At 40.5% G+C, this 72,089-nt stretch overlaps 1 protein-coding gene across 1 annotated transcript; it reads left to right on the forward strand.

The window, feature by feature from the left end:
• Positions 1 to 807: 807 nt before the first annotated feature.
• LOC109997918 (eukaryotic translation initiation factor 3 subunit H) lies at positions 808 to 58,928 on the forward strand. Its single transcript, XM_020652585.2, has 8 exons — positions 808 to 965; positions 9,837 to 9,993; positions 30,637 to 30,804; positions 36,458 to 36,557; positions 40,061 to 40,210; positions 49,986 to 50,106; positions 57,948 to 58,080; positions 58,619 to 58,928. The coding sequence occupies exons 1-8, from the start codon at positions 864 to 866 to the stop codon at positions 58,711 to 58,713; spliced, it is 1,026 nt and encodes a 341-aa protein (XP_020508241.1). The 5' UTR covers positions 808 to 863; the 3' UTR covers positions 58,714 to 58,928.
• Positions 58,929 to 72,089: the final 13,161 nt, after the last annotated feature.

Genomic DNA, 72,089 nt, shown 5'->3' on the forward strand with positions numbered 1-72,089 from the left:
ATTTGTGTCTCCACTCCGAAAAGGGATCCTTATAAATTTAGAAATCTTAAATATGGTTCTTTATAGATTTATAAACATCACAAGTGTTTCTGTGTCAAATGATCATATGAATTACCATAACTTGGCTGAAAAACAAATAGATGTGAGGTGATGATTATTTGAAAAACACTTGGACAGGTGACACAAACATAGACTGTAATTGTTTTTGATTGATCAATATACAAATAACATGGAATAAAGATTTCTGAAAACATATATAAATATAAGGGCACAGGTTCAAATGCAAAGAAAAAGAAAGACAAAATTAAATAATTATAATGAATAAACAAAATAAATACATAACTAGAAATTTTTGCTTTTCTAGTTAGACAAGGCAAGTTTATTTATATAACACATTTCAAGTGCTTCACATAAGACATCAAAAGCATAAAAAACCCCAATAAATAGACAATTTAAAATCTCTAACACAATCATACAGATTAAATCTGTAAATAATAGTAAGTAATATTATTCTACAATAGTGAGAAGCTTTGTTGCTTTACCATTTATCATAGCCTAAGGGCCCTTAATAAGAAACTCATTAAACAATGTACAAAATGTGGGTATTCATTTAAAGTACTTGGATTTGTGTATATGGAATTATCCAAGTAGAAGAATATTGTTTAAGAAAGTCAATTTTCTAATTGTGATGCCACCATACGAAATGTCCTTTAACTTGAATTGTTCTAGCTGGAAAAGTGTTGGGGTAACAATAGACTGAAACAAGTATTTGTTTCTGGTCGAACACATAACCGGACGTACCATTCCCGGAAGCGTCCGTCCCTGAAAATTGTCTGCCCTTTTCCGCGTGTATCGGCTTTTAGATGGCTTCACGTAAAGAGTCCAGCGCAGCTTCTACCACTGTGATGGCTTCTACAAGCGGCACTTTGGACTCTCCCGTCAAACAGATCCAGATTGAGGGACTGGTGAGTGTCAGCTCTGTGTTTTGGAGCTTCATAATGAATATGTTAGCTTGTTAAGTGTTATCAGGTTTGGATGCTAACTTGTTAGCTTCTGTGTGAGCATCATCATGGCGGACAGACAATATGATGAAACATCTTTTTATTGTTATCTGTTAAGGCTTAACCAATGATCTATCTAATTCTGTCTTCGTTCTGCGAAATATACTTCTGATGAACAGGTAATATTTACTCCAAACTAATGGTTATCTTTAAAGTGTGCTTAAGATAACATTAAAGAGGCGCTTGATTTCAACACCAGGACGTCCCGGTTTTGTTTTGTTTAGGACGCACAATGGAATATTTCAGGGAGCGGATTTTTGCTTCCCTCCATTACAAGTGTTTCTATTTGCATCAAAAAAGGGTCATGATAAATATGTGACATTTGTATATAATCCATGTCTCAGCAGCATTACGGTTCAGATGCTAAGCCCCTTGCTTTGTGGTGGTAAACAGAATTCATCATTCCCTGCTCAATATAACTGTAGATAATATTAGTGATGCATGTGTGGGTTCAAGGGTTTAAAGATAATTAACATAAATATTAGTGATTTCACTATAGTGTGAGATAGGGCTGTGGTGATATGGACCAAATCTCATATCTTGATACTGATTAGCTGAATGGCGATACTCAATATATATCAATATGTATTTTATTAACAGTGAAAACACATGTAAAAATAAACTACCTGTTTGTGAATTTAAAAAGTGATATTATAAAATACAAATGTTTCTTAAATACAGTAAAAGAGAGAGAGAGAGGAGGAGCAGGGTGAAGAGGGACAGACAGTCAGTCATCATCAGTGAGATGAGAAAAAGGTGACCTGGCACCTCTATAACATTATTTTAATGCAACATAAACTATATCCATATTAAAGATGTTGTCTTACCTTATATCTTGTTTGAAAATATATCGATATATCTAAAAAACTTGACATATTGTCCAGCACTAGTGTGTGCACTCCAGTATTATTGTTGTCATTGGGATTTTGATGTTCTGCTTTTACACTTTAAACATGTTGTAAACATTTTATCCTGGTTTTTTGAAACTTGAATAAACACTTACCTCGTTTTGAAGAAACCTGGAGTAGCATACCTTTTTGTAGATGAGGATCCAGAAAGGTGGGAAAATGAAAACATCCAGATTTGTGAAACATTTCTTGCTGTTACAATATTAGTACATGTCATTTAAGTGCCCTTCAGGGCCATAGTTAAAAGTCGGGAGCGTTCAAATATCAGCATGGTAGGAAATTGAGACTCAACTTCACACAGATAATCAGAAATATGAAACTTTAAAGTGTGTGTAATATTAACCCTGTTTATAAACTTCCACCTAACCATACCCCTTACTTTCTAAATACAGAATAAGGTCATATTGAAATGAATGGCACTTAATCGTCTGGTGTTTGTCTGGTCAGTTAAAAAACAACCTGATATGGGATTTTTCTGCTTCAACCTGTGTTTACAGCAGGAGTTGCACATCAACAATTGCTCTATGTTCCTTTTTTGTTTGGGTTTCAGAAGCGATGTACTTGAACGCTTCAGAAAGCTGTGTACCTGAATCTTAGAGATTCCACTTGGAAAGAAAGTTTGATGTTGATCATCAGTATTAGCTTTCTGTGAAACCAACTTAGTACTGATGTCTCTCCTCTTGCTATAATTATTGTGTCTGTTGATTATCAGAAAATATGAAACATTAACATTTTGTTTGTGGGACCGTTGCCATGGAGAATATCTTTTGTGTAGTACCTCTGTATAAACAGCAGAGGACAAACTTGCTTCACGGCCACACAATGCATTCCTCCCTCCTCTTGCTCTAAACTGCACTGGACACGAAGCAGCTTATTTGTGTGGCGTGCCTGAAAGCTGTAGCAGGACTTTAACTCGCCAGCTGCTGCCTTCCTTTTATCTTGCTCATTAAAGCTGCCCTGGAGTCGCTGGCCCTAATTTTTGAGTCTAAATATTTCACCTCCACATGTCTTATTTAGACCTGTAATGAGATTTTCTTAATTCATCTCTCAGCCTTATCAACTCAACATTCTCATCACTGCAGTCAAATGAAAACCAGTAGCTGTTTAGAGTTTCAGACGGAGAGGTGTCTATTTCAGGTAGTGGAGTGCGTTCCACCTGAATGCATTGATATGCAGCAGTTGCTGCTGTGTTGCGTCATGACCCGTCTGTCAGAGGTTTAGCTGGAGGGTTGCCCACAGACAGCACCACCACGGCTGTGTAATAGAATTGGGTTGTTTCCTCGCTTTTGAAGAGGTTTCAATGGTTGACGTTGCCACAGGAGTGGAGTGCTGCACAGCGACGTGTTCCATTAAACACCTACAGAGATCACACAATTGCCTCTGCGTTTGAGGAAGACTTTATTCAATTATTCTGACGTATGACGCTTGTCAGACAGGGGTCCTTTTCATGTACCATGAATTAAGGAACAGCCAGAGTGCTTTTTAAAGGACACGGCATTGTGATTGTAGAGCTCTGGGGGATGAAGAAGGCAGGGCGGATATCTGAACTTGTTTGATTTTAACACTTTGGTTTAGCAGTGGCAGACCTTTGTCTTTGTTTCTTCAAGTGTGTATGTGTAAAAAAACAAAAAAAAAAACAGTGTCAGAACAGTCCCTTCCTCCCCCTGAAGCGTTTCCACTTGCCTCGGGTCTTAAAGCCCGGGCTACTCAGGAAGTTGTTCACACCACATAATGTGACACGTATCTGCTGTAACACATCCAGTCACAGGAGATAACATGGAGCCTAGAGTAGAGACTGCATGTTCCCACTTGTCCAGTACAATTAAGAAACACTTAGTTTGTTCAATATCTTCACATTACAGAATCAAAAGTATATTTACTGACATGCTAAGGTATCAGTAAGTGTGGTTAATTCTTCCCGAGATCACTTAAAGTCTTCCTGGCTTACCAGCTCACAAATGCAACTTCAAAGTGCATGGATTTGCAAACTGTGCACAGATTGGCATTCAAAATGTTTGCATTCTGTGTGTTTTCTATCTGGTGCGTTCAGGGTGCATCCAGTCATTTAGCTACAATCTAATTTTCTTTTGTTTGACCGTGAAAAAAAAAAAGCAGCTAAAGTTTTTTTTTTTTTTTTTTCATGTTCAATTCTTGTTCAATTAAACCTAAAATGTCAAAACTGTTGGAAATATATTAGATTATTATTTCTGTAAATGTTTCAAAGGATCCCATGTTTAACTATTGAATCCTTTAGGTGTTAAAAAGCTAAACCAACAGTTTTTTTTTTTAGAGAAACATAGTTGTGCTTTGTATCAGGAGAGAGGATCGTAAACAGCGAGGCCCACATCAATAGGAAGAAATTAAAGAACTGCCACATAGTTTTCTGTTAATCCCTTGAGCACTCTAAAGCAATTTGAATCAACATATGAGCCTCTGATGTGTCTGGAAGCATTAACAAAATGTAAACTCACTGAATGTCGTGTTGCTGTTAACAGCGCGGATCATAAGTTTTCATGAAAATCTCATTTTAATAACTTCTTTGCGAGAATAAAAATGAGTATGTTTGACTTAGGTTGTATTATTATGCAAGTACGCTGTTCCAAATTAGGTTCCATCATGTTTAATGTGATTATTAGTGTTCCAAATAAAATCTGACCAGAGCACTATAGAGTAAATTGAGCAGTATTACTCGTATAAAGTGACTCTCTGTGGACGGGTGTCATTAAAACTCACCTCTTCAGGTCTCATAGACTCTGAGTCTGTTTCCAAGATCATTTACGAGGGAAGAACCTCCACTCTGTTTACGATTGTGAGTAGGTTTAAAGTTTCTCTCCAGCCCAGTCATCTTACTGATCAGGTCACACCAACACACATTCTTCATCTTTTAAACTATCACTTACCGTACATCAAAAGCACCAATTACTTAAGCTCAACAGTTTAACAATCCAGGTCCCTTCAGGAATTGGAGGAAGGTGCTTGTGAAAAATTGGTGAGCCAAAGTCAAGAATCTTCTTCCATTTCTTTCATAGCGAGTGCAGGGCGAGATGCATATCTTCAACATTTCATATCTTTTGCTACTATGATTGTTTAAAAAAAAAACTTTATATAGCCTGACAATCTTTGGCACAAAGCACTGAAATGTCTTTTGATGAATTGAATCTTCTTTCTATCTTGTTGCCAGAGGCTTCAACATTTATTCCATCCAAAAATGTTTCTGTTATCTGATTAAGCTGAGTGTTTGAGTTGTTAACGTCCAACTTTGGTTTCTAGTTAAGCATCTGGTGCACTTTTTGACCCCCCCCCCCCCCCCCCACACACACACACACACACACACACACACACACACACACACACACGTGCAAGATAAATAGATTTGCCAAGGGGGAGCAAGTGTCCTGAAAATGAATGTAATTGCTGATCCCTGACATGTTTGACAAAGACCTGCTTAGGTCCTCATCTAAAAAAGTGTTTACTCCATCGAGCCTGCCATCGCTAGCACTGCTTGTAGAGTTTGTCTCCACATCAACGGCACAAAAATAAAACTCATTATGGGATGGTCTCTCTTGCCGTTCTTTCTCATAACTTGAACCCCGTAGTGGGGGGAATATGGGCCCTTTTTGTGTGAGTGAGGGAGAAGATTTATGATGAGAATTAAAGGCAGCCAACGGGGGATTTGGACCGCAATTGATTTTGCACAATTCAATTTTAAGCTTGTTGATTTATAATACGCTGTCCACATATCAATCTTGGGCTTCTCCACATGAGGTGAGCTCAGTGGGCTAGCTAGTGGTGAGCTAGATCAATAAAACTGTATAGGAGAGTGTGAGAGAAAGTAGCAGGAAGAGACAGGACTGGAGACAGACCTGTGTGTGTGTGTGTGTGTGTGTGTATGCACGTAGGACTTTGAAGGCTTTGCTTACTATACCTGATGGCATTTACTCAGCATCAGGAAGCCTGCAGAACAAATCCACTGAAACCTCCTTCCATCCTTCCTTCCTTTTTTCCTTTAATGCCGACGCTGCTTCAGATCCTCTCTTTAAAGCATTTCTGTAGATTCAGGAGTTTTTCTTAAAGCCCTGCAGCAATTTAACTTTATTTATTTGACCTTCCCGGTGTTGTTTTTGGCCAATAGTCCATCTCTTACCTCCTCCTATCCCAGACGGACGCTATTTAAGTGTGTGATGAACAGATTGCCAAGAGTCAGATAGCTGAAAGCATTGTGTATCCGAGCTATCTGCTCTCACTGATGGAGGGAGGCTAGAAAAGCTATTTGCTGGCAGAAAAAAGGAGCCAAAGCTCAAAGGGGAGGGGGGGGGGGGGGGGTGGCAGGGGTCTTTGTAAAGCACCCAGGACTGCTGATTCTGACGACATCCACTGTAGCCCCCTGTATCCGCCTCACTGTCATTGCTCTACATGTCTGCCCTCCTTGTGCACACCTAGCCACCTTTCTTTGTCATCATTTCCTCTGTGCTTATTATCTCTCTCTAATATTCTCCCTCCATTACCCCCCTTTTCACAACTCTGCCCATCAATTTCTCACTCTCACATTTTCATACCATCTCTCTTTACACCATTCCCCCCCCCCCGACCTATTCCTCAGACCTTCCTCCTCTCCCAGTCAGACAAGCTGAGGCAGGCAGGCGGGAAGGGAATGAGATTTGTTTTTCTCCCCCCTCCCTCCCATATCGTCCCTCCTCTCCCGCCCCTGGCCCTTTTACTTGTTGCATGACAGGTCCAGCACTCTATTGAAATAAATCATCTCCCTGGACAGATGTGTGTGTGTGTATGCACGTGTGTGTGCAGGAGCTTGTGAGACAAGTAAGAGCTTCCTCATGGTGATGATGGGTGTTTTGTTTTGAGCATGGCCCCAGGACTACCACCCTGTTCTTTTGTCCATGTGTGTGTATGTGTGTATTATTAATGCCTCGGGCTGTGACCTGCCCACACTGTTATCAGCATGATTTATGCTCTCTCCCATACACACTGTGCTTCCAGCTTCACATCCTCTTTCCGCTCATTCACACGCTCTGCCTTATTCTCTCCGCTCTTTGCCTTGGCTGCTTTTCTGTATTGTGCCGGTCAGTGTGTCTCAGCGTGTGTGTGTATGTGTGTACGCTTGAGTCTGGTGTCCTTGGTGTCGGTGAATCCAGCTCCTCAATCATGTGAAGGCTTGTCCTATTGGCCCATTTTTATCTGGCATTAAAAATTAACCACACACGATGATGCATGGACACCCAGCTCAGATGAAGCCCCGGCCGAGCGGGATACCAGACTACAAGTCCAAATATACCCTCCCACAATATGAAGGGAGCATTTTTCAAGAGATTTCACCAGATTCAGGTTTTATTCTTTATGTGAGCCGTCTCCTTTCTCTCTCTCTGGCGTAAATTGCTAAGCTGTGCTGAATACTAACTACCCTTTTGTACGCATTACAGATCAGCGGTGCAGCGTTTTAGGAGCCTGCAGGTGGTGCCTACCACTTAACTAACCACTCAGCCACAGCCCCTGATTGTCTGAGAACTGTCCCAGAATTCTCTCTTAACAAGTCTTAAGGCAATGTATTATATAAGAGCATCTGGAGAGGAATGCAGAAAGGTGCTCATGGATTTATTATGCAGTTTAGTATGGATGTAGAGGCTGTTTCAGTGTTGTGGACTTACAGATTGCATGTTTTGTGCTGTATGACCTCTCCTCACTTTACCTGCAAGGACATATGAATTATATTACTGCGTCAGCGTGCTACTTTACATTTTTTTGTATACAGATAAAATATTTTTGACATTTTGTTGGAATGGTGTCCACGCTTCAGGCCTCAGCGGGCGGTTGACTGACACTTGAAGGCTTGCGTTGCTAAGAGATATGCTGTTGATGACCTTGGTGCACAACTGAGTTGATGTTATAACCCAGTAAGCCATGAAGGTTGATAGGTGAATGTACTGTTACTGATTTGATGAAGTCTACAATATTGTTTGGCTTTAAAAATCTGTTATTTGATAAACTTTAGCTAATTTAGCTGTGGTGGTTTGTCTAGTCTGCTAATGTTACCACAGACTGCCAGTAGTCATTCATTTTAAACATGCATGTTTATTATTCATTCATTAGAGACATCATCTTGACACAAGACCAGAGCAGCCAAATGAATCCCAATCTCACCATTACCCCAACATGAGCATTCAAAATAAACACATTTCAAAGGGCAAATTTGTTTAACAAAAACAAGTAATGCGTTTCCACTCAGCACAGGTGTACATTTTAGTTTGGGGCATCCTGGCATGGGCATAATGACTGTGCTTTTAGATTACATTGATGCAGTCAGATTAAGCCAGAGGGAGCTTTCTGTTACCCTCAGAATAATAAGTGTGAATTTAGTCGTGAGTGAAAAAAAAAAGAAGCTTTTTGATTTAATTTTGGATCAGGAGGGAAATGTTGAAAACGCAGGTGTCCTTTGAAACATGAAGAACAGCAGAGTGACATTAAAACTGTAAATGCAAATCACATATTAATCTAGAGTCCACAACCAGAGAACACATAAAAGAAACAGTGCAATGTGTTATACTCTGTAAATGACAGAAATTGTATGTTTATGGCTGCCCAAGTATATTTCCAGATCTTTTCTATCTAAAATGGAACTCATTTTATATTTTTCAAGTCTGACATTCAAATAAAACCCAGAGTTTAGGATGATCTTTGCAATGCACGTCATCATCAATAAGCCTCCAGGGAAAAGTGAAGGTGTGTGCAGGGTGCAAGTTTCATTGGGAGAATGGAGTTATGTAAGGCGAGCAGATACAAATCATTTGTTAAATACAATATAAGATGTTGTTGAATAAAGCACATTTAATATTTACAAACTTAATGAGCAAGAGTGTATACCAGTTTATTAACAATTAGCATGAGTGAAGGGTCCCTGTGGCAATGTTGTGAAAATGTCTGAAGTGTGTTTCATTTTCCTTTCACCCACAAGATGTGCAGGCAGAGTGACTTTATAGGTTTGCAGAGTGGAGGTGGTACACCAGTTTAGGGTGGGCTGAGCCATGTAAGCATTAGCACCTGTAAAGGCTGAACACAGTCAATAGACAACTACTCCTCTCTGAGGGAACATTTTTGAATGATTGGTCTCCTGCACGTCAAGTTTATCCTTCTATCCATCACATCAGAGCAAATTCACTGCATCAATATTCTGTGTGCTGAATGTGAGCGACCACACACTGAGCTTCAACTCTTTTCATGTTTGTAAAGAGTTTCCTACTCAACTCTTAATGTTTTATTTATTGTCTTCTCCAGTTTGTCATGGACATATTTACTACAGCCTCACTGTTGCTTTCCTTAGGTGTAAAGTTAAAAATGAGTTTCCTTCCTTTCATCCTGTTTAAGGTGTACATTGCTTGATTCATGTCCACATTTGTTTCCCTTTGGTGTATATATATATATATATATATGTGTGTGTATATATGAGTTGTATGTATTTGTACTTTGATTAAACATCATGTGCAAAAGAACTTGGAAAGGAAATCAGAGGCAAAGGTACTTAAAACCTCTTTAGGGGCTTTAGAAAAAAAAACAGAAACATCTCAAGTAAACCAACCCCAACACAAACTAATGAGTACAAATCTACATGACAAGCTCAGATACAACCAATTGAATAACACAAATCAAAGGAGGATCAAATACAATAACAAAAACTGCTCCCGCTACAGAATGCACAGACAATTGGCACGATAAATAAATTAGCCCCGGTTCAGGAAATCATTTTCCCAGAAAGTGGTATTGAAAAGAAGGCAAAGCCTCTTTTCCTGTCTCTGTTCCTCGATTCTGTCGCAGTACTCCAGTGAAAGAGCTGTCTCTCTTTTTTCTTTTTTTTTCACAGGTGGTGCTGAAGATTATCAAGCACTACCAGGAAGAGGGCCAGGGCAGCGAGGTGGTTCAGGGCGTCCTGCTGGGTCTCGTAGTCGAGGACCGGCTGGAGATTACCAACTGCTTCCCCTTCCCCCAGCACACAGAGGACGATGCCGACTTTGATGAAGGTAACTGAGAGCAGTGCTGCCTTTCTGTGAAATCTATCGATCCTCTCCTTCAGCCTGGAAAATACACACACTGCACTCGACTAGAGTAATAAAGAGACTTAAATTAATACTTGTCAGGTTACAAATGTAGTGAAACTTCATTGACATTCCTGCAACAATGGCTTTTAATTTGGTTTACTTTTTTACCTTTGCTTGATTTCAGTTCTAAACCTTCATTAAGGACGCCTTTTTGTTATTTAGCTTCTACTGAAGGCCATGGAGTTTTGCATATTTGAATCCACAAGTTTTAATCGGCTGAGTACGTGCCTACAAAACGGCACAGAAATTTTAAAAGGAAGCATTTCTGTGTAGATAGTGCATTGTTTTGCTTAGACAAAACATTTAGTAGTCAGCTGGTAGAAATAAACTGGATCGTGTCCTTGACAGTTTAGCTGCAAAGTGAATTTCAAACACTGCCTCAAATGAATTCAGTAAAAGCTGTGTCTTAGACAAAAACAAAACTCCAACCTCTCAAACTAAGGAATTTGACTGGAATCAGTGTAGTGCTAGCTTGTGTGTTGGTTCATTGGATGTGTTTCCGAGAGGGATGCTGGAGGGGCAAACCGTCCCTAGTCCTCTAAGATTCCACAAACAGGGTCGACTGTCAAGGCTAGGAGGAGCCAGAGGACAATCATATCAACAGAGCTCTGAATGTCGGTGTTTGTTTTAAGTAAGGAGTAAGACGTCCTCAGGCAGGGTGTTAAGGACACCGCCGACTTTTAACTAAGCTAACTAGGTGCTGTGTGTCCTACGCTGTCAGTTCCAGGGTTGATGTGTTAGGGCAGTGGTGCGGTAAAGGAACGGCTACGGTGTTTGTGTTACAGGTGGGTGGTGCGAACGTGCACTGGATTTGATTTGGTCCTCATCCACACACACACACACGCTTTTCCGATCTCCTCCCACATCCCATCAGCTTTTATATCAAAGGATGCCATGTCCTCTGACCTTAGCTTGCGCATTATCAAGCCTTGTTGCTACTCGTTTCCTTGTTATCGCAACAGAATCAGCTGCGAGCCAAGCAGTGGGATGGGAAGGTAAGCAGATGTGGGAAACGGAGGAGAGGGAGAGAATTCTTCTCTAACAGGCGTCCTCTGCTAACAAGCAACTGTCAGAAATTCTCCTCGACACACAAGCACCATTGGGGACTGAAGGTCGTTAGTGTCAACTCACTCTGCGTGTGTTTGTGCTGCTGAGCTTCATGGCTTGTTGTGTTGTTGACTCTTGATGTGCAAAATTTCCCCTCTGTCATTCTCCTTAAGTTAACAAGGTTTTCAGCGAGCAGAGCCTCGCTGTGGAATCTTAAAAAAAAATGTACAGCGCTTTAACGAGGCTTCGCAAAATGTCATAGTCGTTGAATATCTGTTGAAAATCTGTCACTACTGAACTAAAGTCAACATGATAATTTCTTGCGGAGTCATCCATGTTGTGTGTTGTGTTTGTTGTTGGAAAGATTTCAAAATTGTGAAGAGTACAGTTAAAAAGTAGACATCTCTGCGGTCTACAGGATGCTCCTGTCTCTGTTTACAAAGTGTGTTTGCAGAAATGACTTCATTCTACACTCAGGAATTTATTCACTAAATCAAAATCATGGGAAACAAAAGTAAGAATAAATGTTGCACAAAATGATCCCGCTCCAACTTGTAAAGTGGATTTTCTGTCTGTACATTTGGTCGATCTGTTCTCTCCTACTTCAGCCTGAATTGTCTTCCCACGCATACAGCTGACCAGCCAGACCACCATCCTCCTCTCTCTCTTTTCTTCCTCTCTCTCGCTCTCTCATGCTCGCTGTTGAAACGCTCGCTGCTTCATCTGTGCTGATGTTGGCCTGGAAGCCGGTCTTTATTACAGTGTGAGTTGGACTTGAAAGCAGACGCATGATCTCTATTGATGATCTGTACGAACAGAGAGAGACATGAGGCTCTGACTAAGTTTCCCAGGTTTAGATGTTGGGATGCATATAAAGATAAAATGGTTCGAAGTTCTCATCAACTACTGGCAAAGTGATAACTCATTAAACACATGATTTACATATTTCCTTTAAAATGGGAACCTAGTAAGGGTCTTGTCATTGTTAATTGTTGTCAGTGGTGCCCAATGCAAGAACATTGAGACACAAACTATTTTATGGCCCATTGAGGGAGGAACATACACCTGAACAAGGTGTTCCATAAAATTCAAAATCAGTATATGTCCACAGGTGCAGTATGAGTCACCAATACCAACTTTTTTGGAAGTGACATACAAAAAAAAAAAAATTACCCACGGAATAAGTTTTTTTTTTTTTTTTTTTTTGTCCTCATGAGGGGCAGATGCTGGTGATAAACGTCTGTGATACAAAACTTAAATTGAATTAGAACTTAAGTCTACTGATTGTAAACCATCAGTATACATACATTATATTTGAATGCTTCATTAACACTGAAAAACAAAGTTCATACACTTACACAATTTAGTTCTCTCTGAATTAGGTCGAATCTTCTTTTTTTTCTATCTGTGAAGCCCGATCTCTGAATACTGTATTGACTTTCTGATACGCATCAGCTAATCGTTACATAAAGCCTGAGATTTGGGGCTGGAAAGACTCGGCAGAGCGCAAACTCGTTTCAACCCCAATCAGACACTCGATACACGTTGAGCTGCCAGGGTCTGCACGTGTAGCTACATCTCTCTCTGCTCTCGTGTTTCTCTGAACTGCCAGTTGTCTGTGTGTCAGTGTTTGTATACCTGTATCGCCTCACACTGACTCACTCCCTGCTAGAGGCCTCTCGGAGTGAAATTATTACCCTCCTTCAATCTATCTCTCTAAGATGGACAGAATTGGTGGATTCGTGACTGTGTTGTTTTTGGGTTTTGTGTGTGTGTTTTTGAGAGAGCACGTCTGTGTGTCTCTGCTATGCTGCTTTTTTATCAACAGGTGCCACTGTGGAGCTGCACTTGCAGGACAGTTGATGGCAGCAAGTGTGACCAATAGAAGTGAGGAAAAGATATGGAAGGAGAGTAATGGAGCACATGCAGCAGAGTCGGCCTCCGATAAAACCTTGGCTGAACCATCCTATTTCCTATGTCCTTGCATACTCTGTCCTTGTATCATTTCCAGAAAGTAGGGGGGAGCGATGTGTTGAGGTACACACCGTTATTTTTTAGGACTTTTCTACACTGGAGGCACGCAAGTAGCATGTTAATAATGTGCTTGCGTCCTCTTCTTTTGTTGTGATGGCAGTGATATCACAACAGGAAGAAATATCCTGACACAGTGACACGCACTGATTTTTCACAATGGCTGCATATGGTACAATAACCACAGGCTTGTGTGGTAGTAAGTGTGACCCTCCTGCTCTGATATGACTCCAATGATTTTATGGATTGATTTAAGTGAGGGGGTTGTGATATTTTCCAGGAAATATTTGTTCTTTTAAGAGAATTAATTGAAGCAACGGTACATTTAATTTTTTTTATTATGAAGTCTGAAGCTACGTTTGCAGAAACTTCAATTTGAGATCTTTGCACGAGCATTTCTGCTCCCAGTCCCGCCGAGTAGCGACACCTATTTCTGCAGCTCAAGCGCATTGTCTTAGCGTGTTGGACCATATGGTTGACTCCCGTTGGCTTCTAGCAACCTCTGCACTCAGTCAACACACGGTGTATCATTATTGAAAATGTCACTGCACTCTCAAGTTTTGACAGCGTGTAGGCGTTTTTTGAAAATTTCTTTCTCCTTTCAAACTCGCATGTTCTGCCCTGCACCTGTCTATTCTCATACGGGTTTACTTAGGATTGTCTTCAATTTTTCATACACTCAACCGCTATCATAAAAAACAAAGCTGTGGGCAGCTGCTCCTATTTTACGACCACATGCAAACGGACAGGCACACTGCACGAAGTTCAGCGAGCGAGTTTCAAACAGCTGGCTGGAAAGTAGAGCAGAGCGACAGCTAGTCGGAGAAATCCAGATATTTTGTCATGAGAGGTGGACATGACATCAAGGAGAGGAGTACAAAGACAGGTCAAAAAAAACTTGAAGCAAATGATGACGCCTGAAACTCTTCTTTTATTTTGAGTCTAATCCCATGTTGTGAAAAGTAGTGTGATTAATTTGGTCAGATCTGACTCAGAAAGAAGTGAACAGGGGGAAAAAAAAACCTCAGCAAATTGTAAATGCCACTTGGTTAAACAACTGATGGAGTGTGGCTCGGTGCAATTCACAGGCTTATAAAGCAAGATTGGGTTGCCTGTTTGACTCGTAAGGAGGGATTATATCAAACTAAGCGTCGCTCAGTACCACTTTTGGTGAGTGTGTTTGATATTCAGCCTGTGTCACTAGTGTTCAGCAGCACGACAAGGTATCCTGAAGGTAGAAACAAAATTAGCCCGCTCTTTCTCTGCATTCACCCTCCACTACTTTCCCTCTTTTCTCTCGTTTTCCACTCCCTTCTTTTCTGAGTCACTGCAGGTGACAGAGCTGCCTCAGCCCTTCTCTTGACAGTTTCCTCTTTTTCCACTGTTTCTTAAGTTCTTTTTTTTATTCTCTTCATAATCCCTGGTTCCTCTCAAAATGATCACCTGAAGAACACCTCTGCTCGAAAACGTTGTGATCATTAAAATCTTTTTTTGCGACATTTGAGCAAATGTGCGGACCTGTCTTCTTCCTCAGTTTTGCTGTTTTTGCACCGCCCTGCACCTACGTGATGTGCGTATAACTACCTCTTCTTTTCCTTTCTTTCGTGCCACATTGTTTGATCTACCCATGTCCTTCTGTTCTTTCCAACCGTTGCAAGATAAATAGATACATACATTTAGAGAAAGAAATAATGTAAAGCACCCAGCCAATATTTCGGGGTAATATGTCCTAGAATGAAGCACTCATTTTTAGGGAACCATGTGCTAAAAATGTAGCCAGGATTGTATTTTGATTTGGGTAAGAAATCAGTGCATGAACAGTATTTAGAGAGCTGGAGTTTATTATTATCAATTGTTGACAAACATTCCTAAGACCTGCTTTTTCCAGCTAAGAATCTTACCTAAGGTTACGTCCTCTCTCTGTCCATATGTCTTTAAGAGCGTGATCTATAACTTCATCACATCCTGGCTTGACTTCTGTAATTCATCTTATCCAGGTTTAGATCAGTCATCTCTGTGGCATCTCCAGCTTGTGCAGCATGCCTGCTAATCAGGACCACAAAACATGACAGCATTACACCTGTGTTAGCTAGTCTTTGTTGGCTTACTGTCCGATTGTACAATTTGATTTTAAAACTTGATTGATCATTTCAAGGTTTGAAATGGAACTGCTGCTCCTTATCGTGTTGAGCTTCTGTAGTGTAACAGTTGTGGAATAGTTGACTTATCCAAATAAGAACTGCTCAGTCTCTTGACACCTTTAAGTTGCTGCAGAAGACTGATTTGTTTTTTTTCTTAATGACAGTTGATCTAATTTGAGCTTGGCCCGTCGCGAGACAATGATATTGTTTAGTGTCAAGCTGCTCAGGTTTTATCTATGCTCTTCTTTCTTTTAAACATGCTATTTATTTATGTAGTTGTTTCATTCTGGATTTGGGTGCTCTTAGTCTTTTGTTATGGTTTAATTGTAATTTCCTGCTCGCCTTGGTTGTACGGCTCTTAGCTCAACACGCTTCGTTTTAAATGTGCTCCATTAATAAACCTGACCCGTCTTGACTTTTGAAACAGTGCATTGAATCTGTCTGAATGTTTTCATTTTGAACACATATTTGGTGATAACATGTCAACTTTAGATCAAAGTGAAACATCAATGTGGGTAATTTGCACTTGGAAGTATTTTCTAAAACCACACAGTGCTTCCTTCTGGCTGTCCTGCTTCTGCATGCCAATCTGCTCACTCTCTGCCCAACACAGGTGGTAGGGGCTGCCAGGCTCCCTGTCTGGGCTTGCATCTTGCTTCACATTGGCTCAGAAGATAGCCAACGTGAACACTGCTAACACAAACGTGTTTTTTAAGGGTGCTTATTTTGCTGTGTATTGATTTCAGTGATTAGATCAATGTTTTTGCAGCTATACTGCCCCTCGGTTAAAACATTTTTTGTTAGACCGAGGAGCGCTTCACTTTGTTATTTGACATGAAAACATATGAAAGGTAGTCGATATCCCATGCCTAACAAGACGCTTCATTAAAAAGAGCATGGAAAGTAAGTGTTTATGTAGGAACAACCTGTAGTCATTAACAGGGTTGATTTAGCTGATTGGAACAGTTTGTTTTTTGGCATTGTTTATTTGTTGTTTGTGTCACTCCTGCTGTCACGGTTTGAATTACTCAGGAAACTAATTAGCCACACAAGTTCAGATTGAAGTGAATATGATTGGGCTAAGAGATAGAGAACATGCCTCCCTGCATGGGATATCTGGCTGCTGAGACCGAAGCAGATAAAAGGCACCAGAAGACGAGAGAAGTCTTGCCAAAATTCCCAAAGGCTCTTCTGTAATCATGGAAAGTCTTTAACAACTAAGAACTATTGTAACTGAATGAATTTCTATCAAGGGCACAGTTTAGACTTCAATCATTTAAACAGTTTGTGATTTGAACAAAAGTGATCAGATCGTCTTTACTAAACATTTTGTCAAACATTTTTTTCTACTGCTGCTTTTAGACGTACTCAAGTCTCCAAGAAGCTTTTATTTGTCTTCCTTGCACCAGATTCATCAGCTCTAAATCAATTCTTGGTTCCATTTTGATGTATTGAAAGTATCCTTGTTCTGTAGCACTGTTTGTCCAGTTGTGTTTCCTTCAAGTCCTTTTTCTGAGAAACATTTAGGTACTTTTTTTAAAAGCACTTTGAACAATAGTCCTTTTTCAAACCTGACTCTGTGACTCTGTGATTGGTCTAACCAATACTATTAATCATGGCTGCATTCCCTGTCGCGGTACTTCAGGTCCATGGCCCTGGTGCATGGTGTACAGGAACCTGAGCGATCATTAATGTTGTTAGTAACGCCTGTGCCTTTCCATGCTGTCAAATCAAAATGTGTGCTGTGAGAAAAGGTCTGCCCCTACCATGCCTCTGGCCTGCACATCAGTCCAAAGCATAATAAATCCACTGCAACGCTTACTGGTTAGTGAGTTCTTTTTCAATGCTTCTCTCTCTTATGCCAGACGTACATTTTATGATTGTGACCAAAGAGTTCAACTTTAGTTTGAAGCACTTTTCCCCTAAAAGCCTTTTGTTTGATCCAGGTGTTGTGTTGAATTCTGAAAGCTACTGCTCTCTAATATATAATTTAAAGTGTGTATGAAAGCTACCCAAGTCAGTAGAACAATCTAAGCAAGGATTATTTTTACCCATGTTGTCTTTATGGTGGGACAGCATTCAGAGCCTCATTTTTGATTCCCCCGTCCCTATGGGCCCTTAAACATACAACTCAACAACAGGTACAAAAAAACAAGCATAACAATACAAGGACAAAACAGTACAGGATACAAACTATCATACAATTAAAGTAAAATGGGAAGAGCAAGACCACAAGACTATTGTAAAGTAAAGTGTGGCCGTACATTGATCTGAGGAAAGCAAAGGTTCAGGTGTATAATTCCTACATTTGTGACAGTAGAGAGTTGTGTCTCCAACCACTGTGTGCGATGAAGAGAGGTTTGCCTGATGTTCTGTTACATTCCCTGACGTCATCCTTCAGTCTGCTCTTAAAGATGTGACATTTTATGTTAGAGAACAAATCAGCAACATTCTGGATAAAAAGGTCACCCCATAACTGTAGAATAAATACAACTTATCATGTCTGAATGTGACATTTATGATGCAGTGTTTAGCAGACACAGGCTATTGCTCTCAGCCGGGCTGTGCTCGTCAGCTAACAATCGACATCAGATCTGTCAGTCAGTGATGTTCACCGCTACTCTTCTCTCAACTTGCCTGTATCCAGACAACTTTTTAAGAGCTTTGATTGGTTTATGAGAAATATGAAATATGCTAAGAGACAGTTTTGTATTGAGCTTTTTATTGAAAGTCATTTTAGGGTGTTAACACTCTAACTTACTTTGCTATCCTAGTCTGACTATCATGGTGTCTACAAAAATGAGAGAAAAATACCCACAAAACAAAGAGTTCAAATAATATATATTTTTATTAATATATTTTTGTGTGATAATTTTCTAAAGACAAATTAACTCCTATTTGTTGTACACTAACTGGTCCTCTTGTCACTGTAGGGATTTGCCCGTAATAGAGAACAACAGAAGACAGAGCAGAGGGGTCGTAATCTCTGTTTTGACTGTGACTGGTAGAAAAGCTGCATCATCTACTTTCTTTTAACTTTTCTTTAACCATCATTGTCCATCCAATGATTCTTTATACCGACATTGAACATTCTCCTCTTGATTGCAACTCTCTTTTTGACTCCTCTTATCCTCTGTTCCAGTTCTGTTCTCCTGGATCCTTCAGTCTGCAGCAGGTGTTTTCATTATTAAGAGCCCCCCCCCTATTTTCCTCTTTTATATCAAAGAAGTCTAATTTGAAATGGATTCAACACCAGGCTGAACAATAGTTAGCCAAAATTTCATTTTCTCTTTGCATGGTATAGTGAAGTCGTCACAGAAATTAAAATTGTCTTCTCAAAGTAGGACTGCGCTTTGCTACCGATTGAACAAGACTACAGAAAAACAGCGCAGGCTTAAAATAAAATGACTTGTTTGTTGATGTATTCTTTCCAGCTGGTTAATAACATTTGTTTGTTTTAGAATAATTATGAAATTTTTGGCAAATGTCCACTTTAGGGGATGTTTGTAAAAACTAATAAGAAAAATGTTAATCTTCTTAAAGCGAAGCAGTAGAAGTGAAAACACAAACAGACCTAATTAAGGTCAATTACATCAGCAGCTCTGCTCAACCAGGGTCTTCAAGGTTAGCTTTTCGGGAGTTTAATTGTCGACTGTGACAGACGTTTTCATGGTGGGTTAATTGAAGTCAGGCGGATTAAAAGCATCTCTGCCATGATCTCTCAACTCCTCTCTGTAAATACACTATTCAGAATGCAGTGAGATGGGAATATTTGTGTGTATTTTTAAAAAGCATGGCCCTCTCCAGTTCTTATAAGGTCTTCTTTGGGGTTAGCTCTTCAATAGATCACTCTACCTGCCCTGAATGGGAAATTGATTTCCTCCGTCTTCTTCCTCAGTGAGGCTAATTAGAAATCTCTTGGCAGCCTGCCTTTTTATAAGAGAATTATAAACATTGAGGATATGAGATGTAATATTGTTTTAGGATTTCAAGATGGCCACTTTGCCTTTTCCTGAACCCTAAAAATCCCCCCCAAAAATGTTGTGCCCCAACCCTTTCACCTTTCCTCTCTCGCCACATCTGAACTCGCTGTCTCTCTCCCGCTGTAGCGTCGGTCTGAGCCCGACTGTTAGCAGTGAGCTGAGGCTGTATCTGCTTTTGAATGCTCACCCAGCGTTATAAATCAAGAGTGTGGGTCCCCCAGGTGCCGTCACCATCGCCATCAGTTCCACTGTTTTATTCATCCGCTTCTTTGTCTCATCACAATTCTGCCCCACATTAAAAATTTTGTGTGTGTCACTGTGCAGGAGAGGGGGAGGGAGGGCGGTCACAACGCATTACTGCAGACTGCTGCTAATCCAGGTGGGCTGGTGGGAGTAAGGGGAGGACAAAAAGTAAAAAAAAAAAAAAAAAAAGAAAGGCAAGAAGGATGTGACCAGGATGAGGGAAATAAAGGACATGGCTGAGGGTGGTAAGAGAGAGGGGAAGGGAGGTTTGAGGTGTTGTGATGGGGGGATGTAGAAAGAGAGAAAGTTAGGAGGGAAATGAGTGCAACCAAGCAAAAGATGGAGAGTTAGGGCAGGAAGAAGTAAACAGATGTGGGGGCATTTAAAGAGTCTGCAAAACATAGAGCAAGAAGAAAAGTAGCAATGATGAGTAAATTGAAGAGAGGACAGAAACCACTTTTGTAACAATTTAAAAAAGACATAATAACTCAGCCACCCAATCGAAGAACATTATAGGATTGGGTTTATTTGATTTTATTTAAGTGTTGATATGATTGATTTCTGTGTCATTTTGACCCATGTCAATACTTAATGACCCCTTGTGGTGTCAGGTTACTTTATTTACCTACTGGTACAAATAAAGTAACCTGAATCTGAGGAAGGCAGTTTTTCCTTGCCACTGTAACTTTGTTAGATGTTGCTAAGTGCTGTGCTTATGATGGATTAACGTTTACATAAAGATACATTTACGGATTTGATGTTACACCTGTTGTAGTTTCAGTCAAATACACAAATATTTAAATATTCAAATTCTGTGAAACTGACTGATAATGAGGTAACATAACACAGAAAACTTTTAGATGATACTTTTACAAACTTAAATGGAAGGATTACTGTCATGTGGTCGTATTTGCCAGGAGGTGAAAGGCAAATGGTGTCACTAATTTAACAGAAAGGTGGTCAGCGTTGGCAATAATGGCGACTGCCATCGCTGGGCTTCATTTCTTCAGAAACCAACTATGTCCATGTTTTATTCACTTAAATGTAATCTTATTTCAAAGGCTTCATGATCCATAGTACTTTTGGATATTTGATTTATCTCCTCTAAATGTGCTTCTCTATTTGTCTGTTAACCATTGATGCTCCTGTATTTACTCATGAATGTCTGACTGTTGAAGTGCTTCCTTAATAGGTAAGGACACATTGGTGATTGATGGTTTGGTGTGGCTGCTGCACAAAATGAATCCCGTGTAGACACTGAGCTCCTTATCCGGGAGGCTAAGTGTCCTTTAGATTGTTGGAGTGTGGCCCTTTTAAAAAGGTATTTATTGTTTCATGCATGTCCCCTCTGCGCTGGTTTGTAATTCAGATGTGGTATTGATTAAATGTAAGTGTCTTACCTAATTTCTTCATATCAGACTAAGTATGGCTGCTTATACAATTTTAAGGAACTACAGAAGTGTTCAACTCTCCATACTATACATGCACCCTCTGCACTTCCCTTTATTAGCTAGAAAATGTGCTTAACGATAGGTTAAACGAGCGTCGACAATGTGATCAAATCTAATTATTTTTTGCTTCCTCCCTTTCAAATGATCAAATAGGATGTGTGTACATGTGAGCAAGCAGGCACACAAAATGCCCCCTTCCACATCAGCTCCTCATTGCCACTACAAAAACAAAGCCCTGTGACAAGCAGCACTGTCAAATGTGCATATGGTGAACTCGTCAGTGTGTTGTACACACAAAGCAGCTGCCTCGCTGTGCTCTCTCTCTCTCCTGTGCATCACGGAGTGTGTTTGTTTGCCTGCTTGTGGCCTCTTGTGCATGTATTTGTGCATGCGCGTGTACGGCACCCACACGCTCCGAAGGGCTTGCTTTAACTAAGATTAATTGCACCTAATCCAGTGTGCCAGGTGGAACAAGGACCGCTGTGGGTGCACTCACACAAACACACAGATGCTCTCACAAATAAACACACACACCCCATTATAGCCTTGCTGCTGGAAATTAGCCTCGTACCTCTCCTGACACCCTGGACCAGACCACAACTCGATACCAACATTTACTTCCCGACAACTCCCACATTTATCACTGTTCCCTCGGTCCGACGGATGAACACGTGGACGGACAAAACACCATGACACACAGACCGCCTATCTGCCCTCTCACATCAGCACCAGCCGACCTCGACGATCCGTTTTAAAGAAAGTGTTTGTCTTTTTTTTCTCTTTTAGAGACGCAGAGAGAAACAATGTACTCTCACTTAATGTCTTTGACAGATGCAGCACATTTTAGGAAGTCCTCTTCTGTGAGAAACCTCAGACTTTTACTGAGCTGGTGAAAGCAGTGTTTCCCCTACCATTATATTAGAGGTAATTATATTGGTGTCTGCTCTTAACCTTTTTTTTATTATTATTATTATTGGGTAGAAGAATTGACTTGTCACTCTGTGTTTTCATGGTCAAACATGAGAAGATATGTTGGTATTTTTGACACCAAAAGAAGTAATGAAAAGAACATTGGTATCAGAATCTGCAACCATCTATATAGTTATTAAAAACATCAGTATCTATATCAGCCCTGATTTTTTTTTTATCAAGTTTTGCAATCCTAGTTCTTCTCCGGCCACCATGACTCATCATTTTCTCCCTTTCCACACACTGAACCTCAGAGATCCATAATCATGTCATAGGTCAGCTTCCCATGTGCCCTCTGTCTCTCTCTCTCTCACACACACACTATGTAACATTTGCTGCACTTAGAAAATTGCAGCCCTGATGAAGACGGGCGCTTACTGTCCTTCCCCTCCTACTACCTGCTGCCACACTTCACTCTTCTTCTTTCTTTACGTCCTCAAGAGTCACTTCACCGTTGTGACCTTTCCTATTTCTTCCGCCCATGTATTTCACAATGATGTTAACTTGTAGACCTCATTAATATTGTGTCATACAGACATTGTATCAAACACAAGCTCCTCCAGCTAGTTTTTTCTGATGTATAATGTGCGTTAAACTCGCACACATTTAAACATGAAAACTTTTCACATTACGATGCATTCGTACTACAGCCACATTCACATGAACAATTCTAAGCTCTTATCCATTACTTTAAGATAACTACTTCAAACGTTTATTAATGACTTCACTGTATCAATTATATTTTACTCAGACTTTTAACTATTTTTGAAATGCAAAACTTAAGCTGAATCATCGTCCTTCTTTTGTCTTTTCTTTTTTTTTTCTCAAATTAACCAAGCTATCCCTTCATTTTTTTTTATTTTGGCATGGTTAAAAATCATTCTCTCTCATAACTTACATTGCCTCTGGGTGGTTCTATTGTCTGGTGTTACTTTTATTTTCTCTAAAAGTACCTGCAGGTGTGTGTGTCTGTGTGTGCATGTGAGTATTGCTGGGTTTGTTTGTGTGTGCTTCTTGCTGGAATCCAAAAATTGTATTTTACAGAGAAAAGCAAACCGATCTTAAAAAAAAAAAAAAAATCAATGCACGGCTTATGCATGTAGCACTTATGAGCATGCTCCTGGGCAGTGTCTGTTAGCTCAAGGCCTAATTGGTGTATTGTATTGTGCCGGTGGGACAAAAGAAGCCCAGCGTAACAAATGAGGTAACAGAACCTGACAAGTCATTGAAGGTTTTCTCCTCTGTCTGTTCATGGAGGAAATAAGGTGTTCAGACACTTTTATCAGTGCCTCTATCATGTTAAATGTGTGTCACACGGGAAGTGTGGGCAGGGTTGGAATGGATACGTGCAATATTAGGTTTTTTGAGAATGTCAAATGTTTCTAAAATACACATTTGGAGAGACTATAACGTTGCCTCTCAAGGGTTCAGAGAAGAGACATTTCTGGGCATCTGCAGATTTCAGATTCTGAGTGTCCTTGAAAAATAACTGCTTCTTTCCTCCCGTTCATTCATTGTGCAGTCATTGTTTTCACTTTCTAGCTTGATTATATTTCAGTCCATGAGGAGTGGTGTCTCCTCAAAAAATGAATTACATTTCCCCTCAAATATGAATGATATTGACCTAAAAGTGCGCAGGGCATCGTTGAAACAGTTGGGTCCTCAGAGTTTAGGAATCTACAGTTCATCAGCGATTTGTAATGTGACGAGCACACTCGGAGGAGGAGGAGGAGGAACACATTAATATCATTAGGTATTCTCTGTTCCTCTTTTGGGATTCAAGAGGAGAAGCACGGTTAGAGGAGGATAGGTAAACGAAAGAGAAGTATCGCAACAACAAGGCAGAATAGGTAGAGAGTCTCAAGGCCCTCCAACAGTGAAATCCACTTCTCTATTCTCCATAGTAGACAATGGCACATGTGTTTCCTTTCATAAGGGGTATTGTCAGGCCAACTGTATTTATAGAATGCTTCAAAGGAACAGAAGCTTCCACCCTTTATTTAAACAAGTGTAGATGAATTTTTGGGGCTATCTATCTTTAGAGATAGATATAGTTGTTGTTTTTTTTTACAGATGAACAAAAGCCTGCCAGTTGAACAGTGCACAGAAACGAAACTTAGAAACTTTTACTTAGAAATTAACAGTTAAAATAAAAAAAAAACATAAACTATATTACAAATATTGTACTGAGATTGAAAGAATCATCAGTTGGAAGAGTTGGTCCTCTCTCAATTGCAAGGTCGGGGTTTGATCCCCAGCTCCTACAGCAACATGTCTGATGTGTCCTTGGGCAACACACTCGACCCTTAATTATTCCCGCTGCTTCAGTGGCAGCGTATGCATGTGTATGAATGGGATTAGTTACTTTACATAGCCATCTCTACCATCAGTGTGTGAATGAGTAAGTGTGACATGTGGTGTAAAAGCACTTTGAGTAGGCAGAAGATTCTATACAAGCTCAAGTCCATTTCTCATTTTACCATTTACCTTGCTTCTTCCACCCTCAGCCATCGAAAAAATACAAACATAAAAACTGTTAATGAAAGTGTGACATCACAACAAGTATTGGGATTCAATACTATCAATTAATGCGTTTTTCTATTAACAGTGTGTTTGTGTTGAGCAATGAATGAATGTCAGTGCAGAGTTCAAGAAGGTTGTCAGCAGTGTGTGGATGGGTCAAAAGTGGAGAAGAAGTGGATTTACAGGCTTTTGCACTCAGCCAAACACTGATATAATATTGTGTGTTGTTAAATCGTAATGCCTCTAAACATTCGTTTTGTTCTTCTCTTGGCTCTGAAGTATTCATGAAATGCCAAGATGAGCACGCTTTGCTGTCACCGCTGAAAAAGAATTAGTCACTTAGAGCAGCCAGCAAAACTTTCAGTCCAATAAGTCAGCCAAAATGGTTGTTTGTATGTTTTGTTTTTTGTCAACTTTGAGAGGATAAAAAAACAAGTATCTTCAGCCTATCGCCTGACTTTGATCAGACTTAACAGCGTTTCTTTTCTTCAGAGTGCAGTTCAATCACAGCTCTATATTTTTGGTCTGAAACAAGCTTTGAAGATATTTTTTTAAATTTTTTCCAAACCCTGTTTTCTCCTTCATCGTGTCTTTCTAAAGCTCATCATTCTACCTTTTTGGCATCTGAGAGGGAAGATTTTGGACAAATACGATCAGGTTATTTCTACCAGTGGTCTTTTGGTGCTAATAAGCAGTTAAATGTCTGAATATCTCTCTCACCAAGCTGAGCAACAAATCACAGACATTTAACATCATTTCATTCTATTATTTATCTGCTCGACTTGACATAAGTGGGAATAAACTTTGCCCAGTGGTTGTGTGGGGGTGTGTGTGATGTGTTACACCGCAGCAGACTTTCCAGGCAAGACCTTTCAGCCTGTCATGGGGGTGATTAGAATTTGCTGTGACACACAAATACGTGCATCTCCACATGCAGAGACGAACCCACACAGTCCCACATACCAGCACATACCCTGCTGCCTGCGCTGAGATGTTGTGGCCTGCAGCAGCATGCAAGGTCTGATGCAGTTCACCTCTTGTGTCATTGAGTATTAGAGTATGGACTATCTGTCTGGTTCATTGCAGGGACCCCCCCCCACACACACACACACACACACACACACACACGCTTGTAGTGCCTTGTTGATTTTCACTCTCCACATTACTGCCCAAGGTGAGGGGTTTAGCTTCCAGCTGATAAATACCCTGTCTATCCTATGCTTGTACACACACACACACACACACACACACACCCTTGTAAATGTACAGCATGTACAGAACATGCCCTCCTAAGGCTTCACACGCCTTAAAATTTCTCTTTCCACACATTAGAGCACACACTCGCTTAGAAAACACACATCTGCTCACAAACCCATTCTTGCTCTCAAACATTTTGCACTTTCAACATTATAACATCCTGTTTCCATCTTCTCAATTTTCTCTCTTCTCCATGGTTTCACTCTTTTTAAATACACTTTCATTCAGCCTCTGTCAGACACACACACACACACACACACACACACAATCAAAGGCATGCTGTGGACAGACACCTTCCCTGTCTGGCCCGGGGCCCCAGATTGATTAATGAGAAAGGCAGCAGACATGAGTGAGGAAAAGCAAACGGTGATGCATGTTCCCACCTCCGCTCCTTGATATTGTCTATTTTTGGTTGATGCTGCTTTTAATGTCCACACAATATTACAGACTGTCTTGGCAATTCAACAACAAGGAGCAAGAAGTCCCTCTATTCAGAGTAAAAAAAAAAATAGCTCGGTATACTGGAATCTACTCAAATAATTGCAGTAACTTTATAATTGAGCACCCTTCTTACCCTTTCTTTACTCGGGGTGGTTAAGAAATAGAAAGAGAAGAAATCTGTCATGTAGCTAACCCCCAATTTTTACAACTTGTAGTAAAGTGTATCAGAGCAGATCAATGTTTATCCTTTTCAACTGCCTCTGAGTCTCCTGAGCAGTACAGGCAGCAGCACAGTGAACTTTTCTGCCAAATAATGAGCAGCCAAACATGCTAACTTTATATAAAAAAATAAACTAGCAAGCATTTTTCAGAATCAACCACAATCATGAATATGAGGCAGAACACCTACCATTAGAATAATGCACTTGTTTTCTAGCATCATTAATACAGAGAATATACACATACTTGTTTTGTTGACCATCGAGGCTAACTTTACCTCTCCTGCTGCAGTCTGTGAGAGTTCTCCAAAATTTCACCACTGAACTATACTCGAGTACACACACACACACACATATACACACCTAAGTCAGATTGTCCCAAAGTTTGTTTTGTTATTTGTTCCGCAGCTGTAGTTCTTGGTTCATGAACAAACAAGGTAGTGATCCTGCGGCATTTCCCAGGCTCTGTGCTCTGAATTGGATCTGTGGAGGATGAGCTGGCTGGTCTGCCACTGGCCTGTTCTCTCTCTCAGCCATCTGAATCTCAGTTAAGCTAAGAGGCTGTATCTCAGTTTGTTCTCTACATGTGTCCTCTGTCTATTTCCTTCTGACCAGGGATACAGCATGTATTTGTTTGTTTGTAAATCTGCCAGTCACTTTAAGTTGCCCGGGGGAAGTAGAGTTAGTCTTGTTAATAGTATTAGAAGACTTTCATCTCGAGCTCTTGTTTTTTATGCATTATGTGTTAAAGTGTATATTCTGATTAGTTCAAGGACTGTATGTTTTTTTTTTTCCTTCCAATTTTATCCTTTCATTTGTTTTTTATAGTTTAATCACGTTAAATATAAAGCTACATAGACTAAACAGGAACAACCTTACAAAACTATCATGGTACAGCAATTCTGTTTTTAATGTTTTGTATTTAGGAAGAGAAATAAATCAAATCAAACATGTCTCAATTCATTTCAAAATGTGCATTCATGAGTTATTGATGTTCAGCTAATGCATTGTTTGCTTTAGCTTCATGCTTTGGGACATTGTTGAAATAGATCACAAATGTCCCCTAAAACCAAATAGGAAACAATTTTATCCAAACACAGCGATTTGTGATTCAGAGGAACGTCGAGCATTTTCACTGTATATCACTTGGCCCCACTTTCTGTTTCTAGAACACATTTGAAATGTTTAGCGAAGAGCTACATTTTGCCGTTTCTGCAGAATGATCTTTAATTTCTGCCAAGAATCTCTCTCTTGGTGTGATTGCGCGCTTGGATCTTGGTCACTTGTGAGCTCTCTGAGGCTCTGTTGACCTGCCAGCTCGGGGAAAGCTCGGTGCCGTCCCACGTTCTTTGGATTTGTACTCGCCATTGAAATGTTCAGCCCTTCAGAAGTTTTTTTTTCATAATCTTCCCTAGATCCATGACTTTGATTTCAGTCTTCATGATTGTACACAGTCAGATTGAACCTTGTTGTAAAGAACTCTGTGAGCTTGAGATGATTTTGACTGCTTTTTCTATTAAAGTTAATAGAAAAAATAAAAACATTGGCATGCATTGGGTAACACTATCAATCTCTATTTACAGATTTTACACAAAAATGTAGAATCTCTTCTCAAAGGTCTGGATTTAAGTTTGGAAAGCGTTCTTGTTTCCTCTGCAGTATGTTTGAAATCTGAGTAGTATTGACCAATCAGGGACCAGCACGCTCTGGTGTGAAAAAAAGTCTTCCATATGGAGAACAAAAGCAGATAGCAACAATCCACTGTGATGACTTCCCAGCTTCCATATGACAAAGATTTATTTATCTTTATAAATAGATATTGGCATTCAAGTGCAGCTAACAATCCGTTTTAGATCAGAAATGTCCCCACGTGCGAGCGATGCTTCACGATGAGTCGCAAAAAGCCATTCAGCATTTAGACGTCCTGGAATGCATCAGAAATGATAGAACTGACCTCCATTCAACAAACATTTCAAAAGTTGTCTTCTCCTCATGAGAAGAGGCAATATAATTTATAAAAGTGAAAAGAAAACTGCAGTAGTTGGGGAGCTGGCAGTGTGGATGTATGTTCATTGTATGAACATAGACTGAACATACAGGTACACATAGAAGGTTCCATGCAGGTACACACTTTAAACAAATCCATTCTATTTTGAAAATCACCAGAACAGAATTTTTATCAAAACAAGGTAATTGGACGCTGCACATTAATACGGTGTTCATGTATTAAGGTTATAAAGAAGTGCACAGGGAGTGGATGTTTGGTTAAGATAGGACAGAGCTCGTTGGTTTTCCTGCCCCGGTTTTCAATCCTGCAGCCTTCAGAGTTCTCCAAGAGACAGATCACTTTGTGCACAATTTCTCTCCTAATGATGGGGTGTTAGGGCACGTATACACTTCGGTGGTGCTTGAGAGGTAACTACATGTACTGACTGGCATAGAGGTGCAGATACACTGGTTTGGTGGCGGGCTGCCATTCCTCTCCATTGAGCTGGGGTCTGCTGCTGGCCTGCCCCGAGGCCGGGCCGCTCGCTCCCGACTCTCTGTCACAAACACTCTTCACCTTCGTCATGCTCTCCCTTTTTCCTCCTCTATAACTCCTCTTACCCAATCTCATCTTTTTTTCTTCACCTACTTCTGGTATGTCACTGCAGACTCAAGATTACAAAGACGACATGTCAAAGTTCTTCTACCTCCTACTCCCCACCAGCTAATTTTTCTCTATGAAACATACCATACATTTAGGTTTCCGATGGGTTTGTTACTATGCTTAAGATCACGGCTAAGAAACACACACGCATTGCCAGTCAGACCCAACTGACACCTCCCCACTGAGCTGCTTCATGGTCTGTAATTCTCTCTCTCTCTCTCTCCCCCCCCCCCCCGCCCCTGTATTCTTCCATACCTTTTGTCTCACAGACCATGTCAATCACTAAATAAAAGGCTAGATTATAAAGTAAGATTAGTACAGGACAGACTGTGAATAGGGTGTGCCTGTCTGGCAGTCACCAACATGTGCTCCAATCCAGATGTTTTTACAGTTCAGTGAGACTTTATCGCCATGACGAAGAGGCAATTCAGCTCTGCCCTTCTCGTGGGCAGAACAGTTCCGTTTGGAGTACAGCAGAGGCAGTGGTACGCACGACTGTGAGTGAGAGGTGTTTGTGGGAGGTTTTTATAAAAGCTGTATAAATTAATGGAAACAAACTGGAAAATGTTGCGTGCATGACTGAAAACTCCCTCTACATTTAATCCAAAAATGCAGTCCCGAGCTGAGTGCAGTGTGTGGGAGGTCAAACGCCTAGAAGTGACCAAGTGAAACGTTAACACATTTTGACCAAAGTCCCCCCCCCCCCGCTTTACATAACAGCACATCCAGGGGTCAAATCCAGGACTTTAGAAAAGAGCCAATGTCACCTTTTGTACCAAAATGACGTCACATTTTCCTTCACTTACTCCTCTTTCAGTTCCCCCCCCCCTTTCCATTTTATTTCCCAACTTCTTCTCTTCTGCCGCCCTCATCTGTCTATCTTCTTTGCCTTTTTCTTTATATCTGCGTCCCACCATCCCTTTGCAGTTTGTTCCCGTTAACAGCCCCATCGGGAGAGGGATGTGCTACACAGGCTGGGGTCTAGGGGGCCACAGCTGCCCAATAACACCCTGATTTATCAACCTCCTCCAGCCAGCCTGCATGGAGATGCTGTTTTGCTCGCTTGCTTTGGTTGTTACTTACAGCCGACAAGGCAGGTTGTTTATATTTCTGGCTGTGCGTCCTTAGGATGTGTCGGGCGTAATGAAATGGCTCTCCTCGCAATGTGTCTAGCGTTCTCTGCAGTTGCTGAAGCCTGCCCGTGTATCTGTCACACCTTCCTCCCTCTACCAGGATATATTACTGACATACGGAATGAAAGGGTGACTGGTGATCCCTTATTGAAAATCTCTGCCACAGCTCCTTGATAACAGGAGACAAAGCCTTTGTTTGTTTTTTTCTGTTGTGGTGCATTTGTCCTTCACATCTCTGTTGCTCATTTTTTTCTCAACATTTCTCACATCCTCAATCTCCATCCCTCTGTTTGTACACCATGTCCACTTCCAGATGGAGACCAGATATTCACAGATCCCCCCCCCCCCCCCCCCCAAAAAAAAAAAAAAGCTGATATGAATGAAAGTCATTCTGAATGTAAATGTTTCTCTCTGTCCTTTCTTTTGTCCCATCCCTCTCCCCCTCTCTCGGTCCCCACCTCTCATCCTGCCTCTCTAGTCCAGTACCAGATGGAGATGATGCGTTCTCTGCGTCACGTAAACATCGACCATCTGCATGTGGGCTGGTACCAGTCCACCTTCTATGGCTCCTTTGTCAGCAGAGCGCTTCTCGACTCCCAGTTCAGCTACCAGCACGCCATCGAAGAGTCAGTTGTGCTCATCTACGGTAAGTGTACCTACACAAAGTAGTGGGAAGTGACTACGATGATGGGTTGTTGTTTTTTTTCATCCTTCTTAGGGAAAAAAAGACAACTGTTCCAAAATGTCCATAGATGGGCTCTGTCAAAGGATGTAAAATAAACAATCTGCTTTACAGGCTGGTCCCATGACTCGCCTGTTTAGTTTCCTCACAGATGGAATTTTCCACATTTTATGGAAATACTCCCTGCATTCAAATAAAACTTTTTTTTTTTTTATCAACTATCAAGAGCTGTCCAAAAAGCAGAAATCTGTTGGATACACAAACTGATCTAAATTAGTCACAAAATGAACCTATAATATCTCCTTGCCCCAACACTTTCTGTTAATAGAATATTTTTGCTGGTCTATTACAGAAAGACCCAATATTATCCCTTTTCATTTAAAAAAAAAAAACAGGTTATGATATAGACTTAAATTAATGCTGACCCCTCTATACAAGTTACATCAGCACACAAGACCATTAGGGAGAAGATCCTGAAGTTAAAAAATAAATGCCTTATTTCATGAGTAAATATTCTACTGACCCATGCTATCTAAATGACAAAATAACCCAAAATGTATGTTCTTAAATCAGCTAAGTTCTTCAGTGAAGATGGTTTTGATAGCAAAAAGGTATCTGACATTCACCTTTTGGCAAGGGGTCTCTCAAAGTTTATATTTGTGCTTATTAAATACTCCGAAGCAGCAATGATGGGTTCAACCATCGGTCAGTACAGGTAATACAACCCTTTCCACCTCTAGCAGGGAAAGTTTTATTGACAGAGCTGTTAAAGAACAAGAGGGCCAATCCATTGCTTTATTGTTCATGTGTCAGACGGCCATCCAGCCATTCACTGACGTCCATTAATGAATTGTCTGTGGAAAGGGGTTTTAAGAAAAGTGATCCAGTTATGATCTACACAGTAGCTTCAAAGGTGATGTGCAATCTTCATGCTCTAATGAGGGGAAAACATCTCAAATCACATATTGGGAATTCAATTAGTCATTTATGGTTTATATTTATTTAAAGAATGTTTAAACAATCACAAGTTGAGCATTTCTCTTTTATTAATAGGTGTCTAAGAATAGGACTGCCTCTAAGAAATCTTAGAATACTCTAATGTGTTTGATATTTATGGAGTCTTTGAAATAAGCCTGTGTGCCAGGTATTGCAAAAGATTAGTTGAGCTAAGCACAAAAGTTATAAAGCAATGGCTGCATTTCAGAGTTGAAGTGATGAAGTGTCTGCATTCTCATCACATCAAAGTACATTTTAAATAGACTTCAGTGCTTCAAGAAAAATGATAAAGATTCATTTCTAATTCACATCTGCTGTATGAAATTACATTTTCTGCCAGCTGCTACCAAAGATAATGTAAGCAGTGTGAATGTTAGGTGTGTGGTTAGTTATACTCTGTCCCCCACTAGCGATTATGTGCTCTCAAAATTTCATCAATGTCCATGTTGTCTGTCTACAGTAAATGAAAGGACAACAGCGTAGGAGGCAGTGACATTCAGAAAACAGAGAAAATATACAGGATTAACAAGGAGGCTGGTAGCCGCTAACGTGACACTTAAAGACGTCATGTGTATGCACCTGCCTTACAGTAAAACCTGCCTGAGCTGCCCAGAATTACCACACCACAAATGCCATCCCAGATGGTGGTAGCTTTCTTTCAGATGACGGCAAATTAAAGCCTGTTACCATCAAGTGGCAAGCATTGAACTCCTTTTTGTTGCTATACATTTACATTTGAGTACGTTACCATTTCAAGTGGTCATTGAGTTCAGAGGCAATGAATTAGGACATTACAAGATGCTTCTTGTGACGCACACAGGAAAAATAGTAATTTAATAAACTGGTGAGAACTGCTTCGAATTCCATCAGTGTTTTCCAGGTGCTGTCCTTTATCTCTTTCAGGGTAGTCATGTTTTCCGATCATACAAATCCATTACAGACAAAAATGGATTTTAACCAACAGCCATATGAACCCCTAAATCTAGTCCCGCCACCCAAATGTCCGTTGAGGCAGGAAGTCGGTCAGCCCGCCCTTTTTCATTCTAAATGAGGTCTCCTGTTAATGTCAGTCCATAATGCAGAGCTTAATGGATCAAAGTGCCTCAAAGGAATTGACATCATCTCTGTTTAAAGTCAAAGGATAGGAAAATTGATTACTTTTTTGTTGAGTACATAATTTGCCCACCAGTCTCCTTATGTCAATGGATGAATCCACCAATTGACCAACAGGTGAGTTAATGGCTTCCGTCCAGTGACAGTTTGGAGTAAGAGGGGGGCTATTGAACCAGATGGCTACGAATGTTTGCCATAGAAACAGTTTTCTTATTTTAAAGTTGGAGGGTTGAAAGAGAAAGAAAACCTGAAACCACTCTCACCAGGGACATTCAATACAACTGGTCGGGCATTCAAAGTCATTTAAAGCAAGTTGTAAGCTGTGCTTTCCAACTCTGTAATGAAGCTATCACCATATATCTTTTTAACTCTCTCCTCTTGAATTGTCTGTGTATCTTGTTTAGCTTTTTAACACATGCACAGAACTGAAACATTTCCTAAGTTTTTCAGGGTAAGCTGCATATATGAAAGCAAGTGGCCAAAAGTTTCACCTGATATTTTCCTGCTGGTCCCCCTGTAAAACTTCTGCAGAATTGGGGGGTGAGCTGATGTGTGAAAATAGCAGATAATATTCAAGACAATTGGCTGTGAGGGAGTGGGTGGGGGGTTGTGACGTTTATTTCCTGCTAATACCTTCCAACTGGTATAATCTTAAACCTGGCTTACTCTTCTGCGTCTAATCTACACCGGGGCTACCCCTGCACTACATAGTTGTGCATTGACGTGTCTGCGTAGCTCTGAAATACACTAGTTGGTAGTGCAATTTCAATGCCTGTTATATCGCCAGTTTTAGCTCTCAGATCATTCAATCGTAGAGCCAATAAGCAGCTTCAAATAAATCAATTTCTAAGATATTAAAATGAACATGAGTCGTATTAGTAATGAACGTTTGCAAATTGTTGTTGAATCATAATTATGGAGCGATGAGCGATGGTCTCGTTACAGTTAGCTTGATGCTATCTCATCCGAAGGAACGGTCGGGTTAGTATGCAGAATACAGTATATATGTTTTCAGTATGTAGTAGGCAGTATGTGGTATTTGGTTTCTGACATAGCCACAGAGAAGTTCATTATACAAAGAAAATGTATTTTCAGCTCCGCCATGATTAGACACGGTACCTAGCTATCACAGGGCTTGTGGTCTGCTTTGTTTGACGTGTAGGTACATTTTTTTTTTAGGAGGTCCACATCAGGCTACGTACTTGGTGAAGATTTGAAGCATAAACCAGGCTTTAGAGCACATACTCTTGAATGCTCGCCCTCTTGTTCTTATTTGCTCTTTAGTTTATGCTGTGAATATGTCCAATTAAATGTAGCGCATATATAAACGCATAGACTGCCATAATTTCTGTGTCTGCCATTTGAATTGGTTTTAAACATCGTGACTTGCCTCCTGAGACCCCCCACGCCTCCTTCAGGGGAAATCCCCTGCTGTGAGGCACTTTTTTGAAAGAGCAACTTAGAAAGATTTCAGGGACAGGCTGTTCTGGATTTCCTAGACAGTTTCACGAGTATATGTGTGAAAAGGGCTTTTTGAGTGTCCTCATTAAAGCTGGAGTCAAACTTCAAAAGTGACCTATATCCATGATATGTAAAACAGCTTGTTGGCTGAGTTACATTTGTGAATCTGGTTTCTTGTACGATGAAATCTTACAAAATTGGTCAATAGATCAGCATCCCCTTCATTAGCTGTGTGGCTTAAATGACATTGTTTTTGTTTTTGCTATTTCTAAGTCTTTACATTTCTAATTGCGTAGGTGAGAGACAAAACTGAAACAAGCCCCTTCCCTGTACTTCAGTGCATCCTACTTTAAATTGACCAGAACAGATGTGTATATAATGCATGCAAAATAAAACAACTCATAGAGACTATCCTATTCTGCCAGTAAGGATCCCCTTCACAAATTACGGATACCTATCATTCTAGACCATGCAAGATTTTAATTTAGTCACCAAGCTTCCAACAGTTAGGAGAGAGGAGTCTCAATCAAATGTGGCTGTCACCATCCAGCCTCAGTGGAGATGGGCCAGCACAAATTGAGATTGGCTGTGTCTTGTTTGAGATAGGCTTGCTCTGGGCAAATGGCTTTTCACAGTTGGCTGTTGGGAAGTAAATAAGTCACACGATTTCTGGTAGACTGACTGTCAGCCTACCCAGCCTGAGCCAGTAAAACACTTCAAAAAATATATATCTGTAGTAACCGACAAACAGGCCAGTGGGAGTGAAGTGGGATTAGACACTCTAGAAGATGCTCTTACCTTCCTTTTTTTGTCTTGTTTTAAAATGTTTAACTTTTCCCTTTACTTTGTTTAATTGATTTATTATAACAGAATCCTAGCCAATTGTCTTATCATAAGCTCCCCCACTACCTTCCTTTCTGCTCAGATTGGTAAGCATGTACAGGCTTTCCGTTCCCTACAAATTCTAGGTTATCATTCCAGTTTAGTGACAAAATCAGCCAATCAGGATATGGGATTGTAGGTAGTTTCTTTCCTTGATAGATTTGTTGTTGATCTTCTCCAGCTTGTATTTTTTTTTAACAATTGTTAAAGAGTACATACAGTGTGTCCCCTACTATTCATACACAACCCCCCACCACTCCCAAGAGGAAGGCACAAAATACTTCATTTATGAAAATTAAGATATTTGTGTGTACTCATTAGTTTCACAGTCAGGGGCTAACCTAGACCTTTGCCCCAACTGTGGCCAGGACTTTTGCATGGGTCAGTCACTCTGTGCTAAGGCTAGCTCTTAAACTCAGTAGAATGCCAAATGGAGCATCAAGAAATTCAGCTAGTGTCACTGACTGGAGTAGATCTAGAAGTATGTACTAATTAAAAAATAGACTTTGAATCATGAATCCAGAATAGTTTTGAATCCAAAATAGATTCTCAATCAAATCATGACCCAGGAATCAGACCCGAAGTGAATCGCAAGACACCCAAAGAATCCCAGCCCTACTTTACACTTGCTAATTTCCAAATGTGTAATAGTATAAAAATGCCAGCAGTGCTATTTTTGGACTCTAAAGCACTTGACACTGGTTTTAATTTGAGCACTAGAAGCCTCAGAGAAGTCAGCTGGAAGCGGTAGACCACAGGGTAGAAAGGGGGACCTGTAAACAAACTGAGAAAATGTGGGAGGCAGATGCTGAATGGTGAATGTAACTGAGCTCATTCAGTCCCTCTCAAGGTTCCCTTGAGCAAGGCACTTAACCCCGACATCTTCAGTTAATACTTCGAAGCCAGTTTGATTTTGTTTAACTGGAGCAAGACCTTTAGATGTTCTATAATATTGAAGGTACTGGCAGTGCGGGTTCATCAACAGAGCCACCAGTGGCTGATATTTCTTAGAGAGAGAGATTTTATTTTTTATTTTTTGTAAACTGAAAGGGAGTCTGTGCCAGCTTTGTTTTTGCTGAATCATAGACCTTATTTAACCCTAAGCTTTCTCTCTTTCGTTCTACCCCCCCTTTCTCTATCCCTCTCTCTCTTTGTCTCAATCTAGATCCTATTAAGACTGCCCAAGGCTCCCTGTCCCTCAAGGCCTACAGGCTCACTCCTAAACTCATGGAGATCTGCAAGGAGAAAGATTTCACACCTGAGGCGTGAGTATATCATAATGCATAACACAAATTAAAGGACTTGATCGATGGATGTCGTGATCACATGCATATGGCTGAATGTTGGCAAATCAATCTTGCTTTGGTGTTTTCTTTGGTGTAGGCATACACCATATAAATACACAAATGGACTCGCATTGCTAACATGATTAGAAAATAAAAATATAAGCCTCTTTGATCATCTGTTTCTACTTATTCAATGGATGCAAATATTGGCTGGTGTGTCCACAGGGGAGGTATTTAGTTGCAGTCGAAGATTGATGCTGATGATTTATCAGCCCGCCCTTGCCCAACAAACAAATGCACAATGTTTACACTTTTTCTGACCCCAAGGCTTATTATAATTGCTTTCAAATTGCAGCTTAAAATGACTGTAATGAGGAGGCCATTTTCCAGGCATTTCAGAGTAGTCCAAGTGCACAAATTTACACATGCATCAACACATTCATGAGTGGACACACATGCAGTGTAAAATCTGAGTAAATACTATGAAAACAGAGCAAGGAATAAATCTCTGTAGTATCAAATGGCTGTCGATTCAGAACATTTAGATGTGCATTTTTACATCCACTCAAAGCCAGTGAAATTGGAGGAACGAGAGACAAATTTACTACATCATCGCAGTTTTCTTCCCTGTTTCCTCTTTATTTCTTCACCTGTGTGTCTCTATTGCCAGCCACTCGGTTATTGACCCAGTGTACTTGGCCCAGAGTCAGGTACCTTCTCATTTCTGCAGCTTTTCATTAGTTCCTATGATTTATTACGGCTCTGATCTGTAGCTATCACTGTTCCCAATAAGCCTGTGATTGAAAGAGGGCAGCTCCAGGCAGGAAAAGGTCAAAATCACTCTATAACAACAATCTTGTCTCTGTGCTTTTATTTTCAGAATAGAATCTAAATATAAATTTTGTGTGTTTTTCCCTCCTAAAGATGTAAAACTTCAAAAGCATTTCATTTCCCCTTCTCTCTACAATGTGAGAAAAAAGCAATCTCTTTCATGTTGGTATATTTGATGTTAAGCTTGCATATATTGCTCATCTTTCTGAATTGAAAGGCAGGGAAAGATGAGTGTGAATAGACCCTTTGAACTGTCCTCCAAGTCTGCTGGGCAATGGAGGAAGTGGTCAATAGGCCTCCACGTCAGCACACAATATAAAGCATCAAATTAGTCGGCCTGTGGAGTGAACCTTTGGCTCCGTCCAGCGGGGCCCAACTCGAAAAGAGCATGGCATTAAGTGTGCCAAAGTCCAGTAGGGTTGCAGCAATTTGTCCTGCCTAGAAATGTGCTGGTCTCTGTATCTTCATAGGCAGCTTCTTTAGATGGCTCTGCAGGCATTTGGAAAGGTCATAATCTCCAGGAAATATTTGAAGGCACTGCAGATGGATAATTGTGCAAATATGTATAGCAAAGTGTGTTTGTGTAATTATAGATATTCCCTATAGAATGCAGCTCTCCATACTGATTTTTGTTCTCCTCACTCCAAGCCTCAGGCAGGAATGTCCAATTTTGTTGCATTAGAATTGCTCCTGAAGTTTGCAGAAGGTGTGGCTGTACTTTCAATGCATAAAACTTTTTTTTATCCCAATCAGATGATGCCCCAGAGCCTTATTTATCACTCAGAAAAGAAAAGCATTATATAAACATCTCTGTTTTTTGGTACAGTGCTCAAAGTGGATTAATGCAGAGAGCATATTGATCCTATAACAAGCAAGGCGCCTCTACAAGCTAACATTAGACATATACAGACATTAGTTTGTAGCTCATGCCCTGTGCACAAGTGACAGGCTGAGACAAGGCAGTCAGTCAATGCTATTGAATTTATGTGAGACATTAAGCAAAGTGTGAAGTTCCATTTTGTGTTAACAGGCCCATGTCAAAGAAAGAGAGATGCTCTCAGCTCCTAAAGGAACAATTAGAAGAGGTTTAAAATTAGTCCATGTATTGAAAATACACTTTATGGCAGAGCCCATAAAGGGTAATTGATGCTACCGAGTTTAATGTTGCTCAGGTTTTGCTGTATAAACTGATGATTGTGTAGATATCATACCCAGATTTCATAGGAAAACGTGCACAATATTCAAATGTATTGTTCTTTAATTTGCTGTGATGCATTTTACTGGCAGAGTACAGTCCATGTGTTGACAGTGCTATGCTCTGTTTGCAGCTTATTTGTTCTTTTTCAAGGAATATGCTAACAACAAATAAAATGTGCACCATATGCACTAAAGTCGTCCTGAAGGCGTCTCTGCATTAAACACAACAGATTTTATGTTAAATTAGAATAACCTCATCCACCCTTCAAATATTGAAATGTGTCCAAATGTCTATACTTGGAATGAGACCACATTCTTCTTAGGAATGAGTTGTTACAGGTTTACCTCCAACACTGAGTCATTCTCATGTGTTCTGTTATACATTCAGTTGATGTGCATTAATAAGCAAGCTGTCCCTTTTAAAGAAAACACACTTGTTGTCTCACATAGAATTTCAGAGAAGCTTGTCTTACCTTGAATATTAAAAGCTTGTGTCCACAACGAGATGTCACATAGGGCTGGACAGTATTGTTGAATTTCATACCAGCTCTTTATTGAGATGTATGGAACTCTTTCCTGCTCAGTAAACTAATGTCCATAATGTGATTTAAAGAGCCCATATTCTGCCCTTTTTGGGGTTCGTATATTTAATCTATGTACCTACTTTTGTACGTTCACAATAGCTAAAGTCTGAAAAAAGTGTCTGTTTTCATGTATTGCTCCTCCTTGCTCCCTCTCCGCTCTGAGTCCGTCAGCTGCACTCTGCTGAGCCCACACTGTTAGACCTCACGTGGGCCAAGTCTGCTCTGATTGGTCTGCCGATCCGCTCTGTCGTTATTGGTCAGTTGCTCAGCACTCTTCTCGGAAATGTCCCGCCTCTTTTACCATATTGGGAATGCAGCCACTGGCTCCGTCCGAGTAGAGCAAAAACATTAGCACCTTATTAGCACGCATATCGTGGGCGTGCTACAGAAGTTAACAGGCGTGCAACATGAGCTGCAGGGCTTGCCACAACGAGCCAATGGGCTTAGATCAGTGATCTCACACTGACAATGACGTCAGACTGACAAATTTTTATCGAGGGGGGCTAGAACCGAGCGTTACATGCGGCTAATGCTACAGCTAACAGGAGGATGTAGGAGAAGCCGCGTTTCCGTGGACTTTGAATTTTTGCAAATAGATGTGCCTAAACATGCACAGGACACTTGGAAAACACACTAAAGAGCATATAAAACCAGAAAAAGCCTAATATGGGACCATTTTAAGTGTTTCATTTTCATTTTGAAAGTGTTTAATGGAAGTACTGTGATAAGTTAAGATGATGTAATGTAAAAGAGGTCTAAATGTTTTGGTCTTATATTACATCCTGGTTCTTTCTGTCTTTGTCCTCTTATCAAAGCCTAACTGTAAATTCCTCTCCTTCTGCTTCTGTCCTTCTATTACTCTCTCCATAGTTTGAAGAAGGCCAGCATCGGCTTCGAGCATATGTTTGAGGAGGTGCCCATTGTCATCAAGAACTCGCACCTCATCTGCGCACTGTTGTGGGATCTGGAGGACAAGTCCACGGTCGCAGACAAGCACGAACTGCTCAACCTCTCCAGCAGGTCAGTCGAGAGGTCATGTGATGATTTGCCCAGTAGGATTGAAGCCAGACACCGTATTGTAAATATATTAGCAGTGCGTATAAGCACAATTGCTATCTGGAGTTGCTGTTTTCAACAGGGTTTTCTCAGGCAACCAACATTTACAAGATGTTTCTGCATCGTGTTGCGATCCGTTTTGTGGGTTTATCAACATCCGCCAGCAGTAAAAACCCCTGACCTTCAGTCTGGTTGTAAATTCTGCAATCTAACACTGACATAGCAGGGAACGTGTAAGCTGATCGAAAAGATTTTACTGCTGTAGACACTCAGGAGGGACTTAAATTATCCCGTGATTTTTGTATGCAAACCATCGTATTTTACTCCCACATGAAAATGTTGTTGTTTTTATTTTTATTTTGGAGTTTAATAATCTTTTATTGCACTTGGAGAGACCTCTGTGCTATCATAATGTTCTGCAGTGTTTCAGTCATCAGACACGGTAACATAACAGCCTTCTTTATTTTTGGATGCGGCCTACATCATTGTGTCTGCAAGCACATGAGCAAGAGCTTACATGGTAGAAAATAACTGTAAAAACACTCTCTAATCATATCCAGAAAAACAGAGTTTATTGATGGATGTTTCATCATCCCAAACAATCCCGCACTGGAAACAGGTGCCACTTTAATTTGATCCGTCGGCAAATGGTTACCATGGTACTATGCATAAATCTCTATTGAGAAGAATAGCGTCTTCCTAAAAGTGTCTGACAAGCTTTGAACCATGTCATGGTATCTCTTTGAACCTGCAGGCTGCTTTCAAAGACATGAGTAAAAGCTTTTTGAAAATTAAAATTGATTTGACATCACAGAACTCCTGGGCATTAGTCTGTGTCGTCTACACTGTTCTGAAGTGTACAGAGTAAGTGGAGGGATAAGCTCTATTGGCAGATTTTCTTTTATGTATAGCTACCATACAGGGTTTGTTCAAACACGGGGAAGCAGGGTTGTTTAGCTGGAATGTGTCGAAGGGGCTTGCCTGGGGTGGCATTGCCCTTTCTTGAAATTGATTTGGCCTTCCCTCTTGCCACCCTGAAATCCTCAACTATGATTGGCTTTTTGCTCTTCTGCTAAATCAAGTAATTCTGCAGTGTTGCAAAAGGCTGCTGGTAGCTTTGTTGTAAGGCTGCACAATAAATCACATTTTCATCATTACAACAATATGAGCAATCTCAATGAACACACTGCAAAAGATTGAATGTATTATATTGTATAATAAAAAATATATACACATAGTGTGTATATATATATATATGTACCCAAGAAGTGCTTTCTCACTCAGCATGTGTACATTTAACCTGTTAGATGGAGGTAAAATAGCCATGCTTTTACCATTGTGATGCAGTCAGATGATGCTCAAAACTAGCTACCAGCTACCTTTAGATTATTTTTCAAACCTTACAATTTCTGATGTAAATTACCTGTGGACAATTATCCTATTTTTATCTATCCTGTTTTAAGACATTTAACAATATATCACACATAAGAGACCTATTATTGTAATACCTTCTTTAAAATGTCCACAATTGCTGAATTTTTCTCTGAAAGGACACCATCCACGAATAAATGCAGCTGCATTTTTCGAGCTCTACAAAACAAACGCTTACAGAAGCTGCTCTGCGTTTGACCTCTTTTGTTTGTGTGCATTACCATTTATCGTTAGCTGCACAAATTATCATTCAAATGTACATTGCCTGGGTCACACTCAGATACTTTTCACAAGGTTAGACATGCAGTTGACTACACCAGTGAAGTAAGGGCCACATTTGGTGGACCTGTGATGTTGTATAAGCATGAGTGCTTCACAGAAATTTACAACAACAAGCTAAAGATCAGTGTACCTGTGTACTGTAGAGTACACAGGCCATTAATGTTGTAATGACAGAATATATCACCCAGTGTAGCGCTATGGCTCTAACGGTGTGGTTATTATACTTTTAAGAAGATCATAGACTTCAATTATATTAGAGAATAAGCTATATGAGGCTATGGAAAAACATGTTGGTGATACAAGTCTTTTTTTTTTTTGTCTTTACTTGAAATGTTATATGTATTCTTAACCTACTTGGACTTCAGTACCAGATGGGTGAAGGTTAAATTATCAGGACATCTCAAAATGTGAAACTTTCCAGTCATGGAAATGTTTTCCTCTGAGTGTTGAATAATTGAGTTTGTGAGCATTTCTTGTTTGGATCACAACTGTAACCCACACTAAAAGAGGGCAGTTCAAGTATGTATTTTGTATTTTAAACATGTTAGACAACTAAACTGATTTTTGGGGAATTATAAAAATGCACCTTTTTGGATATGATCAAATCCAGTCCAAAACTAGATGCAGTAAATGCCACATCTAAATGTCAAAAGCAATTTATTCAGAAATGTCTCCAAAAGCAGGAACTGCCTTCAAAAGTTTGTCTCCCATCACTAATGAGCACAATATGAACAAATATCACGCCAGCATCTCAGCTCACAGCCCGGCACTTTAAGTCTCGCATTCAGATCTCCGAGGCGCTCGGCTTCAGTCTCTGGAGAATTTATCAGCAATCATTTATGGAGATAAACCGCTGCAAGTGGAGCAACAGCTGTGAAGCTTCCCAGGGGCAGGTGTGAGAAATTAGTACAATAACGACTCAAAGTGTTGATTTACACACTGTAGGCGCACAAAGCACACTGTGCTTGCTTACTCAAATCAGTGTAGCACATGAGGAGTTGTTGTGAGTCTTCCCGAACGTGTCCTGAAACAGCCGAGTAAGTAACCAAGTCATGAATTAAATGAAGACTCCAGATATATACAGAGCATGCACATGGCCAACCAAGCCTGGCACCAGTCATTTGTTAGAAATTGTCAGATAGACTGAAGGAGAACTCCACACTTTTCCTGCATATTGTTCCATTTTCCTAATGACTACTCGGATGTTGAAACACCGAGTTTGATTTGACCTAAAATGAGGCAGAAGCAGCCCGGCCCTCCCCAAAGGTTTCCCAGCATGACTGGCGATGGGATGTCAGGCAAGATGAAATTGTTTCCTGAAGTTGTCAGATTGCTGCGCAGCCCTGTCCTTGTATTGGTTTGTGACGTCTTTCCCTTCACATCTTCTCCTGACAGCCCCAGCTTCTTTTCCTCATTTCCACCCCTTCAAAAAAGAAGATAATGATATTGGGTTTTATTTAATGTTTTTCCTTTTGTCTCATTTTCCAATCTGCAGCCCCATTTGTCAGTGTCATAGACGTCTCAGGCTGAGTGAATGCAGTTTCTCTCCAGCAAACAGGGTTTTCCTTACCCAGATGATGATGTTGATGGTGGTGATGGATTGCATGAATGTAAATTCATTTATGTTGGCCCTTTCCCCCCTGAACTGCCTCTATGTTTGCAATGTTACAAAGCAGCCCGTTATGTCAGGTCTCAAAGCTTTTCACGTTCAGAACATAGTCTGCATCTGACTAAGAATTTGCCCTACGTAAAGTAGCTTACATTTCTCATTACAAATCATCCTTTAAACCTTATATTTACTCTTTGTTTTGCATGAATGAGCAACTCCTCCATCCATGACCTCCTGTCTGATTACTGTAATTGGTCCTCTGCATAAAAATGTCAGACAGTGTAAGGATAACATAGCTTTATGCTCGATAGGAGCTCCAAGATGATTTGAATTCAATAATGGAGAAAGGGACTGCATGCTCGGAGGTGTAAGGCTTTATGAGGGCTTCAGCCTTTGGAGGAATGAGTCAAGTGAGGAAAAAATAACTGGAAATAGGGTCACAGAGGAGGTGATGACAGAATTTGGCTATGAATAAAATATGAAAAATGACCCGCAGCATGCAAACTTCCCAAGTGGGATGGAGTTTTTGATCAACAGCCAATAACAGTTTCTCTGATGATTCAGCCTTTTTTTTTAATGAACTAATGATAATTGAGAAGATGGGAGGTGGCAGTAATTTAAACACAATGTTGCTAGGCTGTAAGGTATTAAGTCACATACAATGTAGTTGTCTGCCATTTTATTTAATATTACCTCAGAGATAATTCTATAAAGTTTTGCTGGGACAGTGTCAGATCTCAGTTATTTCATCTGTCAAACATATTCAGCTACAGTAAAGAGCCAGACAACCTCAGATTAAGTCCCAGTCCTCCGTCTGATTTAAACACTCATTACAAGAATGGAAGTCACTCCTGTGACAGCTTTGTTAAACAACCACTCTGTGAACTTTCAATTTACTGAATGTCAGACAGTTTTTGCTTCCACATCAGTACAGTTTTTACAGTTTGTCCTCTATTGTCCTGAGTGAATACAAACACATACAGACGGGAGCACACATACATTCTGTATGTGCTGCCATTGAATCAGACCTTAAAACAGAATCATTGATGACAGGAAATCCCTGGGTGCGCTTTGATTTCTAATTCAGGATTGATCGGTAGGTTCGCTGACCTGTCTAAATAATTTAACCGTTTGACCACACACTGGGTTGCATTATTCAGCATGCAGTTTTGATTCCCATACGACTGGCAACATCTTGAGTTTTTAACTCTATAAATCATTGTGTTCCCATTTAAGAAGAGTGGTGTGTATTCCTTGTATATTCAGACTTTATTCTACACTTACTTCAAAGTTAAAAGAACAGGAGAAAAGCGTTTCAATGAAAATGTAAGGGTGTACTCACACGAGGCATTCTGTACTGTGCCTAAGAACGCATCACTCCTAAAGTCCAGTTTGTTTGACTAGTTTGAGTGCGTCGATCCACTTCCTTGGTCCTGGCACGCTTGGAAGAGGTGTGCTTAGGCACAGTTCATTTCATGCACAAGCACAGGGACACAATGTTGACAGCCTTCATTATGGAGAAATCCCGGAGTCCTATGCACTAAAATCACTCAAAATAAGCCATGATGTGCGGACTTTGGACTCGACCGCGCATCCCTTTTATTTGTTTTCATTTTTTTATTTTTCCGAGTCGGCCTGTAATATAATCTAAGCACACTTCATGATCAGGTCTCGCATATGTTATATTACGACGTTTTGTACAAGAGGGAACCATGCTCAGGCCCGGTTACTCCAGGATCAGTGTGAGTGTAGGCCAGCGGGGGAATGGGGGGGGGGAGAGAGAGACTGCTTTTGGCCTTCATTCAGATGTCCTCCAAACAAGTCCCCAAATCTAACAATTTACAGTCGACCGCCGTAGAAAGACTACGCTACAAGCTGACATCAACACAAAACAATATGCTGTTCACTCAATCACATTCGCATAGGCAAACGTGCATGCGTGCGCACACACACACACACTTGTGTTGAGTCCAGCTCCAACACTCGACACACATTAGCAGCAGATGTTTTGAAGGATCCCGCTCTGACTAAACGATTTCCTCTGCATATATTATAAATGCACACCACACAAATTAGCTACCATATTGCTTGATAAAATAATTTTAAATGGGCTCTCGTCAACGAGAATCAATTCTGACACAGCCAGAGGGACGCAGCGGGAAAGTGTTATGGCGAGATTTGGTACTGGGCCATCAGTTTTCATGTTTGCAACTCTGACACCACAGTGGAGGGTTGACAAACTGATCACACAGCGCTCCTCACAGGCAAACATGATTGGAGTGGAAACGGCTCAGCTGTTTAAACTACAGGAGACACAATTGGAGCTGTGAAAAAACATTTTTTTCATTTTTTTTTCATTTTTTTCATTTTTTTTTAAAGGTGAAACAGGCAATGAATTGTGACTGAAAACCCATTTTCTGTATTCATCCACACACCCAGTGTGCCTGAAATCATGCAAAGCCATGGCAGCAGGCAGCTATTCAGTCTGATTATTTGATCACTTACACGAAAACGCACGTCATGCAGGTGCCAGGCAGTAATATGGATGGTGTAACAGAAAGTCAAGCATGTGAGAATAGCTTTATAAATCATCATCAGCACAGTTCATACAATTATCAGCATCCACGTGGGTACATTAGTTTTCCATGTCTATGCGTGCAAGCTTGAGGGGCTTCATTTGTATGTGTTGCTTGTAAATGTAATTAAGGTGTTATCAGCTGAACGGGGGTTGATGACAGCCAAATGTTAAGCCGAGATGATCATGATGAGTGGCTTCAGGATGTGAATATTTCACTTTATTATGCATGTGTGGATGCTTACTTTTTTGCGTATGGATGGATGTAGTGTTTCTAGTATTTGTTGTGGTGTTCGTTCAGGCTTTATACTTTACACTTCCTGGCATTTCAATGATTAAAAAATGAAAATTATAATACAGTAGTAAATTGCTTAAGTTCTTACAGATGTTTTATTTATTCTGCAATCCATGTGGAGTGAAAAGTGAGAATTTTGGTAGCTTTGATGCAAGATTGTACTTGATTTCATCAGAATGTTGGGTTGGGATTTATTAATTATACAACTTCATTACAACTCCCCTTATTGTTTTATTTTTAACCACAGCTCATACACACAAAAAGACTTCTCTCTAGTACTTACTACTGAAAGTTAAAAAAACATGCCGATCAGGAGGCCGATGTTTTAAATAAGAAAAACATCTGCACACAATGATGAGCTAAATGTGTTTGCCTTGGGTCAATTGTTGTTACACTGGAGCTTGTTTATAACAAAATCTGTGTTATCCTCTAACAATAAGCAGCCATTGCCTGCAAATTGGATGCAGTTGTTGATGGTTACTGGCAATTTCTTTCATCTTAACACCTCATAGAGTCTAAGAAAATTGAGGGAGAGTAAATTATTTCTTGACAATGTTTTTTTTTCTTTGTTGCTCAAGAGAGAACCTGGAGGAGACGAGGGATATTGATTTTTAAAATTACTTATTGAAAAATCTCACAGCAGAAAGCAAAGTAACTAAAAGAAAAAAAACTCTGGGGAGAGGTGGGGGGGAACCTTTTCCTCCACATATTCTCACAGACAATGCAATATATACACACACAAAGTGCTTACGTCAGCAAAAGTTCTCACGCAGCCAAAGCATACACAGTGCTGGCAGTCCTTGCGGGTACAATTGTCATTAAAATAAACAGTCAGAATCTGTCTTCCCACAGTACACGCTGCATTATGTATCACCCAAACAGTCATAAATGAAAGATTATAATTCCACAGAGGATCGTACAAGAGGGAGAAGGCTTGAAGTAGAGCTCCGCAGCCTTGTCAAGGTTGAACTTGAGGCAGCATTGAGGCATGTTGTAAAAAAAAATGGGGCTCATGGGAGGAAAGAGAACATGAAGGCTGGTAGAGGTGTGTGTTGAGTTTTGTCAGAATGGCAACGTTTGGGGAAAAGATCAGGGATGTGATTCCAGTGCAGAAAGTTGAGGCACGGTGGCGGGAAGAAAGGTCCGGAGGTCTTGGTTCTGTCAGACCCCTGGAGAGAGCTCTCATGTCAGATGTCTCTGCAGACACACCAGAAAACGGATTAAACAGGAGGTGAACTCAATGATAAGGTCAGAATGAATTGCAAACAGAATGTGGAAAATTGTGGATGTAGCTTTTTTAGATTGCAAACACAGGTTTATGGAAGAGAGATCTTGGAGCTTGAAACAGACCGCCACTGACACGTGTTCTCATACCGGTAATTGTTGAATCTTGTTGGAGAGGAGCATCCTGTAGTTCAGTGCCAAAGGAAAGAAGATGTGTGTCGACATTTGACATGACGTTTTGAACAGTAAATGGTTGTAGAGTGATTTTAGTTTTGAAGTGAGCTGACTCCTTACAAGAGACCCCATCTACACCAGTTCTCTTTAATGATGCAGCTTCCCTCCTCGAGCCTGTGTTGAACCGAGAGGAGTTCCAGACCTGCCATGTTGAGGATCATTCCCAAGCTCTTACTGCTGATGGAGGAGAGATGAGGGAGACCTGAGGAGCAATATGAGGGATACACGAGAGCAGATTTCATGAATTTCATTTTACTGACACGCCCCCTTACCGGATATGACTCATTGATTGGACGCTGCAGTGGATCAGACTTAAATGGAACTTCACACCATCACCTGAGAACAGACGAGCTTTAAAACACGCATTAAACTGCCCTTTATATACCTCAGTTTCCTAAAGTGTTGGCATGTGATGAGCTGGGATTAAAAAAGAAAATGAGGAGAGGGTGTTTGGGCTTAAACAATAATCCCATTTAGAGATTTCATGTGTTTAACATGATACCATTAGGTATGTTTGCTAGATAAGGTTACACCAAAAGTTTAAACAATCTGTACAAGTTAACAGAACAGGACTTAGACCTGTTAGCCCATTTATTTCAGCATTATCCACATCACGCATGCATCATGGCTCACGCTGTCAGCCTCTTCTGCGCTTCAACTCGGACTGTTTTTCCAAAATATACCCAAAGCCTGCTGATCGTGACTAAATAATTTGAAATGAATTACATCTGGTACATTTATACAACACACAACTGTTGATGTGCAGTGGTGCTGATCTTTAAATGACTTACAATTATTCTCCAAGGCTCTAGTGAGCACTGTGGTCTAATCAAAGATGAAAAAAGATAAAAACCCTTTTCACACATATGGAAATCTCCTGAAAAACTCGCGCGGACTTCATCCAGAGTTTTTCCGGCCAGACCCCTAGTATTTTATCCGCAGAAAATCCAAGTGAGCTTATGTCTGAACGCGGCCGCATATACTCTGGAGATTTCAGTTTCAGCCAATGAGAAGAGAGTAACATTTATATACAGTGACTGCCTAAAGTGTCTGCATGTGACCACTACGATCTCCGTGCTCTAATTAAACGTCTGCATTCTGTTTTCTGTTCGTCAGTATGTTGTTCTCCTCTCTTTTGTGGATGTTGTCATTCCATTGGATTACACATAGCATTGATATAAAGACAAATATTCTCATCATAACGTCGTGTAGCGGACTCTGTTGCTTCAGCCGCTACTTCCGCGTTGTTTATTTACGTCACGTCTTACCTCGGGAATTCCCCCACCCCCCCTCCCCTCTGACAGGGAAAGTCCCCCGCTGTGAGGAGCATATGTGAACGGCTAGGTCGGGAGAATCTCTGGAGCGGTCTTCCTGTAATTATCTAGATATTATCCGGAGTGCAGATGTGAAAACAGCTATTGTGATTGTCCTTTTGTTGAAACGTTTATAGTGGCTGTACTGTTGGTTGTTCATTTAAAGTATTAACGTTGATCTTAAATTGCTTTCTGGTATGTATGCTTGATATAAGAATTAAGAGTATATTTTGTAAAGATAAATTGAGTGCATGGTTGGACTGGCCACATACATGATATTTTGTATTTCAAAAGGGACACAGAAGATATCTAATGACCACAAGTAGATAAGTGTCGAGGTTTGCAAGTGTGTTTTCTGGACCTGCTGTGAGTGTGAGCAGCATACAAGAGGCCAGCATGGGGGCTACAAATCTGAGCCAGCCAGAGCTTTTCACTGACTGCAGGATTGGCAATGGATCCTCGGCTCAAACTGTCCACATGTTGAACTGCACTTTGGCAAGATACTTAACCCCAAATTGTTCCCAATGGTCGGGCCAGTGGTTTGCTCCTTTGCGTGTGTATGTGTGCCTGGGGGAATGAGATATGTAAACTTGAGTGCTATATAAATGCACTCCATCGTATCATAAATATGTAAAGAACAGCTGTGTTGAGTTATGTAAAGATAAACATAGCTAAGATTTTATGTTGGGCATGGAAAGTGAATGAAATATTAAACGTCACTGCTGCTGGTGGCACTACTAAAATGTGTGAATGACCTACTGACATTTTTCTTCCAGCAACCACCTGGAGAAGAGCCTTCAGCTTCTGATGGACAGAGTGGATGACATGAGCCAAGACATTGTCAAATATAACACCTACAGCCGCAACCTGAGCAAGCAGCAGCAGCAGAAGCACCAGGTAGCACACACACACACACACACACACACACACACACACACACACACACACACACACACACACACACACACACACACACACACACACACACACACACACACACACACACACACACACACACACAAAAGAAGACAGACATGGTCACCAGACACTTTCATTAAATGAAGCAAAAACGCCTCATACAGACACAATGAGCAAGCAGCAGCAGCAGAAGAAATATCAGCTTGCTAGAATGCATATAACAGAAAAGGTATCAACACACACACACAGATGCACCTTCAGCCACAGACTCCACAGGAAAACAGCAGGAATATTTCTCTGAGCCATGGATACAACCAATTGCTGCTATAATCTCAGCAGGCAGGCAGCATAAGCACCAGGTAGCAAAAAACAAACACTCTCACACACACACACACACACTGAAATACAGACACTGAGAAGAACTTTATACTACAAACTTACACATCCATGTACATTCACCCACTGCGGATCAACAAAACTATTCATAGTTAATGGCAAAGGTTTATATAAATATTTACTATCAGCTATATAAAACCCTACAAAGCACTGCTGCTGTTCTGTGCACATTGTTCATTTCTGGCTGCTCAGCTTGTTGCCTTAAAAAAAGAAAATCATCAATGGAGCATGTGGTCTAAAAACTTGTAATGCAACAATGACACCTTGGCAGACAGGACTGATTGGCATGTAAGTGCTTTAACTGCACAGGGAGTAACCCTCTTCACTGTAGAGTGGAGAAGTGAACGACTTTGTACTTGCCTGTTCTACGGGCGGTAAATTGAGTGTGATTGGCTTTCACCTGGTTGTCGTTCACAGAGCGTCAGAGGACATTTGAAGTCAGGCTTTTTTTTACAATTTTGCAGTGACGCTGAGCACCTTTTAAAGTCTCTTTAGCTCAGCAGGTTATGCAAGGTTTACAAGCGAGGTACCATTCAATACTGGGATCAAACTATTGGCATTATCCCAGCATCAGAAACTGTAATTGTGAGAATGAGCCCGAGCAGTTAAAAACATCGGATAAGGACGGGAATGTACTGCTTCTTTTGCGGTCAGAAATGCTGCAGAATTTACTATTAAAAAAACAAACACATAACAAATAGTTCAATCACTTCAGATTCCTTTTTAACAATTTGACAACTACTCTAATTGTGACATAACCGTAAGTGTTTTTGAACTACTGGTTGTATATAACGATAGATGAAGCGTCTCCTCCTGCTCCTGTTGTACAATTCTAAAGCCAAAATACTCCTCATGATGGGTGCTAAAAATATTCTGCTAGTTACATCATTTTGAGCCAAAAGAAGGCGCTGTAGACATCTGCAGGTGGAGCCGTGGTATTGACTAACAATCCTTTCTACTTATCACAACAGACATTTCACTTACTGATTAAAGGACTGAGATCCAGTTCAGTTACAAGGCAGCAGGTCTGCAGTGTAAATGTATCTCAGATCCACATGATGCATGCAGACTGAGAATAGTTTGTTTAAAGTGATATATATTTGAAATCACAATATAAGGGTGTACTTTCTGGAGTTTCTGTCTGAGCCTTCAAACTGATCAGTGACTCTGCTTCCTGGGTCACATTTCTTTGTCTCATTGGTGCCCAGAGTAATGAGCACCTATGACCCCCTCATATCCTGTCAAGAAATCTGTCATATCCACTTGTACAAAGGGTTACTTCTGTGATGCGGTTATTAATATTTTACTTATGTGAAGAAAAGTGGGTTCAAAAGGTTTAATACCACAAGCCATGCTCAGGCAATCTTCAGATAGCATTGACACCCGGAGATATCTGATTCATACGGGCTCAAAGGTTGTGAAAATTATAATGAGTGAATTGACAATCCTGTTTTTAATCTTTATATGTGCCAGGCACATCACAATCTCAAAATGTGTTACGGAGCAGCAGCTAAAGCTCTCACATACAGTCACACACACATAGCCCATGTGCTCAAGACTAAACATACACACCATCTACAAGCACAAATTCACCCAGGAGCACCGAAAAGACCAGACGCAGAGATGATGAGTCCGCCATGTACCAACTGCAACCTCAGCCAGATGCATCACAAACATCTGGCAACACATACAAACCACTGAGATGCACACAGTCATACACACACTCATTACTCAGGGAAATGGAAGCATAGAGGCTCAAGGTGACTCACTGTTGTGCGCCTATTGAGCGCGTACCAACTTACACCTACGTTCAAATAGACACATTATTCTGTCATTATCCTCCGCGAGTGGGAAACGAGCAAACGTCTGAAATATTCATGTTAATCCGACTGAGTCATCATCTCCTCGGCCGGCGGAGGATAAAATCACCGCCAAGTTCACACACATTTGGCAGACTCGGAACAAACATGGGTCTGTGACCACAGGTAACCCGCCATATACAGACAATGCATTTACAACCTGGACTGTGGAGAAACAAACGCCTACAAAGTCACACATCCCCCGGCCGATTCACCCACACTCCAGCTATTATGATCCATCATCCTCCCCTACTGACCTTCTCATCATCACAGGCACAAAGCCTAACCCCTCAAACACACACTCATGTCATACACATTATCACACAGGCAGGCACCTTCTCTGTTTCATCCAATTCCCCACACTGACGACCACAGAGACAAAGAAAGTGAGCCTCTAATGCACCTTTCAGACATCTGCTGTACTTGCTCCATGTAATCTTGTTCTATTGACCCTGCTGCTACGCGGACTAAAAGAACCGTATTAATCATCATAGAAAGTTGCAAAACGGAGCCGTGCTGAGAGGGCTCCATTTATCATTTAGAGCTCTCTGAATTTGGTGAATAGCAGTCACAATCTGTGGCCAAGGAATCTACGTCTCGCTTCCCCTGTTTATTCCTTCATTTCATTTTTCTTGTTTTTTCACCGTGCATTAGATTAGATTAGGATGCAGTCTGTTAATCTTATGAGCCAAATAGTTGTGATTTATGGCGACATTGGCAAATGATGCAATTCAGTTACCAAGACATTATTCAGTACTTTTCCAGTCATTAGTTCTTAGGGGTGTGATTTAGCAGTTTCATGACAAGATATTTTATTGATTCTTTTGGAAAAACGATAGGATATATGTCGTGATCACAAAGTCTGCTACGATACGATTTCAATTTGATTCCATTCACGGCCCTGCGATCGATTTCACAGCTACACTTTACAGAATGAAAGCAATTTCATTATGTTTTGACTATTCTATTGCTGAAACGTTTCTTGCATTTTAAATAAAAAACAATCTTGTAAGAAAAAGAACACAGGCCTATTGTTCACTGTTAAGAGCCACATCTTACATTTACATGTTAAAATGTAAATGTTTTTTTTACATAATTTAACCTTAAGGGAACCTGGTTACCTTTCAATTATGAACATAACTATGCATGTTTGTTTCATCACATGGAATTATAAACATTTAAACATTTTTTTCCTGCATTCAGATCAATCTTTTTTAATGCACTAATTCACGAATTCACCTGCATTATGTTTTACTGGAATCTTGATAATCATAAATAGAGTGGTTGAGTTGAGTGGTAGAGTTTTGTTTTTGACAGACACAGAATGACCTCATGAGGAAAGAGAAAGAGAGCTTCTGACCTGGTGAGATCACTTTGAGCTGCTTCTCTTAATTTGATATATTTAACATGAGACGTCACACTACAATCAATACATCCAAGGAGGAACATAACAGCAGACTGCTTCCCTTTTTTTATGAGATTGATTTATTTTTAGAGATAGATCAGTGGAGAGAGTACGGATAAGGAAAGAAAAATGCCAACATGGTCTGTAAACACAGTAGGTGGGCAGATGTGCTGACCAACTAGTGTTGTTGTTCACAATAATATTCACCCTGTTTGTGGCTCAGTCTATCATTAAAGCATACATACACACATATTTACACGTGGGCTGCCCCTGAAATCCCCCTGAGTTATGGAGTTCACACATGCACCTCACAGCAGGAACTGGGCTAAATTCACTTATCCTACCCACCCACTCAAACTATTGATGTCATAGCACACACCACCCTTTCTAATATGGACGGAAAGGAGCAAGGTGGCATTGCTGTTCATTGGGTGCAGTTTAAAGTTCAAAACAATGATTCCCCCCTAGATGTTTTTTTTTCTTCTTTTTTTTTCAAGCTTTATTTAAAGGTCCCATATTATGCTTTTTCTGGTTTTATATGCTCTTTAGTGTGTTTTCCAAGTGTCCTGTGCATGTTTAGGCACATCTATTTGCAAAAATTCAAAGTCCGCGGAATCGCGGCTTCTCCTACATCCTCCTGTTAGCTGTAGCATTAGCCGCATGTAACACTCGGTTCTAGCCCCCCTCGATAAAAATTTGTCAGTCTGACGTCATTGTCAGTGTGAGATCACTGATCTAAGCCCATTGGCTCGTTGTGGCAAGCCCTGCAGCTCATGTTGAAATTTCCGAGAAGCATGCTGAGCATCTGACCAATAACGACAGAGCGGATCGGCAGACCAATCAGAGCAGACTTGGCCCACGTGGGGTCTAACAGTGTGGGCTCAGCAGATTGTAGCTGACGGACTCAGAGCGTAGAGGGAGCAAGGAGGAGCAGTACATGAAAACAGACACTTTTTTCAGACTTTAGCTATTGTGAACGTACAAAAGTAGATACATAGATTAAATATGCGAACCCCAAAAAGGGCATAATATGGGCTCTTTAACTAGGAAAGTCTCATGGAGAGTAAGACTCTTTTTTACAAGAGTGTCCGGGCCAAGATGGGCAGCAGCACAATTTACTGGGTTTCAGAGATTAAAACTTAACAACAATTAACATAAATAAAGGAATCACAAAATATATGAACCATTCATCAAAATTCATAAATCATAAACGTGATCAAAAAGGGCAAAAGAGTTAGTTAAAACATTTACAGTCAGATATGACTGCCTCCAGATCATTAAAGATATCCAAGGAAACCAGCTCCCGAAGAGTTATAGTCTCTTGCAACCGATCCAAGAAGAGGGAGCAACATACTTGAATGCCCTTTTTTCCCAATTCAGTACAGCCTTTAGGGATATTTAAAGAATGTGCATGGGGATCCTTATGTTCCTGGGTGGCAGACCCCAGATGTTGAAGGTGCCAGGACACACCTCTTCCACCCTGTTCCTTGACCCTGTTTTGTTGCTACATTTTCAACCTTAGGCACTACATGTATAGACAAGCGTCAAGCCACTTTGAGCATCCCCTATAGACCCCAAAATTACCATGCGAAAATCTTCAATCAAGATGGTACTGGTGGAAAACTTCATTGCCTGTTACAAGACGGCACCAGACATGACAAAAATCCCGGTTTGTTAAGCAGAACACAAAAGGGCAGTGTGACACTCTGCCTATTTCTAGGATATTTATAGCAAGCACTGCAAGATTAAGGTCAAGGGATTCAATGATCCCAACCAAACAGGAATGTATTCAGGAAGAAGATACTGGATGTGCCAGTCAAGCTTCTATTCTCAGACTATTAGAACCCTAAATAAGAAGGTCAAGAATTATGAAAGTTATCAGACAGAAATAGCTCTGCTTTTTTAACATGTTTATATTCTTGTTCTTTTTGTATTTGATGCTTTGTTTAATTGAACATTTTAATGGGCTTTCCTGTTTAGTAATATGTTAACCTTTATTGTTAAGTCTTTATATAATTTCTATATTCTATTATTCTATTCTAACTAGTTGTTAGTTCTTAATTCTAATTAAGTTGACATATAATTTATTAACTATCTGTGAATTACCAATAAATCTCAAATGTCAGTGACTCATGTTTTACTGACTCCACTAGACTGAACTCAATGTGACCCAGTCTTCTTGGCAGATTTCTCATTAAGACTTCTAGTCCAGATACTGATTTGTGATTTTTTTTTACCCTTGATACTTAAACCAAATCCAGTTGTAGCCATAAACACATCATCCCAGCATGAAGCATGGAGGTTCCAGCAGCACGCTGAGAGGATGCTTCCCTGCAGCAGGTCTGCGGAGACTCATGAAGGTGGAGGTGAAAATAGATATTCTGAACTCCTGCTGCAGTCTATAAAAACATCTGTGAATAGGGACTGGATTATTTTGACCTCAGACATTGTCTTAGGCAAAGCTTCACAGGAGTCAAGACCTCAGTCCAATTGAGACTTTGAGTTGAACTTTAAAACTGCTCTTTCCCTTGCAGTGCAAAACTACACAGAGCCTGAGTAGCTTCTAAAAGACAAAACTGGAAAATAGGGGCCTCTTCTAAACGCTGACTTAAAGGAGGAAGTTTAATATTTGTACTTAAATTAGATCAGTTGGATTTTTTGACTCTGACATTTACTTCCAGTGGGGTTCTGTTAAGACATTTTAGGCTCTGTTTGTCTATATTTAAATCCGGAAAGTGGAGCACAACTGCAAACTGCCTTTGTATCCTTGTCACCTAAATTTGCACACATTAGCATTTTGATGATGCACAGTCGTGATGTGACACGTTGGTAGGAAAAAAGGAAACTGGAGGAGTATCGATTCATTTGAACAAATAATTACATTTTCATTTCGGAGGAGTTTCTGCGTTCCTCAGTCACCCCTACAGGTGTGTCGTGGGTTGTTTGGTTTAAAGCCCTCGTTGCTCCCACCTCGTTTTTCCTCCTCCTCTGCTGCAGCCTCACCATTCCACCAATCTGTGTGTCAGTCTTTTCCTCCATCTTGCCAAATTAACAAGGCTTTTAGGATCTCCAGAGACCCGGCACCTTACTGATTTACCGGCTGTCAGCCCTCCACAAATCACTCCATCCCTGCCAGCACTTATAACTCTTCTCTCTGTCTGTCTTTCTCTTCTTTCATCTCAATGTTTCTTTACATCTTGCTCCCCTTCCTGTAACTGTTTCCAGGCCATTCCCATTCTCTTTGTTCTTCATCTTTCTTTGTCTTTTTTTACTATCAGCTGTCAGTCGGTGCTGTCTGTAGAACTTGTAGCTATATCACCCCCTTTTTTATTGTTCCACTTTTCCCCATTCCTGACTTTCTTTCCTCATTCCTCCTTCATCCTCTCTTTTGCTACTAACGAACTGAACCTTCCTGACATTATTAGATAAGTTTTCATGGAGCCAAATGTTTAGATTATAATCCTTATTAAAGCCCAAACAGAACAGAGAGGCTCCGTTTATACTGACTAAATAAAAAAAGCTAAAAAAATAAGCCTTTTTAATGAATTGATGAAGGATTCACCCTGAATACCTCCTGGCTCTGTTCTTTCTCTGTCTTGGCCTGTTTGTTCAGACTCATAAGGTGTTGGAAATGTTTTATGTTGCAACACAATAACTGCAACTACAGCGCTGTCAGACAACATGAATTGATCTTTGGAAAGCGGATCATTCACATGATAAAGAGATGTTGCTGAATGTGTTGGTGCTAAACTTCAAGTACTTTAGGAAAAGAAACGAATGCTGTATTTTGATGATTTTTCCACGTCAAACACATCCGTTTCAATTAAATGCATTCATGCATTTAATCACCAGACCTTATTAGATCATTCAATCAGAGTTATTTCAATCAGAGTGATTAAACAAATGTGCATCTATTGTTTCCCCTTTTATTTTATTCTTGCATTCTTTTTTTTTTTTTTACGATACTCTACGATACACTTTTAATATATGGAGTAGAATATATGTCTTCTACTCCAGGGCTGCATACATTTAGCCGTCTCTACATTGTTGAAACAAACAACTTTCTACATTCCTCTTTCACTGCAATTATGTTTTTTTCCCAACTCTCCTCTGTGCCCTCCCCTCTCTAATTAACCCCTCTTTCTTTGGTCTCTCTCCAGTACACCCAGAGGCGTCAGCAGGAGAACGCCCAGCGGCAGAGCAGAGGAGAGCCCCCGCTGCCTGAGGAGGACATCACCAAAATGTTCAAGCCCCCCCAGCCTCCTCCACGCATGGACACACTGCTTATTGCAGGTACGTACAAACTGACACACACACACACACACACACACACACACACACACACACACACACACACACACACACACACACACACACACACACACACACACACACACACACACACACACACACACACACACTCTCTCTCTCCACGCACGTACAGCCCTTGTCCCCCCCATTCCTTTGCTTCAAACTCCTTCAGCCGCCTCTGCTCCCCTCACAGGAGCTCAGGTTCTGTTTTGTAATTATCTTTGCCATTATCTTGAAATTACATTAATTTAAAGTTTATTGACTCAATCTCCAACTCGACCGCCCCTTCCCCTGCTGCCTCACGCTGTTCAGCTCTCCTCCGCCTCCCTGACAACATTCTGATCCTTCCGTTTACTCTGCTCCCCCTCTAATTTGATGTTTTGCTGTGCTGCTGTTTTCTCCCCTTCCCCCGCTTGTTTGTGTACACACGTATGTGTCTGTATGTATGTATGTATGTATGTATCTGTGGGTGTGTTTTTTGTGTGGGGGCGTGTGGATGCATGCTGCTACCCTCCAACAGGGCAAATCAACAACTACTGCCAGAACGTGAAGGAATTCACATCACAGAACCTGGGGAAGCTGTTCATGGCAGAGGCTCTCCAAGAACACAACTAATAGGAGACAGACAAGGGAAACGATCAGCAAGAGAAGAAACGAAGGTGCACAGAGGATGAAGAAAGAGAGGCTGAGATGCAACAACAGGAGAGACATTACAAACGTCTTTATTATTATTGAGAATGATTCATTGTTTATGCATAACCACAACTTGGATAAAAAGTTATCTTTTAAGATCCCTTGATATTGATTTAAATAAAATTCCTGCGTCTCTACATCCTGTCTGCCTTTGTGTTTGTTTTCACAGTTGGACTCATTCTGTTTTTCATGGTAATTGCAGCATATTTAACTGTAGACTTGAACATTGTCTCTACAGGACTATTTCATTTTGTGCACACTTGCTGAAATGAGGGATAATGGAAAAATAATTATACAGTACAATGGTATTCAAACGTAATTTCCTAGCTTTATGCTTTTCATCTTGCGGTTCAGACATTAAGCAGGTGGGAACAATTATGATTGGATTTGCTGAAGTGTCTGTTTGCACCGTGGGAACAGTGATATCCTTGTTAACGGAACAGCCATAGAAATATAAGTTAAAGCTAAGCATCAAATGAAATGCCAGTTTCATGTCTCTACCTCCACTGTTTCACAGCACTAAATCGTCTTTTGATTTTTGTCTTCTTTCTAACTCAACTGCAATTACACAGCACACCAGAAGCTGCCTTTCCTCCACAGGTAGAATGAACACATGTTTATTTTTAGGATGCGTCATGTCCCAGTAGTGACATTCACCAGGTTTAAATAAAAAAATCTTTTCTGTTGACTTTTTAAGAAATCATTTAATGGAGAAGCTGCAGGTGTACCAAACGAAAGACTGAAGAAAAACTGTCAAATGTACGCGGAGGGATCCTTATTAAGTGCTGTGTTGTGTCAGTTAGTGCCAAAAACACAAATCATTTGGCAATGTAATTTTAGAGAAATTGGCAACAAGGGAACCAAAAAGTCTGCTTTTGAAGTGTACTTGTGAAAACATGTAAATAATCCATGCTTAAACATCAACGAAGAGCTGGATGAAAGTTAGACTAGACAGCTCTTACAAGTACATGGGTATTTTGTCCGACAGCCGGCTGAAGTGGGATGTAAACAGCGGCCTCATTGTCATTCATGGCCATCACAGAGCTCACCTTCAAAAACCTGACTCCGGTATTCTAACATTTATCAAATCCTTTATGGAGACTCTGTTGCCTCTTTTTTGTGTGTAACAGCTTATCAGAGAGGGACAGAATCAGCCCGAACAATATTGTTATTGAAGTCAAATAAAGTGATTCTTTTGTGGCCAGCAAGTGATAAGGGAATCATTGAGTACGTTGAACCTACCTGACCACAGCGTAGGAGCGATGTAATGCTCTATCTACCTGTAAAAAAATAAAAATTGTTAGACTTTATCCCATCTGCTATCCAACATCTCCAGACTGCTGCTTAGTTTATTTTATGCTTTTTTTTATTTTTGATTAAAATCCATCCATCCATTCTGCTGTTTGGAGATCATGAGGGAGCTGAAGCTGTTATCAGCTGTCAGTACACCCATCCAGTCAATAACAGGGCCAACAAAACATTGAGAACCATATTCATACATTCACACCTATAGAGACAATGGACACCAATTAACCTTAAGCATGTCTTGGGACTGTGGAAGGATGCCTAAGACCCAGTGGACCCAGAGAGAGCCCATCGTTGCACTGGGAGGAAATGCAAACGCCACACAGTAAGTCCCCACCAGATAATTACACAGCAATCATCTCACTGCATGAGTGCTAACCCCTTTTATTTTTACCTCTTTAATACACTTTAGTTTCAGTTCTGCCTTCTAGGGAGTACTTTGTGTTATTGTTACCCTCTCAGGATGGACTTCCATGAGGTACTGCTTCATCATCTAAAAGCTGTGATCAGAGTGATGATAAAAACATTCTTTAACATGCTCATCATCTTGACTTCTATCACACCAACATTAGCTCATTTACACTAAAACAATGTTAAGTTGAGATAGGAATGTTATTATTTTGTGTTTAATCATAAATGTTTAATTCCCAGCGGTCATCCTGACACGTAGGATATCAGTTTATATGTATTTATTTCTAGAAGTTAGAAATAGCTTTGAAACTCTTGGAATGTTTTTGCTTTGTCATCGATCATGTTTGTTGAGTTGGGAGGTGGACTGTGTTGTGCAGTGGCCTTTGTAGGAATAAATAAAGATGACTCATGTGGCATAGCAGCTCAGTAAAACAACCACTATTAAGTTCAAATTGAAATAAGGAACAGCTAATAAAGAACCCTTTTCAAAACTTCACATAGTCCATCAGAAATGAAGGGATAGGCATCCTTAAATAAACTTCTGCTGATGCTTAACCAAAAATGCTGCACTGAGCGTGTTGGTCAGTAAACAGTCCAGTGAAGTGTCCTTGAACAAGTCTGCAACTCCACTAGCTCTCTTACTTTTAAATCCTCCATGAGAGCGTCAGCTAAATACCTCACATGTTCCGTAAGCTGTTTTGCTGCTGATCCTCTGCAGAGCATCACATATCTCAGTATTACCTCTCTGGACACAAAAGCCCAGCTCATTTGTGTGGCTCGTCACCAGTGTCCACTCCAACACTAGGCTGAATTGATGGCTTTTGGAGCTCCATTTAATAAGGAAGCTGCCAGTGTGTGGTTCATTATATAATAATTACACTGCAGCTCTATCTTGCTGTGTGTGTGTGTCCGTTGTTCTTACTCGACCTGTGGTTAAACAGCATCCTCTAATTCAGCAGATGACGTTATTTAACTTGTCATCAGCATCGCCCAGTCGAGTAATAACTTGTAGTGCTCCTGCTTGTCATCAGCACAATGTCATTAACAATAATTACTAGTCAAGCAACATGATGAACGCTTATTGGAACGGTGACACTCCAGCCGGAAATGATTTTCTCACCAAATCATAACATGTTTCCCCGACAGGCTGGCAGGATGGCATATATTAATTCACCGCAGAGGGCTTAGTTTATATTTATTAATTGGGGGATCTGCTGCTTTGACAGGCTCACCTGTGCTTGTGATTGATGTGTTGTATGATGTGAGGCCTTCTCTTCCAAGCAGGTATTGACTAGTGTTTGATGAGTAGCTCCTTCTTAAGCTGAATCTGTGTTGTTTGTAATTCTGAAGCAGCTCTGTTGTGGGGGACGGGCGGACGTTGCCCTTGAGGGCCAGCTGGGGCCACAGCCTCCCTCCATGTCCCTAATCCTGAGATGTGTGAGGAATTACAAACTTTTTAAATGCCCTCAACAGAACCGATGAGCGTTGTGTGAAGCCGCCGAGGCCTAGCTCGCCCCTGCGGAGTGCAAACACGGTAACAGAGAGGCTCAGCTTGTATTTAAAGTGACAGTGTTTTGTTTGGCGTGGAAAGCAGTTTGGACTGATTCATGTAGTCACGGCAGGGCTCAAGGGCATCAGAGTGCATGTGCATGAGAGCCAAACTGGTATTTTTCTTCCACATTACTCAGCAGTCAATATAAATCATTACATGAGCTGTTTACTGTCATGCTAAACAAACAAAGATATGACATATTTTCATACTAGCAACAAAACAATGTGGTGTCTGGAATGACATTTCAAAGTAGAGTCATCTCCAGGACTAGTTTAATGGAAATACTTTAACAACATTTTCTCAAATATCACGTGCAAGTCAGCTCTTTCAAATGTATGTTTAAACTATTAGTACATATCTGTTCCTAAAGTTACAGCTTCATCTTATTCAATCAAGACATCAGAATCTGAAAATATGCAAAAAACTGTTTGTTTCTAAAGTTGAACTGCTGGACTGACTTTTCTGGGCTGAGAAGTTGGATATATGTAATCAGTGTAAATATGACTGCTTTCAACATGAGGTTTCAACATGTGGTTTCAACATGTGGTTTCACTGGGCTGATCAAAAATAGGCCGACTTCAGTTAGATCGTGCACACCTTGCATTAACTTTTACTCATGTAATCAGGGCCAATGTGTCTCCAGTGACCACTTCCATTCAGGCCCTGCTGGGGCACTAAGCACTCGTACATTATTTCTGTATGAAAAGACCAGGGAGGCAGCATTGTTCTCTCACAGCCGACATCATACTGTAGGAAGGGGCGGTCCTTGATGGCCCCGTTTAGACCTAACACGAACATTACTCCTGTAGTGACTGGATCACAAGTTGATAGCTTTAATACCATGTGTAAATCCACCGTATTGAGTCCTGAGAATGCCTATTTTTTATGTATTAATAGGTATGAAAAGCTATACTTCTTTAGCTGGTTGTTGCTTAGAGGCATGAATATGGTCAAAACTTATCAAAACCTTCACATACAGTTCAGTATGTGAAACATATTCTGTGATTCTATTTTTAAATTCCATTTTAACATTATACATATTCATAAATCATTTATACTGTGCACATAAATGCTACATAAGGGCGTTGCATACTCTCAACTACTACTAGATTCAGCTAAAATGCACCTATGTCCCTCCATACGTGCAGACACTTCACACTATGTGCACACTTGAGGGAGGCACTGACGCAGATTTAGAAGTGCAGAGTATCTGCTTCATTGTATTGCTCCTTTTGAAATGTTAAACTGTGTGGAAGAAAAGAAACCCACAGCAGCTGCATTCTCGATTTTCTCTCATACACTATCCAACTCAATTGACCGTGAGACTTCTGTGAGTCGGGAAAATGAGAGCGACATCCTCAAATACGAGACAAATTTTCTTCACCCACAAACGGTTCAGAAGCCGAATCTGTGGGCTGCTGACGCAACGCTTAAACTTTCCACTCTCTTCTCCAGAGATTTCACTCATATCCCAGTTATCTTTTTCTTCACTCCATGTGATGTCACATATCCCACCAATGTTTGCCCAGATTAGGCTAAACTATGTTTGAAATAAGTATGGGAACCCAATGAAGGCTTTAGCTGTGTAAACAGCTGGGCGTTTTGTACGCTGCAATAGGAGGAAATACTTAATTAGGATTATGGGATTTGTCTCAGCACCTTCACATTCCTGAGAAGGAGGCTGGTAGATGTCAGAGGGATATAAGTTTGGTCTCATTTAATCAGGGAGTGCGGCCTGCACAGCCCTGACCCCTGCAGTAATTTATTACCGCTCAAACACAAACACAAGCTCTCTCTCTCTCTCCGTGCTGCTGTCACCCTGTCATTGGTGATAGAGAGAATCAGCTGGCTGAATATAATGAAACCAGTTATTTTGCTGTCAACTCTGAATACTTTTTCTCTTTTTCTTTGCTCTCCCTCTCCCTCTCTCTCTTTCTCTCTCTCTGTCTTTTTTCTGCCACAGATATTGCCATGGCAACTGTAGATCCTGTATAAAGAAGCTGTTGAGGATGTAAAGTAGTTCCTGTGGGAAAAAATAATCTTGCAAATCCCCAAAACAAGAGCAGAAAGGAAGGCAGATGCAGTTTTCGGGAGCAGGTTGGGTTTGGGAATTTTCCATTTTCAGGATTACTCACACAGGTCTGACACAACCGGCGTGTGAACACATCTCTTCACATAACAATGCTCCACCTGTCACTGAGGCAGCTCTATATTTACCTTATCTCTGGTCAATAGATCTGCTTTGTGATTGGCAACTGTATGGATTGAACGCTGTGTTCTAGTAGCAATTCGTCTCTGCCTGCCACCCAATTCGACGGCTGTCACCAAGCAGTGGCACAAATCCCACAGGCCATTATGAGGCTGGTTTAATCCCCACAGCGGCAGCATCAGAAACCTTTCAAGGAGGGTTTCGGAGCATGATACCCTGTCTGTCACATGCATCCGTGGGCTTCAGGCAAGGCTACAGTGCATTGTTGTCATCCCACTCCATCACTTACGTCTTGTCTATCCCTCCAGCCGCTAAGACAAATGCACTGGATGTCCTTCTGCTGAAGATCAATCATGTGTTGTGTGTAATCTGCTGCTGCACTTTGTCTCTTCGATTGATACTTCGAGCTGGTCTTGGTTGTAACACATAATAAATTGTGTTTTTATTGATGTCTTGATCATGCAGGTGGTTAAAGGGTTTTGTCTTATCAGGTACATTTGGTGGTTCAACAAAGATTCAGTTAGCTTGGCAAAGTTTTCAAACACTCCTTCCTGCACGCCTACAGATCATATGGCTGATACTTTTGACATTTGCTCAATCTGACAACTGATGACAAGACTTCAACAAGTCACTAAATCTAAATCAGAAATCTCAGTTCAGAAATGCCATTCCCAGTAAGAAAGAACTTTTTTGTGGACAAAGCAGTAAGTCTTACCTCTTTGCTGACCCTGTTCTATACATGCATATGTGCGCTTTCTCACAAAATTCTCATCTTGATCTGTTTGAACTATGGAACATATCACTCATTGTGAAGTATCACTCAGAAATGACTGACCATCTATGTTGTTGCTAAAGGTCTTGTTTGCTTTTGTCATAAAGAAGCTTCACTACTGGGGCCTCGGTCGCTTAGTGGTTCGTGTGCAGAGGCTGTGATCCTCCAGGCCGGCCCGGGTTCAGATTTGACCTGTAGTCTCTGGTTAATCACTCTGGTTTTCCATTCTGCCCCAGATTTTTAACCATTATTAGACATTGGTAATATAAATATACCACATCATAATCACATTTCTACATTAGCACTTAAAGGCTTTATATGTGATTTTTTCATCCAGCAGATGTCGCCCTTGAGCACCATCATGAAACCAAAACAACTTGCGCTGCATTGTTGTGTTAGCATGCTAATGCTAGCGATCTTTATTATGGTCGTGTCTTCACACTGCATGTAAGTTTACCTGAAATGAGCGTGATCTAGAAACACAGTTAAATAGTGAGTACAGTATGTTATTCTTCTTTTCTCTAGTCCCTCAATTAAACAACTTTTATACTCGAGGGGAGGAGTCAGCTGCCGTCCTGACGATGTAAACAAAGTGAAGATAGGACTCTGAAAATTCTGAAAACATCACAGACAGTGGGACTCGGGTGTTACACCCATTGTAGACAGTCATGACTCACAGAGTTATTTTCAGAGGATTTACTTGAAAACCCTGAAGAAATCTGCATATAAAGCCTTTAAAGTTGGCAGACAAGACAAGATCAGTACCCTGGTTTTGTTGCTACTTGCACAAGCTGGTTGTACGTTAGACGCAGAAAGTGTGACTGTAAGACATAATAAAAGATACCCTGGCTTTCTCTTGGGTACAAACCATAATAATTATGTAATATTGTATTTTTCTTGAGCATGTATGCAGTACTTGACCTTTGTATTTTCCGAAAGAGATTTTTATGGGCCTGTTGCTTTTTATTGAGGATTAGAACGTATGTTATCCATCATCCTTGTCAAAACCTTGAATTTCAAATTCTGCCCCTTTTCCCTCTTTTTGCTGGCTTATCATATTTTCCTCTAATGAAGAAAATGAGAAAATGCCAAGCAGAGTAATTTATTCTAATTCATGATCGCCTCCCCGCTCTTCCTTAAAGTCTGGAGATGCCACGTTACCCTCAGTAAGTGATTGATGGGATGCTTGTGACCTACAATAGACAGACCCACAATTAAAGTGCGCCTTATCTCCCAGCTGTGACTCTGGAAGATAAATGCTGATAGCACCCTCCCCTTTGATGCTCAATCATGCCTTGCTCTCAGCTTGTGTCCTTAGAATGACTGATGTGCATTTGAATATTTCTTTCACGCAGGTAAACATTAACATTCACTTCACTTATGCATTCACTCCTCCTCACTCTGGCTTCGTTGTAGCCTGTCTGTTTCACACAGTCATTCTCAGGGGAAAGCAGCACCTAATTTAAGTGTGTTTATGTTCATGCTGCGTGCCAGCAGGACAAATCTACTGAACATCCTTTTACATTGGAATGATTTATCACATGATGCAGGAAATGGACAAGGATTTTCTTAATTTCTCCATCTTCTTTGTTTTTTCCATTTTTTTGTGGCTCTATCCCAAATATATTCCGGACTTTAAGATATCCCCCCATCCTCTCAATATATTTCCACCTCTATCCTGTGAGACATAAGCTTTTGACCAATGCTGGAACCTTTGCTCTGGTCTCTGGACTCGTGTTGGGCCTCAACCCATGAAAAATTCATCTCTTCCAGCTTATGTTGTCCTGAACCGCATTTTCTTGTGCCAACTACACTTTCTTTTCTCCAGGGCTTGTACCTTAATACAACATCTGAATTGATTCTGTGGCGTCTTGAGAATGTGTCCACTCTCCTGCGGACTTTGATGATTGACCTCAAGAAAGAAAGAAAAAAAAAAAAGGATTTTATTTGAGAACTTGTTTGAGCAGAAGATGGAAATCAGATTGAAGAAGAACCTCTAAAGTGTGATTTCTTTTTCTATATGAGGTCATCTTTACTAATCGTCCTGATCTAGCTCTCTCCATATCCTGCAGGGCTTTACTTTTTGTGGTGGAAGTAACATCAATGAAGGAGATGAAGCACAAGGTCTTTGAGGAGCTGAAGTTTAACCCAGCGTCGTCATGCTATGATAAGACTCTTGAATATTAAAAAAACTAGTTGTAAAGTTGAAAAGAACATTTAGTGTCAAGCCCTTAAAGCTTCAGTTCTCCAGGGTGCTGGTTTAGCTCATGTACAGAGGAAACAGTTCACTGGTCGCAAGGTCGAGTTCAGGTTCTGATACCATGCTGCAGCAAAGTGATTGTGGAGTGACTGTGATCTGCACAAAAGACTGATCAGCAGTCTTATGTTAGGCTTCTCTTTAGTGATGAGGGAAATAGACATTCTTTGATTTTTCTGTATAGATTTGGGGTTTTGGTCAATAATAGCAGACCTGTTTAGGGTTTATTCCTCTGGAAACCATTTAAAGAGGCAACTGTTACAGCTGATAATTCATGCTAAGTGCTAATTTAAATCCTCCATCTGATTTAAGATTATGTGCTCTTCCATGCACTCCTTGCTGAGAACGTTTGAACTATGTATACTTCAAATTGATTATCGCTCCCTTTTTATTCTTGATTCCTTTCTGTTTCCCCCTCAGCTTTCTATCTATTTTTGACTCAGGCAGTAAGTATAAGCCTTTACAATACACGCAGCAACATGTACGCTTCACTCAGTAGATGTCATCTCTCTGATCTCTGGCATGTCTGAAGCAAAAATAGCTGCACAGTTGGCTTTAAACATTTAGAGTGCATCGGTGCATAAGAAATAACATTTTTGCTCACGATTTGTAAATACGGGCCGTACACTGTTACTGCAAACTGTCAGAAAGACGTCACTGACCTTTTAGCTGTATGAACTACACATTATCCCCCAGCTGCTAAAACAGATTACAACAAATTTAAACGAGGAATAGAAGCTCATTTTATAAGATTAGTTGCGGTTTTCACCTTCAGCTTTATTTTTTCTTTCCTCACACATTTTGATTATAACAGATGTTGATGCCTGGGCCCTGAACCTTGTCATCTGGTGCCCATTTATTTCCTTGGAGGGAACCAGCAAGCCCACTGACATTCAATCACATTATTTTGGCACAATGATTCGCTGCCTCCACCTGTGACCTGAATCACACATTACACAGTGCATGACAAGGGCTGTGTAAATCAAACCACCGGGACACTCAGATTCCTAACTGAATCTCCTGGTGAGACCCTGACCAGCAGCAGAGATAATAACATGCACATCAATAAACAAAGCAGCCATCCAGCAATGCACTTCCATCCCCTTCTTCAATATTTTAATTCAATTGCTCCCAAGCCACCTGAAGGGCGATGCTGCACCACTTGGATGCAGCTGCAGACCTGTAACTGCAGGAGTGTGATAGAGCGTAAGCTTATAGCAGCCATAACAGGCTTTTGCAAAGGCATGATGGCCTGCAGGTAAGTGATTTAGAGAAAATCAGGTTGATGCTCTCCAGCCCTTTGCAGGAGAAGCACAGGCCAAGGCCAAGCAGTTGTAAATTTCCTTGAAGTGTCAGCACTTTCCACATCCCTTACCTTAGTCTGAGCTGGAATACATTCTCGAACAATTTTCAGAGCAGAAATTGGTCATGCCTTGTGTCCTTTTTTCCCCTGGACCTCTAGAAATTGTCTGAGGCTGGTGTTTAGAGGCTTGTCTCTGTGCATTTGATGTGGCAACTGATTCATACTCGGCAAAGAGAATTTTCTTAAACTTTCAGCCAATTTAAAATGAATTGGCTCTGCTTCACAGGGCTGATTTGACACGGTCTGTGCACAAAAAGGGAGCATATCTGATGCGTTCAGGCTCCCTGCGACTGGTCACCTAGCCTAGGTTTCATAAGCAGGTACCACTACACTGGAAAGCTGTAAAATCGGGACGTGCTGTCCACATCCTGTATGACATTTAGCAAGTTTGCTTGAGTGCAGTTTTACCATTATTCACATCCCATCAATCGTTGCTTAACTTCATCATTTAAATGACGGATTATGACCTTGCAGAAACCCACACAAAGATAATAGGTACATTGACTGATGAAGGGTATTTATTAAAAGCTTGTAGTTATTATTTCTAACATGAACTGTCAAAGAAAGTCCCCAAACAAAATGGAAGATACAGGTGTAGATAAATAGACACTACATTAAGTAGAACACTGACTGCCCAGTATGTCCTTTGTCCTGTCTTTTATACAAAATTTCCGTGAAATACACAAGACACTTTCAATTTTGAGTGCCTAAGGTATGCACTGAATTCAATTAAAATTCAATAGCTTGGAAATTATAGAAGAAAAAACCTCAATTGCACAGTTTTTCTGTGAAGAGACCATGTAGAGAATATGGCGGGTTAAGTATTGGAATGAATATGAATATAAGCTTCTGTGTGGGTAGTCAAGCTCATCACATTTGACATGTCTCCTTCAACAATTCAATCTGCACCAACCCTGACCAGAAGGCCACTGATCTCAGACTTTATATTTCTCTCAACACAAATCAGTCAGGGTAAGATGACATCTTAGTCTTATAATTGGATGAGAAGTTTTGCTGTCTGGATAGTCTACATAGTCATGCATAATAAAAAGGTCTAAAGGGACGAACAACTGGCTTTGCATGTTTAAACTCGCCGTCTACGGTTTGTACACTTAAGATTGCTGACCCCTTATCAGGGTAAGGCATTACATTTCCATTTCCTACTTCCATTGCCTGCCTTCTGAGCCTATTAGGGATAAAATGGAAAGACAAAGAAAATGTGTAAAACTGTGAACGACAACTGGTACATTGAGTGCATATGACATGTTCAAAATGACCCTCGTTTGAGAAATAACAAACTTTGAAGGAAGGTATATTCCAAATACAAATGCTCTAGTAGCCGTAATAGTTCGGCCATACCAGGAAATTCACTAACTTGACTTTTTGCTTGAAGTTAGAAACACAAGCAGCTCTCTCATGGCTTTATAGTGAAATGTTTTTTGAAGAAGCAGCCAGTTAGCTTATCCTGGTGTGGCGAGGGCAGAAGGGGGGCGATGTTTATTCAACTAGAAATCAGAGTCTAACTAACTCTTCTCAGCTCTTTTGTTGATATTGTGATTCCGTCAAACTACACATAGCAATATTCTCATTATAGCATCATATAGTGGATTTTTGGTCCACTCCTGCTGTGTCCTTTTTTTACATCACGTCTTACCTCAGGTGACCCCCCACCCCGCCGCTGCCCCCTCTTCCGGTCTGACAGGGATAGTCTCCAGCTGGGATGTCCATATGTGAACATCCAGGTCAGGAGAATATCTGGAGCAGTCCTCCTGAAATGATCAAGATATTTTCAGGAGTGCATTATGTGAAAATTGTCTTGTATGACTTTTGATGCTTATGCAGACAGCCTTGACCAACAATAGGATTTTGAACTTCAGCGTCAGCTTAATTTTTCAACAAAGGAGGTTGCCTTTACTTTTTCGCTGTTGAAATGTTGTAATAGGCCTATTAGTGCATGTAGGTGGCTGCTCGCAGTTATATGCCTCAACCACCCCCAGGGACAGTGGGGGTCCCATCTGTCTGGCACCCTTAATGTGGGGGTCACTAGCTGAGAAATGTGAGAACCCCTGCTTTAAGCTATGAGCCTTCTGTATTGTAATAAATCCTTCTGTGTAATATCGTTGAAAAGGTCACCATATTTGCAGACTTAATGAGTGAGAAAAGGATGGATCAAGTCCTATAATATCCCAAGTACAGAAGACAAAAAGTTTACCTACGAGGTCAATCTCTTATGTTGCGAATATGGATCAATAAGCGCACAAAAAAGAGGCACTATAATCAACTGATCCTCGACTATATGCAAAATCTAAACAATCATATTCAACTTTGTAAATCCTTAGTCTAGACACCGCCAAAAGGGGCTGAATTTTGTGAGGAACCAACACAGAATTACCCCCTAAACCTCAGCTCCTGTCTGAATTACAGCGCCTTATTCCAGTTTTAGCTTATTGTTAAGTTGTCAGGGCCCAACATTAAGGTTTTGGTTCACACTCATCTGTCTCACATTGTTTTTTTTGGCATTGCAGCAGGCAACCACTTTAAGTGACAACACTTTGAATGAATGAATGAATGACTTTATTTCAAACCAAAAGAAAAAAAAAAGACAAAAGTAACAGTGTCTGAAAAGGAGTAGGAAGAAGTAAAACTTATATATCCTTTAACATCTTCCTGTGAGCTACCAGTTTCTGAAAAGTGTCTGAATATACTTGAACACTTAGCAGCTAAAGAGGCAGATATTTCCCCCAGGAGCTGGTAGAGTCTAAAAGCAGAGCGAAATGGGAGTAAATATTTGATTTATAATCTTTGGGTCATCATAAACATGACTCCAAATGAATGCTAATGTTCTCGCTTCTCAATGTGTAAATAAGCTCTGGTTTAAAATGAGCTGAAGATGCTCACTGAAGTCATGCAGTCTGTAGTTAAAGAGCCAAAATAACAAATTTGGGGTCAATGCAAAATCTAAATGATATAGTAAGTATTTTAATTAATTAAAATGTTTATAAATGTAAATTTCTGATGTTAAAGATGTGTAGAGTAGATAATAGCACTATGTCAACATGTCTTTGTACTACTTCATAAAACTTCTTCCTTGTTTGCTGTTTTTTTATTTTTTATTTTATTGTTGCTGCTCTGACAGTATCATAGCATCTGAAACTTGGCCGAAAATGAGAGATTCAACTTCAGCTGTCATCTGGCACCATGCTATGTTATGATTTGTTTTCCCTCAGGTTAGCTGCTTGCCAACAGTCAACAGAAAAAAAAGAAGACAAAAAAAAAAACATCTTGAGCCAAGCAGCTTAAAGGTCCTTTTATTGTGCAGTAGACAATTTGATGGCATAGGTGCAGGTGAAAGCCCATAGTGTTTATTGACTAATATGAGTGATACTGATCTGAAAGCAGTTATTTCCTCTGCACCAGGCTGTCATTTGG

Source organism: Labrus bergylta, chromosome 8, assembly GCF_963930695.1.
Source record: "Labrus bergylta chromosome 8, fLabBer1.1, whole genome shotgun sequence".
NCBI lineage: Eukaryota > Metazoa > Chordata > Actinopteri > Labriformes > Labridae > Labrus > Labrus bergylta.

Bases quoted from the DNA above. Each gene is read 5' to 3' on its own strand.
- LOC109997918 (XM_020652585.2), top strand. From the start codon at position 864: ATGGCTTCACGTAAAGAGTCCAGCGCAGCTTCTACCACTGTGATGGCT. The intron at 36,558-40,060 runs GTGAGTATATCA...CTCTCTCCATAG, and splicing joins AAAGATTTCACACCTGAGGC to TTTGAAGAAGGCCAGCATCG. The intron at 40,211-49,985 runs GTCAGTCGAGAG...TTTTTCTTCCAG, and splicing joins CTGCTCAACCTCTCCAGCAG to CAACCACCTGGAGAAGAGCC.